The 72,089-nt window shown below is 37.6% G+C and overlaps 3 protein-coding genes across 3 annotated transcripts; 2 read left to right on the top strand and 1 right to left on the bottom strand.

Moving 5' to 3' along the window:
• The first annotated feature begins 39,144 nt into the window (after positions 1–39,144).
• Positions 39,145–44,890, top strand: LOC145061223 (flavin-containing monooxygenase FMO GS-OX5-like). The gene is made up of 8 exons (XM_079008649.1): positions 39,145–39,681; positions 40,764–40,783; positions 42,155–42,225; positions 42,416–42,565; positions 42,974–43,056; positions 44,062–44,197; positions 44,287–44,457; positions 44,549–44,890. Exons 1-8 carry the CDS (start codon positions 39,176–39,178, stop codon positions 44,693–44,695), a joined length of 1,284 nt encoding a protein of 427 aa, XP_078864775.1. The 5' UTR covers positions 39,145–39,175; the 3' UTR covers positions 44,696–44,890.
• Positions 44,891–44,964: 74 nt separating this feature from the next.
• LOC145061222 (vesicle-associated protein 1-3-like) lies at positions 44,965–47,589 on the bottom strand. The gene is made up of 8 exons (XM_079008648.1): positions 47,408–47,589; positions 46,761–46,831; positions 46,583–46,664; positions 46,358–46,473; positions 46,103–46,255; positions 45,983–46,024; positions 45,518–45,595; positions 44,965–45,255 (listed from the first exon to the last, which is right to left on the bottom strand). Exons 1-8 carry the CDS (start codon positions 47,457–47,459, stop codon positions 45,142–45,144), a joined length of 708 nt encoding a protein of 235 aa, XP_078864774.1. The 5' UTR covers positions 47,460–47,589; the 3' UTR covers positions 44,965–45,141.
• Positions 47,590–57,831: 10,242 nt separating this feature from the next.
• Positions 57,832–60,670, top strand: LOC145062042 (DUF641 family protein (DUF641)). Its single transcript, XM_079009655.1, has 2 exons — positions 57,832–59,528; positions 60,277–60,670. Exon 1 carries the CDS (start codon positions 58,039–58,041, stop codon positions 59,461–59,463), a length of 1,425 nt encoding a protein of 474 aa, XP_078865781.1. The 5' UTR covers positions 57,832–58,038; the 3' UTR covers positions 59,464–59,528; positions 60,277–60,670.
• Positions 60,671–72,089: the final 11,419 nt, after the last annotated feature.

Raw genomic sequence — 72,089 nt, 5'->3', positions numbered from 1 at the left:
ATTAGTCAAGGAAAGTTTATGAATGCATTCTTAAGTGATGTAAACATCTCATTCTAAAAAACTAGAAAATGATAACCCTTACCCATTACTAAATTGTTATTGTCCAATTCTTGAAGAATGTAGTAAATAACGAACCTGGTTGTGGGCTACGAAATTGTCGTCTTCTTCCAAACTTACTGGTGCATAGATGTATTTGTGAAATTCGTTTTAAAATTATCCCTCATTCTTGATTCTCATCAAAGTTCTTCTCGATTTTTAAGGAAATCGTTGTCATTTGATTTGGGTTAATAAGAATGTAGTGGAGGATAATTTTGTTAGTACTGGTTTCATGATTCTTTGATTACTAATCGTAACTTCATATTATTAGATGATCACCACTCTTTCTAAATAAATGGAATGAGAAAAAGGAAGTATACCCAGATTAGTCGGCACTTCCTAATTTAAATTCAGGCAGAATGTCACTATTGCCCTTATGGACGTTTTTATTAGTAAATTTTGTAAAGAATTTTTTACAAATTAATTAATTTCATATCCATTCTTAGCCATTAGATTTTTTAATCCAACAACCCATATTAAGTCCTACATTCACACTATATTTAGGGTTCACATTTAATCCTAACCTTTTATATATATATATATATATATATATATATATATATATATATATATATATATATATATATATATATATATATATATTCTTTCCCACTAAAAGTAGGAGTTTATGAGAAAAGAAGCCGAGAAAAATGGATCAGTCGGTTATTCAATATTATTTCTGGTGGTGGTGGGTATAAATTATAATAAGTTTTGTGGTTTGCTACTTTATCAAGTAGACATAGAAGCAATGTGAAAATTGTGGATTTATTTTTATTTATTTTATATGCAAATTCTCATGATTTTTCCACAAAGACTATTAATCCCTTGTTTATTTAGGCGTGTTGTAAAGTGTAAACCCGGTTTGAATACATTGTTTTTAAATTTAAGACCATGATTAGTTGCAGCTACAACTATTTTTATGAACATGAGTAGTGTTCTTTTATCCCGTTAAATACTTAATTTGGATATTTATATATGGTTGTTTCATATTTACTTAATCCTGACAAAATGACTTGATGGGTTAAGTCCAAAATTTTGGCGTAATGGTTAAGACACTTAACCTTTTTTTGCTTTCTAATCTTCTTGCACTTTAAAATCGATGAATATTGTGAGATTTGTTTTTTGATGAATATTGTGAGATTTTTTTTTTGAAATCTATGGGTAAAATGATCATTTAGTCATGGAAATACTTTCTTAGAATATCTATTTGTAGGATATTGTTATACTTGGTATTCTTTTTTAACATCACCAATAAATTTCACAACATAGTATACAAAGAAATATTTGTAAAGTCAACGGAGCTAACATTTTTATTACATCTCTTATCTAGACATTTGTTTGATAAGCATAAATTAAGATTCATTATTGGAAATTAAATAAACATATACCATATTTTAACTCGAATAAATTCATAAAATTATCAAGATTCCCAGATCTAAAACAGTGGATGAGGTATTTGAACATCTTTGTAAATTTCTTGTCCATGTTCATTTCCAACTGAGTAAACATCCAATCTATGTAATCATTCTGTTATATACATAATATAAGCATTGATGTTAAAGAAGTATATAAAAAAAATAATATCAATAGAAAGACCTCAATTTCAAAAAGATAAGTGTAAGCTTTAGGAAATCCATCATCTTCTATATCTCCAGGATGTTCTTTGATGTCTCTCAACATTTGATCCTTTGATGGAAATGATGTCTTCGTTGATAAAGTCTTTGCTATCCATGCTAATTGACTAAATTTGTAAATTGTTTATAAAGTATGTTAAAGGATGCAAAAATACATACTAGTTCCTGTTGGAGCTTCTGACTTTGTTTAAGAACAATTTCTTTCTCAGTGGTCAACCTTGATACCATAGAAACCGACTTCAACATATATTAAAATAATATCCATGTTACATGAACAATAAAGAAATTTCATGGAACTAAAGCAAAGTCCATAGTGTCTATAATGCCCTACAGATGCTTTCATCGTAATCATGCTTGTTAAGGTCCATAATATTGCTTTGTTTGTTGAAGTTCATTTTAGGGATTTGACAGAAGCTCGTGATATATAACAACAAAACAAGAAAATAAAGAACTTGTCACGATTCATGCAGATAGTATCTATCTATCTATGTATATCATATCATACATACTTATAAAGCTAGCATTTTTTTCTTGAATCTCATGCATTTGAAACCCCCATAAAAATTTTCCAATACCTCATGCATTTGAAATCCCCACACTCTTTCACATTCAAAGTAATTAATCACACATAATCTCATTCCAAGAAAATCACACACTCTATAAGTTCAACACATCATGCATTTGAAACCCCCACACCCTTTCACCTTCATTATATATGTAGTTATATTAGTACATTTTTCTTACAAAAAGTCGTCATTTGGTTGAAGATATTATGATTCAAAAGTTTTCATATAGTTGAAGCATTCACGATCCAAATATGATGATTTGAAGAATTGGGTTATGTCACATCAATGGTAATTGTAATATGATTTTTTCTTTCAACCAAAACAAATGAAGCTTTTCTATTCTTTCTTTATATTCAATTTCTTATTTGATCTTTATATGTGATTTGTATGTATTACTCAATCTTGAATGTAATGTTTTGCTTGGAATATCTCTCATTCTTCTTTTTCAAGAAAAATATTTTGATTGCAGGTTAGTGAAGAATTGTCATCAACTTTCTATGGTTGAATGGTATTAAATAAACAAAGAAGATTCAGAAAACGGATATAGGTTTTTTTTGTTTGAGCAAAGTAGACAAATGTTAGTTTTTCCTTTTGATTTAAACGTATATTGTAACGCCTAGGTTTCAGGGCTAAGCATATTTGTCAATGTAATAGTCTAGGTCAACTCTTTTAACTCTTTTTGAAGTAATAAAGATGAAATATTTGAGTATTATGTGAATTATGTGTGTTTATGTGTTTATTATTTAATTATAAATGTATAATTAACAAAGAATAAAAATAAGCGTCAAAATTAAAGTGTGAGATAAGCCCGATATCTCTATATAAAGTTGTAGAATATGTCTCAAGGTTTCTGTACATATAAGGAACGCCGAAATCCGAGTTATAACAAAGAAGTTATGACCCGTCGAAGTTTCCCGACAAAACCGGCACAATACCGGGAAGCGTAAATAGTGAATTTACGATAGAGCGAGATTTAGCCTTAGCGATCTAAACGAAAGCGGTAGAATATGTTAAACTAAGAACATCGATAAAAAGAACGCCCAAATCTGACTTCGTATGAAGAAGTTATGATTTTTCGAAGTTTTGGATTAGCAGTGTACAGCCCGAAATTCGTATATTAGATCGAGTGATTTTTAGCCGACACGACCTAAACGAGAATCGAAGATCTCGTTAAAATTAGCGTAACGAGAAAAAGATGGGCGAAAACGGATGTCGGATGAAGAAGTTATGAGGATTTAACGGACCAATCCTGTCCCGGCCCGTTAATAATATAAAATTTAAAATCGATTCAAAATTAGCCAACGGAGTCTAAACGAAAGTTGTAGAGTACGTTCCCACCTTCGCGTGGATATAAAGAACGTCAAAAACGGAGGTCGTACGCGAAAGTTACGAATTTTTGAAGTTGTAACTCGAAATTGCGAAGTCTGTTGCAAATCCGATGAGGTTGCGCAATCTGGACCCTCCATTGCTGACTCAGTACCTGCCTCGGATAAGTGACGCATCGCCCCTCGCTACGCCCAGCTTCCGAGCTCAGAACGCGCCGCGTACGAAGGGTCTTCATGTGGTCCGAGAATAGGCCACGTTGCACCATGCGAAGCTTGCCACCTGGAGGTCTGATCCGAAGCTACATCCCGCGTAGCTGCTGAACGCCCAGCGTACCACCGAGGCTTCGCGCCTATAAAAGGGGTCCAAAGGCAGCCTTCATTTTCACACCAAAACTCACTCTCTCTCTAAAAAATTTCTCTCTCTAAGTGCTCTAAACACCCCTAAGCCCTAGATAAATCCCCTAACACCCTAGGGAAGCCCCGAGGCTCCCGGAGTCCCGAGAAAAAGGAGTCTTTCGGTTTCGAAACGCTGCTCCAATTAAGTTCCGGTTTTCGATAAAATCCGCTGTAAGTGTGCTACGCTTACGCAATTTTTAATATAGCTTTCAAATAATTATAAGAATGTTATTAGGTCCTTAAAATAATTATTTGGGCTATTATTATGAGTTATATTGAGTGTTATTAACGCTTATGTAATAATAAAAATAGTCAGACAATTAATTTGTCGCGGTTATCGTTAGACTAAACCCTAGTGGTATCGATACTAGGTTTTATCGAAGGAAAATCGTTTTGAGAGTATCGAAGCACTGTCCGAGTGCTGAGTCACCACCTTTCAAGTGAGTGCATAGTTACTTTCAGCTTACACATAGATATGAAGTATTTTATATAAATTACATGCTATGTGTGCATATTATCTGAATACTTGCTATCTATGCTGGATGAACATGATGGGTTTTAGCCATAAGAACTTTCCGATGTGCGCATGCAAAACCCTAATGCTTGGATCTAGGCTTTCTAATTAAACATGCTTGGAATCCAAGACTTCTAATGACTATTTAGGTGTAATAACAATATTGAAACAGATCTAGAATCATACCTTTGAATTCCTTGTTGATCTTGTTGTCTTGGAGCTTCTAGAGTCACAATTGTCACTCCTCTAATGGCTTACAAACACCAAATAGCAAGGAGGATGATTTGGGAGAGAGAAGAGGGGAGGAATTCGGCCAGGGCTTCTCTACTTTAGGTGAAGTACCTATTTCCTTATGCCATAGGGTCTATTTATACTTGTAGACTCCTTAAGGGTTACAACCTAAACCCTAATTGGATAATCTTCTCTTAAAGCTATCCAAATCCATTCCTTAGATAACCCCTTGGACGATTTGAAGCAATCCTTAACTTCTAGAATCCGTCCAATGCATATCAATATGGATTTACAGTCTAAAGTTTAAGTATCAAACAATTGACAGTTTATACCCTTTTATTTAATTAATCTCTTTAAGTCACCAAATTAATTCCAATAAATTCAATGACTAATATTAATCAAATAACAATATATTATTCTTTATATTATTTTCATAATATATTAATAATATTTACTCTCTCTTAATAAATCATCCTATCAAGTTGCTATGGTGAAGGCAACCCAAAAGGACCATGCACAACCGGGTCAAATACTTGCCTAATATAGTTGTAGCCTTAGACACTATTCTAACAGTCTCCCACTTGGATAAGTCTAGTAACTATATGCACAAGTATAATTCGGTTTGCAATCATAGCTCTCAAAGACGCTGTCAAACTCTGATCTAATCAATCTTGTCCTTTAGATAAGGGATCGTACAGTCCTCTGTTAGATATCATGCTGACAATCCTATGGAATGGTTAGTCAAGCATTTAGGTTTCTCGATCTCTGATTTATTTGACATAGAACTTAATCGAACACATCAATTCAGTTCTGACCAGGCCCGGCACATAAGTCAAATCAAATCATCAAGCGGCCGAGATATCGCTTTCACCTTCTTAGATAAAAGTTACAGATAAACTTCGACTTATATGCATTTACTTATTCATTAACCAACTATACATAACAATGCGTTTTATAACACCGAGTTAATGATGCGTTTTCGCATTATCAATGTACAATCAATTAACAAATAACAAACCATATATCTAGGTTTTAAGACTATATGATATTATCGTCTTGCGATCACCCTTTTATATCATATTCCATAAGGTGATTCCAGCAAGCGCGGGTTTGTTCCAATGCTCAAAACTAGTTCATAAGCACTCATGAACGTTGCAGCAACCCTTTGCTATGTCTAACACCATTTAGACAATCTACACACCAATTCATGACAATCTTCATTCATATCTACTTCCAACATATGAACGATTGTGGACAATTTTGAACAATTCGATTATTCCTAATAAACTCAATTATTCTGAAAGTCAAAACATGCAAAGTGAAACAATAGTTAAATAATTAACATAAGATAGTAACATTACTCATAAATAAAAATCCTTTATTTAATCATCAAATGTTAATTACATTTATCTATTACACGTTTCTAATACTATCTAATCTATGCTAATATCATCCTTCAGCCCAATACTCCTAGCATGCTGCAAGTGCTTAACCCTACCCAGTCCCTTCGTAAGCGGATCTGCTAGGTTATCTTTTGATGATATCCTCTTCACTACGAGTTGTCCTTCTTCTACACGATGTCTAATGAAGTGATATTTTCTGTCGATATGTCTTGATCTACCATGATCCCTCGGTTCCTTAGTCAAGGCAACCGCTCCTTCGTTATCACAGAAAATCTCCATGGGCTCCTTTATGGCAGGTACAACTCCAAGATCACCGATGAAGTTCTTTAGCCATATTGCCCCCTTCGATGCTTTGCTCGCTGCAATGTACTCTGATTCGCACGTTGAATCAGCTACGGTTCCTGCTTGGAACTCTTCCATGTCACTGCTCCTCCATTTAGGGTAAAGACCTAGCCCGACTGCGAACGGTAGTTGTCCCTGTCGGTCTGAAAACTGGCGTCACTATACCCTCGCACCTTCAAGTCATCACTCCCTTCGAGGACTAAGAACCATTCCTTCGTCCTCTGAAGGTACTTAAGGATATTCTTCACCGCAATCCAATGTGCTCTGCCAGGATTCCCTTGATATCTGCTAACCATGCTCAAAGCAAAGGCTACATCAGGGCGAGTACAAGTCATAGCGTACATGATTGAGCCAACTGCGGAAGCGTATGGTACTCGACTCATTTCTGCTATCTCAGCTTCGGTACTCGGACTTTGAGTCTTACTCAACTTGACATTACTTTGTATCGGTAATTCTCCCTTCTTCGAGTTCTCCATACTAAAACATTTTAGTAGCTTCTATAAGTAAGTATTCTAACTAAGTCCAATTAGTCTCTTACTTCTTTCTCTTACTATCCTTATTCCCAAAATGTAAGAAGCCTCTCCGAGGTCCTTCATAGCGAAGCACTTCCCGAGCCAGGACTTAACCTCCTGCAGAGTCGGGATGTCGTTTCCTATGAGTAATATGTCATCGACATATAGAACGAGGAAGCTTACTATACTCCCACTGGCTTTGACATATACACATGATTCGTCTTCGCTTCGTACAAATCCAAACTCTTTGACTTTCTCATCGAAGCAAAGATTCCATCTGCGAGATGCTTGCTTAAGTCCATAAATGGACGTCTCAAGCTTACACACTCTATTCGGATGCTTCGGATCCACAAACCCCTCTGGTTCAGCCATGTAAACATCCTCAGCCAACTTTCCGTTAAGGAAAGCGGTCTTGACATCCATTTGCCAAATCTCATAATCATGAAATGCGGCAATAGCTAGCATCACTCTAATAGATTTTATCTTCGCAACTGGTGAGAAGGTCTCATCATAGTCAACTCCGGGAGTTTGAGTAAAGCCCTTCGCAACCAATCGCGCTTTATATGTGTGTATGTTTCCATCCACGTCGGTCTTCTTCTTGAAGATCCATTTGCACCCAACGGTCTTACGTCCGGGCACATAATCAACCAAATTCCAAACTTGGTTATCATACATGGATTGGATCTCGCTATCCATTGACTCTTTCCATTTTGCAGACTCCGGGCCTGCCATGGCTTCCTTATAGCTATTAGGTTCATCGAGATTTATTAGTGTACCATCACTAATATGCGTGTCCCCTTCGGTAGTAATATGAAAACCATAAAACTGGGGATGAACTCTAACTCTATCGGAACGTCTAAGAGGTAAGGACTCGTCAATCGGTTCAACCGGAGTTTCCTCCTCGGATTGAGTGCCAACGGTAGAGGTTCCTTCATCTATCGACTCTTGGATCTCTTCAAGCTCGATTTGCCTCCCACTGTCTCCTTGGCCTATGAGTTCTCGCTCTCGGAAAACTCCTCTCCTCGCAACAAAGACAACATTGTCCTTCAGTCTATAGAAGAGATATCCAAAGGATGTCTGCGGGTAGCCGATGAAAATACATCGCTCACTTCGAGGTTCGAGCTTGTCGTGAGTATCTCGTCTTACGAAAGCCTCGCAACCCCAAACCTTGATATGTGCCAACGAGGGAGCTTTCCCTGTCTACATCTCGTGAGGTGTTTTGGCAACCTTCTTAGTAGGGACTCGGTTAAGGATTTGGGCGGCAGTCTCTAAGGCATACCCCCCCAAAAAGAGATAGGTAGTGAAGCACGACTCATCATAGAGCGAACCATATCCAATAAGGTTCGATTACGCCTTTCTGCCACACCATTCAACTGTGGTGTCCTAGGAGGCATCAATTGCGAAACTATTCCACACTCCTTGAGATAATCGTGGAATTCAAGACTTAGGTACTCTCCTCCTCGATTGGATCGAAGCATCTTGATTTTCCTGCCCAATTGATTCCCCACTTCATTCTTGAACTCTTTGAACTTTTCAAAGGTTTCTGACTTTTGCTTGATTAAATAGATATACCCATATCTACTATAATCATCGGTAAAAGTCACGTAGAAGCGGTTCCCATCCTTCGTGGTTGATCTAAACGGTCCACATACATCGGTATGTATTAAGTCCAATAGACCCTCACCCCTTTCACACGTACTTGTGAAGGGTGACTTAGTCATCTTTCCAAGTAAACAAGACTCGCATGTGTCATCTTCCCTAAGGTCGAATGACTCCAACACTCCATCCTTTTGGAGTTGGGCTATGCATTTCTTGTTGACATGTCCAAGACGACAATGCCAAAAGGATGCTTTATCCATACTAGTGGAAGAATCTATGTTCAAAAAGTCATTTCCTAAGTTATCAACAATCATGACAGCTTCATAAATTCCATTACATGGTATAGCTTCAAAGTAAAAGACACCATTTAGATAAGCCAAAATAGAACCATTCTCATTATTAAAAGAAAATCTAAAACCTTGTCTATATAAACCATGAAATGAAATGATGTTTCTAGCCATTTCTGGCGAATAACAACAATTGTTCAAATCTAAACATAAATTATTCCTAAGCACTAAAGAATACACTCCAATCTTGGTCACAGGCGACGATCTTCTGTTCCCCATGATTAGATTGATCCTTCCTTGCTCCACATCCCTACTTCTTCTTAGTCCCTGCACATTAGAACAAATGTGATAACCACAACCGGTATCAAGAACCCAAGAAATAGCATGATTAGAATCGTCAGATTTAATTGTGTATATACCTGCGAAAGATGGCTTGATCTTTCCTTCCTTGATGGCTTGCAGGTACTCTGGGCAGCTTCTCTTCCAATGTCCTATCTTGTGGCAGTGGTGGCACTCTGCCTCCTTCGGGTTAGGGCAGGGCTTAGCGGGATCAGCTTTGGTCCCACTAGAAGAGGCACCATCTCGGGCTTTAACCTTGTGATAGTTCTTATACGAAGCCTTCCTCTTCTTTCCCTTTCCTTGACCAATAGCCAAGACAGGAGCAGCGGGTGGATTGGGAATTGGTGCAACAGACTTGTCTTTGAAGTTGCTCTCAGCGACCCTCAAGAGACCTTGGAGTTTGCTTAGGGTGACCTCCTATTTGTTCATGTGGTAGGTCATCCTAAATTGATTGTACATCGGAGGCAAAGAATGAAGCACCATGTCGATAGCCAAGTCTTCCCCAAAATCAATATTTAACTTGCGAAGGCGGTTGACATACCTTTGCATCTTTTGCAGGTGCACGGTAAGAGATTCTCTATGACCCATCTTAGCGGAAATCATGTTAGTGAAAATCTCATAACGCTCTTGTCTCGCGTTCTGGTGGTATCTCTCCAATAAGTCTTGATGCATCTTGTACGGGTACATGTCCTCGTAGGACTTTTGGAATTCGGAGTTCATGGTCGCTATCATGATGCAATGTACCTTCGTTGCATCTCGCTCATGAGTTTCAAAAGCGGTAATTTCAGCCGGAGTAGCGATTTCAGGGTTGATCTTCTCGAGCTTCTCATCGAGGACATACTCCTTATCCTCATAGCGAGAAATGGTGCGAATGTATCTTATCCATTCGCTAAAGTTCGTTCCATCGAAGGTGACCTTTTGGCAAAGGCTCATCAACGTGTAAGAACTAGCAGCAGCGTTGTTTGCGTTCGACATCTACAAAAGGAAAAAGGACAACGATAGATTAGAATAAGAATCCCTAATTATCACCCAATAAGAAAAATTAGGGCTAGGATCCAACAACAACATTTACATATTAGAAAAGGGATGCCGTAATCTAACATGCAAATAAATTGAAGGTAAGTGAATGACGATTCACTAATGCTCCACCATAAAAAACTAACTATAAGTCCTAAATGTATTGAGAATTCCTAGGTTCGGATGAGATTCATTGAAACTATTCAATGGCATGTTTAAATCTCGATATGCCCCTCTTGTTTGTGACTGGGATACCGAGGATCACAAAGTGGGTGTGAATTACCATGCAAATTTACATGGTGCCTTCATTGTAACGATCACATATTCGATGTGCCGGTTAACCACACACGCTCCATCGAACTATGATAAACAATGAATCACCCTTTGCCACCTTTGCTTAGAACCAATTAGTGTGCCGGTAAACCACACACGCTCCACTAACTTCTTAGCAAGGGTGCAAAGTGTAATTTCATGGGATTGCATCAATTCACATTTCCTAAAGTAACTAAGATTGGGAAATTTTAAAAAAAAATGTGTAGTTACTTTGTATTGCTTATTATACTTTTAATGAGAGGATGAGGTTGCCCTATCCTACCCGTTTGGCTAACGACTCTCCACCGATCAAGCAAGCGGTGGGTGTGAGTGTACACCCATTAAGCGCCATTTTATAGGCCGCAACCTTATACCCACCTTATAGATCGGCTTCGTGAATGAGGCCTACTAACAGTAAGACTAGAATTTTAGTTATACATACATATATATATATATATATATATATATATATATATATATTATTTTTGTAATATTATATTAGTATAGGGTTGTATTTTAAACCTTTTAAAATCTAGGGTTTGAACTTTAAGTTGTCTAAATTAAAACTTTTAATCACAAAATATAAATTTCAAAACTTGAGGACAAGTTTTAAACATTTAAAACATGGAGGATCAAATAACAAATAATTTCAATTAACAATTAATTTCCTAATTATCTATATTTGATTTATTCAAGATTTCTTTTAAGATAATTACCAAAATAATCAAAATAATTGATTAATTATCATATAAGGAAATTAAATATTTTATTAGTTGATAAATATCTTTAATTAGATCAAGATTATAGTCATATATATCAAAACATCAGATTAGGGTTGATCTAATATGATTAAGGTAAGTTTACATAAGATAATCATGACGAAATCCCGAATCTGGCCATTCCTGACGCTTGGACTCGCCGAGTGCACAAAGGGACTCGCCGAGTCAGGCCAACTCGTCGAGTCCACTTCGGAACTCACCGAGTCCATGACTCAGAAACACAAAAATCGAATTTTGTAGTTTAGTTTCAGACAATTAAGCAACAATTTAATGAAAACCAAACCAGTCTCTGATACCACTGATGGGTTTTAGCCATAAGAACTTTCCTATATGCGCATGCAAAACCCTAATGCTTGGATCTAGGCTTTCTAATTAAACATGCTTGGAATCCAAGACTTCTAATGACTATTTAGGTTTAATAACAATATTGAAACAGATCTAGAATCATACCTTTGAATTCCTTGTTGATCTTGTTGTCTTGGAGCTTCTAGAGTCACAATTGTCACTCCTCTAATGGCTTACAAACACCAAATAGCAAGGAGGATGATTTGGGAGAGAGAAGAGGGGAGGAATTCGGCCAGGGCTTCTCTACTTTAGGTGAAGTACCGATTTCCTTATGCCATAGGGTCTATTTATACTTGTAGACTCCTTAAGGGTTACAACCTAAACCATAATTGGATAATCTTCTCTTAAAGCTATCCAAATCCATTCCTTAGATAACCCCTTGGACGATTTGAAGCAATCCTTAACTTCTAGAATCCGTCCAATGCATATCAATATGGATTTACAGTCTAAAGTTTAACTATCAAACAATTGACAGTTTATACCCTTTTATTTAATTAATCTCTTTAAGTCACCAAATTAATTCCAATAAATTCTATGACTTATATTAATCAAATAACAATATATTATTCTTTATATTATTCTCATAATATATTAATAATATCTACTCTCTCTTAATAAATCATCCTATCAAGTTGCTATGGTGAAGGCAACCCAAAAGGACCATGCACAACCGGGTCAAATACTTGCCTAATATAGTTGTAGCCTTAGACAGTATTCCAACAGAACATTGTTATACATGTTTTCAATGATTTAAACTGTATATGTATTTTATATCTACGAAAATGTTGGGGTAAAACATGGGTAGATATAATAGGTGATGTGTGATAAAATGATGAGAGGCCTCGATGTTGATGTTGTTGATTCTATCATCTAGCGGAATATGGATGACGACCACGGACTATTCTAGACAGTCCAGTGGAACACTAGCAGGCTTGCAACCTGTAGGTGTTTGTGAACGATGTGTTCACCGGTGTACTCCATCCCCCACATGGTTGCCTTTAGGACATTTATTGCTGAGGAATCCCCTTAGCAGTAGTGTCCGTCCCGATGATAATCCTTAGGCTAGGTCCCTTATGATAGGTGTTTAGGGACGTAAAGTGAGGATAACGTGAACGGGTAATCGGGTTATTGTTGATTGATGAAATTAATAAACTTATTTATTGTGGGTTGAAAACCCTATGTGCTCACCAGGCTCCCCAGCCTGACCCACTCAGTTTTATGTATTACAGGTAGTGGCGCTTGAGCATAGATATGATGTTTGGACGAGGGATTACGGATATAGGCCTGTAGATATGAAATAATGTAGTAAAGCTTATATTGTACTGTTTATGCTTTTGATCTGTACGAACATGACATCCCAAGTCTTTTAATGAAATACATTTCTATGGAAATGCTTTTGATAAATCTTTATCATATTTTGTTTTGGGACAAATTCCGCAACACTTTTATTTAAAATGTTACTCTGATTTTTAAACAAAGCATAAACAACCCGGTCTTTTCTGGCCGTGATTTTGGGGATCTCACAGTTGGTATCAGAGCATTAGTTTAAGCGAACTAGGAATTTGTAGGATTTCTAGACTTAAACTTAGAATGCTAAGCGATGATTGTGGGGTGTGAGCAATAGCTTATTTTAGGAATTATGCCTAAAATGCTTTCATGTGCTAAATGTTTTGTGCCTGACATGCTGTTATTTGTTCAGATCTATGGTCTGTTGCCGACCGGATCTGGAAACCTTATGTGTTTAGGATTCTAAACGTACGACTACGATATTAGAACTAGCATGTAAACGTTTCGGAGTGATAAGGACGATTTAAACGTCTATCCTAAATAAAGATCTAAATTCACCTTATTCGGTGTATAGATCAAGATGGCAAGGACCCGTAGCGGAAACATAAACGTAAATGGAGATAGGAACCAACCCCCAGTGGTTTAACAAATACCTGTTGTAGAAGAAGTTGCACCTGAACCAATCAAGATGGCCGGAGTGCAAGCGATGATGCAGGCTATGTTGGATCGTCAAATGGAGGAAACCAGACGTTTGCTCCAGCAAAATCGAGAGGAAGAGAGAAGAGACTATTCAAATTGAACAGCTTGAGTTGAACGAAGGGCAGACTGAGGAGGGAAACTACAGTGGGACTGTTGGTCAAGCCAACCCACCGATAGTTAGGCGAAACTACCAGGAAGGAGGAAATGACGGGCATGGATGAAAATACAAGGATTTCATGGCATCCAAGCCACCGAGTCTATCTGGAAGCCCGACGCCGGTGGAAGTCATGAACTGGATCTCTGAGATGGAGACGATGTTTGAGAGTTATGAGTGTAGCAATAGGCAAAAGACCACTCTCGCGGTTCCTCTATTGAAATCTGGAGTACTAAGCTGGTGGAAGCTACTAGCTAACTCAATGCCCAAAGGTGAAGCAAGCAAGATGTCGTGGGAGGATTTCCTGGTACAGTTGAAGATGCAATAGTGCTCTGAGCAGGATCTTCTGGAAATCAACAACGAATTCCAGAATCTGAAGAAGGGAAGAATGAGCGTTACTGAATATGTTGCAAGCTTTACTGAGAAAATGAAGCTTGTTCCTCACCTCGTCCCAACTGAACTCTCCAAGGTTAACAAATTTGCCCTCGGATTACCAGCGGACTTCAGTCCAATGGTCAAGCAAACTACCACTCTGAAAGCTGCCATCTGGGCTGCTAAGAATGTGGAGACCCAGATACGAGAGAAGGTTCTGTTGAGAGCGGAAGTGGGAGAGACAAGGAAATTTGACGGATCCTCGAGGTTCAGTAAGAAGGGTAGATTCTCGAAGTCTGGTTCGAGAGGAGGAGGATCAGAAGCGAAGTGGTGTGACAAGTGCAAGAAGAAGCACTCTGGGAAGTGTGACGGAGGGGTCACTTGTTTCAAGTGTGGAAAGCCTGGGCACTACGCCAACGAATGCACATTCACTAAGAAGGTTTGTTATGAGTGCAACGAGGAGGGGCACATTTCAAAGGATTGCCCGAAGAAGAAGGAGGCAGGAAGACCCAACATACCACCGAAGCCGAAGGCAAGAGCCTTCCAGATGACGCTCGAGGCTGCGAAGGAGGCAGCAGACGTCGCTTCAGGTACCTTTCTTGTAAATGGTTTGCCTGCAAATATACTATTTGATTCCGGAGCCAACTACTCCTTTGTGTCGCATAAATTTGGTGGGAAATTAGCATTGCTTGTAGAAAAAAGTAGATAATGCCCTGATTGTAGAAGTTGCCAGTGGCAAATTCGTACCTGTTAGTAATCGTATTAGGAACATCATCATTGACGTAAACGAAAACGAATTCCACGAAGAGCTATTACCCATAGAGTTAAACGGTTTCGACATCGTTTTGGGTATGGATTGGCTTAGCGCCAATGTTGAGATTCAATGCCGAAAGAAAATAGTAAGGGTAAATCCACCTGGAAAGGAATCATTTATGGTGTACGGGGACAAATGCAGAGTGAATTCTGGAATCATCTCCCTGATGAAAGCCAGGAAATGTTTGTCCAAAGGATGTGCATCGTACTTGGCATTCGTAATCGATGCTAAGAAGGAGAAGAAAGAGGTGCAGAATATATTGGTTGTGTGTGATTATCCGGAAGTCTTTCCCAAAGATCTTTCCGGATTACCACCTGATAGGCAAGTGGAATTTCGTATAGACTTGTTACCAGGAACAACACCGATAGCGAAAGCACCATACCGATTAGCACCGACGGAGATGAAGGAGCTCATGACGCAACTTCAGGAGCTGTTGGACAACAGTTTCATTCGACCTAGTTCATCACCCTGGGGAGCTTCGGTGTTATTCGTGAAGAAGAAGGACGGAAGTATGATAATGTGTATAGACTACCGAGAGCTGAATAAGGCAACAGTGAAGAACAAGTATCCATTGCCGAGGATTGATGTCCTATGCGATCAACTGCAAGGTTCGAGCTACTTCTCAAAGATCGATCTTAGGTCAGGATATCATCAGCTGAAGGTGAGAGAGCAGGATATTGAGAAGACTGCATTCAGAACAAGATATGGACACTACGAGTTCTTGGTTATGTCGTTCGTACTAACCAATGCTCCAGCAGCATTCATGGATTTGATGAATAGGGTTTGTAAGTCATTCCTCGATAAATCCGTGATAGTGTTCATCGACGACATTCTCATCTGCTCGAAAAGCCAATAGGAGCATGGCAAGCATCTACGGGAAGTATTAAAAGTGTTGAAGAAGGAGAAGCTTTTTGCAAAGTTCTCCAAATGTGACTTTTGGATACGGGAAGTCCAATTCTTGGGTCATGTTGTTAACCAGGAGGGAATAATGGTTGACCCCGCGAAGATCGAGGCTGTGATGAAGTGGGAACGTCCAAAGAGTCCCACGGAGATTCGAAGCTTTCTAAGATTAGCCGGATATTATCGACGATTTATCCAAGGCTTTTCTTCGATAGTTGCTCCACTAACAGCTTTGACTCATAAATGAGCTACATATACGTGGAGGGAAAAACACAATGAGGCATTCGAGAAGCTAAAGAAGAAGTTATGTGAAGCACCGATACTTTCTCTACCCGATGGAGTTGAAGACTTTGCGGTTTATAGTGATGCATCTGGAGTCGGGTTGGGTTGTGTTCTGACCCAAAGAGAAAAGGTGATAGCATACGCATCTCGACAATTGAAAGAGCATGAAAAGAACTACCCCACTCACGATCTGGAGTTGGCAGCGGTAGTATTTGCCTTAAAGATATGGAGGCATTACCTCTATGGCACGAAGTGCAAGCTCTTCACTGATCATAAGAGTCTCCAGTATCTCTTTAATCAGAAGGAGTTGAACATGAGGCAACGACGCTGGCTAGAACTACTCAAGGACTACGACTGTGAGATACTTTACCACCCAGGTAAAGCAAATATTGTTGCTGATGCTCTCAGTCGGAAAGTCAATCTTGAAAGGAAAAGACCAAGAACGTTAAGAATTGAAGTCGTCTCGACGATTGTGGAAAGTATCAGGAAAGAAAAAACAACATTTTGACCGGTTTGGTTACTATTAACCAAGAATAGTTTCAGTCATATTTTGTCAATTTTTGTTATTTTGCACAAATAAATAAAAAAAAAATCTTATGGTCATTCCAACCGGTGAAAAAAACTTTTTGATCATTTCAGTCAATCTTAACGGTTTTAGTAAAAATTTAATTTTGATGAAAATTACACTTTGCTAATTTAATAATATTTTTTAATTAAATTAAACAAATTTTTGTTGGTTCCGGTAAAAGAAAATAAAACTACATTGTTGTTTTTTTTTAAAAATAATGTTACTGTTTTGAATTCAAAATAAAATTATATTGATGTTTTACATTTAATATGTTCTATATTTGATATTTGATGTTGAATTTGAAAAAAGTTGGTCAGTTGGTGGTGAAGATTGTTTGACAAGATTTATCAAAACGACTATTAAATAAAAGATTGTTTCACAATATTTATCAAAACGACTATTAAATAAAATAATTGAGTAGGATCGATCAAGCCAAAAACATATAATGTTCCAGAGAACACAAAATTTATCCGGCAACAAATATTTAATTTTTTATAAATAGTTTCTTTTTACCAATTACCTATATGATGGGTGGTAAATGATAAGCTCCGAGGCTCCACCTGCAATTTCAATGGTTATATGAGTCAATTATTTTAACTATTTCTTTTGAAAAAGTTTAGACTAATTTGTCTTTTCTATGTTTTTTTATTATATATCTAATTGTTTTTATTTTATTATTGAAAATTAAAATTAGGACATGTTGCTTTCTTATTTTCTTTATTTTAGATTGTTTTTATTTTTTTTTTCAAACATCTTTTTTACGTGTTTTGGCAAAAAAATTGAAATCAAGACATGTTACATTCCATTTTAAGCTTTTCAATAGTCGGTTTGACAGAGCACATTATATTAACCTGGTTCAAAATCATGAGGCACCCAAAATACAAAAGTCCATAATTATCACACATTACATCATAATACAACACTTTCAAAATTACAAAAATACCCCCACTCTAAACAACTCAAACACAATAACCAAAAGAAAACCCTTGAACAATTTTACACATTAGTAAAGTACCTCAAATACCTCAAAGCAAAAGTAGTCTCAATCAATCCTACCAGCAACTTGTGATGATGGCAAATGAGAAATAACTAATACTATTAACATGAGATTTTGTAAAATAATCTCCTTGTCCATGACTTTTAAGGCACTAAAAGAGACATCTCTCCAAATCTAGTAATCTTTAGACTCATTCTCATTATCTTTACTGTTCTCCCCTTTGCTATGCTGGAATTCCTTTCTTTAATGATCAATGATAGCAACTTATTTCTAACAAATTTACTCGCTATGTGACCGTTCTTTCCATGGCCATCAAACACCCCACCAAATGCTCCATCTTCCATTCCATAGTCCTTCATCAAGAATCATATCATCATTAAAAATAAAAAATGGATATATATATATATATATATATATATATATATATATATATATATATATATATATATATATATATACCCACTGAGATTTGGCACATACGATCTAAAGAAGGAAAATGGTGAATTTAAGCAATGAATCACAAGGAGTGAGATAGGAAACATGCTAAAGAATGGCAACATCGTGGTTGAATCCTTTGGATCCTTGATGTGTATGGATGGAGCCAATTCTTTTATCGGAAGCGGTATGTTGGTAATATATGATGTTGTCATGGCCATAGTAAATCTCATGAATTTTTGCGGATACCCGGGATATGTAGATACCCATAACAGATGTTAATAATCAAAGGCTTCTCAAAATGACCTCTTTATATAAATTTAATTACACAATTATGTTTTAGTAATTATGGGTGGAGGAGTCCCAAACGATGTACTATTCCTTAAGATGCACATCATGAATGAGAATACAAAAATGTTGAGAGGGTAGTACGTGAGACTTACCGGGAGGAGTTGCTTGGCTAATAGAAGTAGTGCGTGAGAAATTACCATGACCCTTGACTGTATTACAATTTGAGCACAGTTATTGATGGATTAGTGTCTAAATCCATAATTATTTTGGTATGTACTTGACCCAATGGTGCATGGTCCTTTTGGGTTGCCTTCACCATGAGCAACTTGATAGGATGAATTATGAAGAGAAATGATTAAATATGATTTATTAATATATTATGGGAATAATATATTAAAGGAGAAATCATATTGTTTAATTAATATTAGTCAAGAATTAATAAGAATTAAGTTTGTGACTAAAAGAGATTAATTAAACTTAAGGGACTGGAATTATAATTATAAGATAATTGCAATTGGGCTATGGATTGTCTTATATTATAAGGTTGGACGAATTCTATGGGGAAACCCATTGGAAATCATCCAAGGCCTTTAAGGAAAGGAGTCCATGGGTTGCTTAGGGCTTAAGCATCCAAATTAGGGTTTCCTTGTTAGATAACCCTAATAGTCTCACTATATATAGAACCCTTATGCTCCAAAAACGTGGTGAACTAACTGTCTAGGGTTTCCACACGTTTTTGAGAGCCTCCTTCTCTTCTCTTCTTCATCCTCTTGCTCTTGGTGTTAGTGAACCATTAGAGGAGTGACATTTGTGACTCTAAGCTTTCTAAAGTCATTACAAGGAGGATTTGAGATTGTTATTGCTACATAACAATCAAGGTATGATCTAAACCCTAATTATATGTTATATTGATTATCATATGCTAGATCTAGGGTTTATAGTCTTGGATAAATTGCATGTATAATAGAGAAACCTAGATCCAAGTATTAGGGTTTGTATGAGCACATAGGATGTTCTTATGTTCAAAACCCATCAGTGGTATCAGAGCCTAGATTGGTTTCTATTGTATTGATGCATTATGTAGCTGAAAATCGAAATCTGGCTTACTGTTCAACCTGACTCGGCGAGTCACTACTTGGACTCGGCGAGTCAGCCCTACTCTGCGAGTTCCAGAGTGTGACTCGGCGAGTCGGAGCGTCAGACAGAGGAAATTTCGGATTTTGTTGCTGTTTTGCTTAAGGATAATTACCATATTCGTTTTAAACCTATAAAATACGAATTTTATTGTTTCTTAAAGAATATCCTTGCCAAAACACAAGATAATTACCAATTGATTATATAATAACTTCCTTATATGATAAAGATTTGATTATTTGTATTAATTGGGTAACTTATTTAGCAAGAAATTGAAATTAGGTCAAATATAGATAATGATGAAATTAATTGTTTAATTTATATTATTTGTTATTTGATCCTTGTGTTATGAAAAGTTTCAATTTTTCCCCTTTAGGTTTTATAGTTTAAATTTAAACTCAAAAGTTTAGTTTTGAAATTTAAATAGTTGAAACCCTTATGTTTTGAAATGTTTCAAAAACTTGCCCTCAAGTTTTGGAATTTAAATTTTGATTAAAAGTTTAATTTTGATGTATATTTAAATTCTAAACCCTAAGTTTTTGAAATGTTTCAAAACTTGTCCTCAAGTTTTGGAATTTAAATTTTGATTAAAAGTTTAATCTAGGAATGTTAAATTCTAAAACCCTAGTAGTATTTTGAAAAGTTCATATCACACCCTTATGGTTTTATTAATTAATTAAGGTGTATAATTAAAAGGGGTTTAATAAATCCATAAAAGTTTTGGTTTACAATTTAATTGAATTAAAAGTATAATTGTTAAATTTGACCACCTAGTATTTTAAAAGTGTAAAATACACCCTATACTATATATAACATTAAAAGTCTAACACTATATATATATATATATATATATATATATATATATATATATATATATATATATATATATATATGAGTAAAAGTCAGTCTTACCGTTAGTAGGCCTCATTCACGCAGCTGGTCTGTAAGGGGTGTTTAAGGAAATTGCCTATAAAATGGCAATTGAATGGGTATCCACTCTTACCCACCGCACTCTTGACTAGTGGAGGGTCGTTAGCCGAAGGCGTAGGATAGGACAAAACCTTCCATTATAAGTATAATGAAGTACAAAAGTAACTAAATGTTTTACAAATTCCCAATCTTAGTTACTTAGGCAAAAGTGAATTGATGTAATTCCATGAAATTACACTTTGTGCCCTTGCGAAGATGTTAGTGGAGCGTGTGTGGTTTACCGGCACACTAAATGGTTCTAAGAAAAGGTAGCAAAGGGTGACTCAATGTTTGTCATAGTTCGGTGGAGCGTGTGTGGTTTACCGGCACATCGAATAGGTGACTGTAACATGTGAGGGCACCATGTAAGTTTGCATGGTTATTCACACCCGCTTTGTGATCCTCGGCATCCCAGTCACAAACTAGAGGGGCATATTGAGATTTAAACATGCCATTGAAATGTTCAGTGAATCTCAAAGGATCTAGGAGTTTTCATAAATTTAAAACTTAAATTTCTTTTTCGTTTTTCATGGTGGAAATTAGTGAATCGTCATTCACTTACCTTCAAATATTCTGCAACTAGATTACGGCATCCCTTTTCTAGGTTGTATCGTATTGTGTTGGGTCCTAGCCTTAGTATCTCATTTGGGTGATTTACTAAGGACTCAATCAATCAACTAACTTGAATTTGTTTTCTCTCGTTTTGTAGATGTCAAAGTACGACAACTATGGTCTTCCCAAATCCCGTGGAACAAGCTTTCCACATGAAGATGATATTCCACAATTCGATCGAGGAAAAAGAAATCATGCTTCACTTCCTCCACCTCCTCCAATTATTCTCCCTAACCCACAAGTTCGAAGGCTTGAAAAGTTCAAGCTCACTCAAGCCCTTTTGGCAAGTAAACATGAAGAGGGAAAGTCGGTGTGTGCACACGTCCTAGGGATGAAGTCACACATTGATAGGTTAAGAATGTTGGGATCCATTGTCTGTGAGGAGATGGCTGTTGATTGGGTTTTTCAGTCACTTCCTAACTCATATAGTGAGTTCGTAAGAGAGTACTATATGATGAACTGCGACGTGACCCTTACAGATCTCACCTATATGCTTATTGCTGCTGAATCAGCAATGGTTTGGCGCAATAGAAAAGCAAAGTTGATTGGTGAATCTGCCTTCAAGACTTCTATGGATATAGACAATGGCAACGAAAGACATGCTATGATCGAAAAGTTTGATCATAAGAGAATGGCAATGTCTGAAGTAGTTCCATGTCCTGTTCCAAAAGAGTCAATTTGCTTTTATTGCCAAGAGAATGGGCATTGGAGACGAAGCTGCCCTATTTACCTAAGAGATCTAAGAGATGGGAGAGTCAAAACGTATGGCTCTGCTTTAGGTAAAATCCATTGACTAACTCTTTTAAGCTCCTATTCTAGATTCTTAATACATAATGTGATAAGATTACAATTGATGTTTTGTAGGATCGAAGAAAGGAGAGGAAGCTTAAGGGAAGAAGTGAGCAGAATCTAACCGTGAAGAAATGGATTTCGATCGCATTACTTGAAGATTAGATTCTTGAGCTACTACTTAGAATTAGAATTAGATTGCTAAGAAATATGTATTAGCATAGTTTTTCAATGAATTGCATTGTAAGGACAAAATTTTTCCGCAATAAAATAAATTTTGATTTTATATTATTTATTTATCCTTGCAATGGCATGCATGAAAAATTGATGTTTGAAGGTTTCTAATATTAGCAATAATGGATTTGATTGTTAGTTATGTTGTCTGTGGAAATGTCGAGAATTTACCAAATAGGGAGAGTTTCTCATCGCCCAAGTTTCAATTGGACAGAAACTTGGAATCATGCAACTTGGTTGCACGATGAATGAGAAATTTCATATTTGGAAATTAGACTAATTCATTGACAAAGTGTCAAGTGAAGGACTAGGAGATCGAGCACACAAAGTTGCGTGTTGATCAAGTCCGCCATAAGAGTAACAAAGATATTCGTCATGATTTACTAAAGGTTTAGTAAATATGATTATACTTACAAGATTAAGTTTAATTCTGAATTGATTGAAAAGGTTTAAATCAATAGCAGAACGAATAAGAAGAATAAAGTAGGCAGAAAGATAAAAGTTTCTCCATTCTAAGAAGAAGAGAGAGTACCTTTTAAGCTTTATGATAAGTCTTAATGATTAAGAACTATATCTCAATTAATCCTCTAAGTGAGTCTTAGTACAATTGTATGTCTAAGAAGAGGAATCAAGAATTAAAGAAATGGTTAAATCAAGAAGTCAATCATACTTCGTTCCAAAACAAGTCTTAGAGTTAAGATTGTGACATTGAGTGATAAGTATTAAGAAGGTTTATAACATTCATCAAATGAGGAAAGTTGTGATGTCTTGGATAAGACAAAGACCAAGTAGGACCTATTTATGAAGTGTTTTGATAAAAACTGCACTAACTCTTGAATATTTGTTTGTCAAGAAATGTTTATTGACAAGAGAATCTTATATGTCGAGGAGTCAGTGGAAGTCTTAATGGTCTTGAAAAGTTTCAAGAACAAATCAAAATAGACCTTATTGATCATCACTAGCACACGAGTTGAGGTTTACAACCTATCGTGTTGACACTATATTGTTTCTGTGCCGTTCCAGTTGAGTTAATTATGCATGTGAGCCCTATGAGTTCTCATTTGAACGCATAAAAGGCAGGCACCTTGATCAATGGAAAGTACATTGATAGGAAAGGGTGAGCTGCTCAACTACTTGGAAGACATGGTGGGCAGCTGTGTTACCATAAGGCAAGAAGTAAAGATTAAGAAAGTTCAGCTCATATGAGTTTGAATTTGTCGTAAACTTTGGTTTTGACAAATTCACATGGATAGGAACACATACACCATTAAAATCTAAGTTTCATAAGATTCCCTCCTTCATAAAAGTGACTGTGAGGAAATGCTTTCACTAAGAAAGATTTTAAGAAGATAGTGATTGTGAAATTGAATTCTCGAATTCGATTATGGTTACGGTATCCCTTTCCATGATTCGAATTGTGAGATTTGGCAATTAGTCTGAATTGTTTAGACACACATATGAGCTATCTAAAGAAAAGGTGTATAAGCTTAGATAAAGGATTATCAAAGCATTAGGTATTAGAAACATGAACTTAAGGAATTCAACAAGTATTGTTTTTCTGGAAGTTAAGCTGGTTTCTGAATACATGTCAAAGCTAGTGGGAGCATAAGTGTTATGTTTATAATAATTATCATGATAGTGGGAGCATAAATGTTACGATTGCATGATCATTATGGAAAGTATTGCAAGTTAGCAATATTAATTATAGAAAACAAGAGTTATACTTTGCAAAGGCGCAATAGTTGAAAAGTTGTTTTGCTCTAATTAAGGGAGAGAATATTATGCTTCATTTTAAATTTAAAGGTTTAGGTTGTGGAATGTTAATAAATTTGGTCAAAGGTACATAGTGTGCTCTCAAATTTTGATTATGATTACGACATTCCTCTTCATAGTTCGAATTTTGAGAACATAGCACATAAAATATTATGGTAGAAGATTGATAAAGTATCAAATCTTTATGTAAGAAATTATGCATCATGTCCCATACGCTTCGGGTATAGGATCAATTGCAAATGCTATAATATTTGACCATTCTAAAATTTTCCAAATTTCTAGCGCATTTAGAGGGAAAAAGGACAAGAATCGGTTTTGACTAAGATAATTAAAAACTATCAAAGGACAATCCAAAGTTCGTCGAGGATTGGTCGCTTGTGGGTAGTTGGAAGTATAGTATTGGATGGACCATATCGACATTATTATGAATAGATAATATTCTATTGAGAATGAGTTGTCATATGGCGAATATGGAAAGGTTTCCATATTGGGAGTTAGATATTAAGAGTCTATGTCTAGATTAGAAATTTTATGCAAAAGGATGTTCAAAGGAATGTACTTTGAGTGAGAGACATCACATCTAAAGAATTGTCTTGTAACAATCTCCGATAAAGGACTTTGTAATATCATTGGCAATAGTCATTGTGACTTTTGTGCTATGACATTAAAAAAGGATCATTGCATAAAATGTTAGAATCTAGCATATTCCATAAGTGACAAGAATTTGATATTCTTTCACTTGTGAAAAGGATTGGGATTTGTGAAATGAGTATGATTGGAAATGTGTTCATTTGATCTATTTCACAAAGTAAGAACCATAGGTAAACATTGTGTGCATGCTAAGAGCATGGGACAAGTGTAATAATTCAAGTAAAAAGTTGATTACTCAAAACAACAAATAATGAGTAATCGATATGGTGATAAATAAAAGGTGTTTTATTTATGCTCAAAGGTTTGAGGCCATATGGGATTAATATTATTCTTGTGTTTCACTTTGCATGTTTTGACTTCCTGAATAATTTAATTGGTTTAGAACAGTCAAATTATTCGAACGGGCCACAGTCGTTCATATGTTGGAAGTAGGTATGAATAAAGACTGTCATGAATTGGTGTGTGGATTGTCTTAAGAGTATTAGACATAAGCAAATGTTTGCTGCAATGTTCATGAATGCTTATGAATATGATTTGAGCATTGGATTAAACCCACGCTCACTTGGATCACTCCATGAATTGTATCACAAGTGATTAGTGAGACGATAATATCTTATATTCTTGAAACCGAGATGTGTGAGTTGTATCTTGCAAATCGGTTGCACATTGATAATATGTAAACGCACCAGTAACTTGGTGTCATAAAACATATTGTTGTGTGTGATTCGGTGAGTGAGTGAAAGCGAGCATTGAATCAAACTTTATCCGTTCCTTTTATCCAAAGAAGGATAAAAACGATATCTTTGGGCCCCTCAATGATTTAGTGATGACAAACGTAAATGCTCGGCCGGGCTAGGGATAATTTGATTTGTTCAATTAGTCAGTCGTCATAAATTGGAAGTCGAGAAATGGTACAGAAAGAATGATTAGAAATCATGTCTTATACGATATCTAGAATGGAGGAATATATGATCCCTTATCTAAAGGACACGCGTATCTGATAGGATCAGAGTTGACAGCGGCTTTGGAAAGCTACGATTGCAGATCAGGATCTGAAGTCATACGCAAAATAGTTATTAGACTTATCCAAGTGGGAGACTGTTGGATTAGTGTCTAAGTCCATAACTATTTTGGTATGTACTTGACCCGATGGTGCATGGTCCTTTTGGGTTGCCTTTACCATGAGCAACTTGATAGGATGAATTATGGAGAGAAAGGATTAAATATGATTTATTAATATATTATGGGAATAATATATTAAAGGAGAAATCATATTGTTTAATTAAGATTAGTCAAGAATTAATAAGAATTAAGTTTGTGACTAAAAGAGATTAATTAAACTTAAGGGACTAGAATTGTAATTATAAGATAATTGCAATTGGGCTATGGATTGCCTTATATTATAAGGTTGGACAAATTCTATGGGGAAACCTATTGGAAATCGTCCAAGGCCTTTAAGGAAAGGAGTCCATGGGTTGCTTAGGGATTAAGCATCCAAATTAGGGTTTCCTTGTTAGATAACCCTAATAGCCTCACTATATATAGAACCCTTATGCTCCAAAAACGTGGTGAACTAATTGTCTAGGGTTTCCACACGTTTTTGAGAGCCTCCTTCTCTTCTCTTCTTCATCCTCTTGCTCTTGGTGTTTGTGAACCATTAGAGGAGTGACATTTGTGACTCTAAGCTTTCTGAAGTCATTACAATGAGGATTTGAGATTGTTATTGCTACATAACAATCAAGGTATGATCTAAACCCTAATTATATGTTATGTTGATTATCATATGCTAGATCTAGGGTTTATAGTCTTGGATAAATTGCATGTATAATAGAGAAACCTAGATCCAAGCATTAGGGTTTGTATGAGCACATAGGATGTTCTTATGTTCAAAACCCATCAGTTATCACCATCTCAACCCATATATGCCACCAAAGCTCTGTATTGACTTTTAACCATATATTGGCACCTTATAAAAACTAAAATAACTCTTCAAGCTTTAGGTAAAAGGATGAAAATAGAACAAAAGAAAAACAAAAAGAAATCACACTTAAGAATAATGTAAATTAAAGAAGCACCTGAGAGAGATAAAGAGAGGCAACGATCTTCTGTTCCCCATGATCAAGTTTATCTTCCCATGCTCCACATCCCTATTTTTTCTTAGTCCCCTGTAAATCAGAACAAATGTGAAAACCACATCCTGTATCAAGTATCCAAGAAATAGCATGCGATGAGTTGTTAGATTGAATAGTGTAAATACCTGCGAAGGACGGCTTGATCTTCCCATCCTTGATATCTTGTAGATACTTCGGGCAACTTCGTTTCCAATGCCCTTTTCTCATGGCAGTAGTAGCACTCTGCATCCTTTGGGTTAAAAGTGGGTGCAGTAGGACCAACCTTGGTTCCACTAGAAGAGGTGCCATCATGGGACTTTCCCTTATGGTGGCTCTTTGAAGGAGCCTTCCTCTTCTTACCCTTCCCCTGCCCAATAACCAAGACGGGGGCAGCTGTAGCAGGAGTTGATGCAACATATTTATCCTTGAGGTTGCTCTCAGCAGTCCTCAACAAGCCTTGAAGTTTGCTCAAGCTGACCTCTTCTTTGTTCATGTGGTAGGTCATGCGAAACTGGTTGAAGTAGGGTGGTAGCGAATGAAGAATGATATCAATCGCCAACTCTTCATCGAAGTTAACATTTAACTTCAGCAGGCGTTCGACATACCTCTGCATTTTTTTGCAGATGAGCAGTGACAGACTCTCCGTCCCTCATCTTGGTTGTGATCATCAAAGTGATGATCTCGTACCTCTCCTGCCTGGCACTTTGGTGGTACCAGTCCAGCAAATTCTGGTGTATCTCATATGGATAGTAGTCCTCGTAGGACTTCTGGATTCCTACAGTCATTGTCGCGAGCATGATGTAAAGAACTTTCATAGCATCTCGCTCGTGGGCCTCGAAGGCAGCAATCTCTTCAGAAGTAGGAGTGTTTACGTTCACCTCCTTCAGCTCCTTGTCGAGGACATACTCCTTGTCCTCGTAGCGGGTAACCATTCTGATGTTGCAGATCCAATCATTAAAATTGGTCCCATCGAAGATCACCCTCCCACACAAGTTCATGAGTGAGAATGAGTCGGATGAGGTTAAGCCTGAAGCGTTGTTGTTGTTCGAGTTCGACATCTGAAAAAGAAAAGAGACAAAGTTTGATTAAATAATAATCCCTAATTAAACACCCAAATGAGAAATTAGGGCTAGGATCCAACAACATTATTTAAAACATAAAAGAGCGATGCCGTAATTTAAATTGCAAATAATTTGAAGGTAGGTGAATGACGATTCACTAATTTCCACCATGAAAAAACAAAACGACTAAGTTTTAAATGTATTGAAATTCCTAGATCTTTTGAGATTTATTGAAATTTTCAATGACATGTTTAAATCTCGATATGCCCTTCAAGTTTGTGACTGGGATACCGAGGATCACAAACAACGTGTGAATAACCATGCGAATGTACTTGGTGCCCTCGATGTTACAGCCACCTAATCAATGTTTCGGTTAGCCACACACGCTCCATTGATCTATGACAAACAACAAATCACCATTTTCCACCTTTTCTTAGAGTCAAATTAGTGTGTCGGTTAACCACATATGCTCCACTAACGTATTAGCAAGGGTACAAAGTGTAATTCCATGGAATAGCATCAAATTCACATTTTTCCTAAAGTAACTAAGATTGAGAATTTTATAAAAAAACATTCAGTTACTTTATTATTCATTATACTTTTAATGAGGAATTGGTTGCCCTATCCTACCCGTTCGACTAACAACCCTCCACCAATCAAGGAAGCGGTGGGTGAGAGTGGACTAGAGGTGGCAATCGTGTTGTGTCGGGTCGGGTTCGTGTCATGTCGAAACACTAAATGGGTTGAAAGTGCATGACCCTAACCCGACCCATTTAATTAACGTGTCGTGTCGTGTCAACCCGTTTATTTTTGTGCCGAGTTCGTGTCAGGTTTCGGGTTAGGCTATACCTTTAAATATGTTGTGTCATGTGAGGTTAAAAGAAATAGCATGTTGAAAGAGTAGGAGTTGGGTAGGCGAAAAGGAAAAACTAATAGTTTGGAGGTAGAATAGATGAAGTCATAGCAAGTTCAGATGACAAAACTGAAAGAGTGGGAGTTGGGTGACAAGGTCATGTGGATGTGAGAGTGGTGAAAGAGACTGGGTAGTTTGGGAGAGAATGGAAAAACTGAAATGAAGTCTTGATCTAGACAACTAAGTCATTTCAACATTACAAAACAATTCAATTCAAAGGTTTTCTTTTGCTTATGGTTTTGTTATTGTATCTTTCTAGATTATTTAAATAATTCAAAAAACGTGCATATAAATAAACGGGTCATTTTCGAGTCATATTCGAGTTGAAATTCTCAACACTAACCTTACCCATTTAATTTTCGTGTCGTGTCGTGTCAACCCGTTTATTTAAACGGGTTGAAATATCTTACCCAAACCTGTTTATTTCATGTCGGGTTTCGTGTCGTGTCAATTTTTGCCACCTCTAGAGTGGACACTCATTAAATGGCCATTTTATAGGCCATAACCTTATACCCCCTTTATAGACCGGCTTCGTGAATGAGGCCTACTAACGGTAAGACTAACGTTTATCTTATAGATATATAATAATTATTCTTATAATATTATGATAGTATAGGGTGAATTTTAAACTTGCAAAATTCTAGGGATTGGAATTTAATTATTTCAAAATTAAACTTTTAATCAAAAAATTTTAATTCCAAAACTTGAGGGCGAGTTTTGAAACATTTCAAAACTATCTAGATCAAAATTCAAATAAATAATTAAACAATTAATTTTTGGTGATTATCTAATTTTGACCTAATCCGATTTCATGCAAGATAATTGATCAAAAAATTCAAATAATTAACATTTATCAATAAAGTAATAATTATCTAATTAGATGACAAAATGTTTTATTTTGACAAAGATAATCATAAGGAATCAATAAAATTCATGTTTTATTAATTGGAAACAATTATGGTAATTATCCTAAGCCAAAATAAGCAAAAAAATCCCGAAAATCCATCTGTCTGACAGCCTGACTCGCCGAGCCCCATACAGGACTCACCGAGTTCATCCTCCTCGTCGAGTACCTCTTTGGGCTCGACGAGTCTATCAGGCAGATAGCCAAAAATTTGATTTTAAGCAATGAATAAAGACATTATGCATCAAATACAATAGAAACCAAGCAAGGCTCTGATACCACTGATGGGTTTTGAGCAAAAGAACATCAAATGTGTACATGCAAAACCCTAAAGCTTTGGATCTAGGTTTCTCTATTGTACATGCAAATTTATCCAAAGCTTGTAAACCCAAATCTAGCATACAAAAAAACTAACTGAATATCAAATAAACAAGTAAGATGAATACCTTGATTGTTGATTGTAGATCTTGAAGCTTTGAGAACCTTAGCACCCCAAATGTTGCGCCTCTAATGAATCACAAACACCAAAATCAATTGGATGAAGCAAGAGAGAGAGAGAGAGGGAGAGAGGAGAGAGGGAAAAGATGGCTCCAAGGCTTCTAGGGTTTTAGTGTAGCTGAAATCTCATGCCTAGGGGTCTTTATATAGGTGTGGGAATTTGGGTTTCAGTGATTATCCTTATCTAGTTACTTAGCCACCAAGCAGCCCAAAGGATAATTCTAGAACCCCCTTAGACGAATTCCTAAGGCCTTATCCTTAGAATTCGTCCACCCTATGCTCTAGGGTTTCCTTACCCAACTTTGCAACTATCACATAATTACAAGTTCAGTCCCCTTAATTCAATTAACCTTTTTGGACCATAAAATTAATTCTTAATTAATTCTTGACCAATGTTAATTAAATAAATATGATTTCTGTTTTAATATATTATTCTTATAATACATTAATAAACCATAATAACCTCTTTCTCTATTATTCATCCAGTTAAGGTGCTTTGGTGAATGCAACCCAAAAGGACCATGCACAATCGGGTCAAGTACATACTAAATATAGTTATGGACTTAGACACTAATCCAACAATCATAACATAACATGTATGGGTATCTTGGGGAAAACTTACTTAAGCTCGGTAGATTATCGCATCACACACCTTGATTTTTTTAAAGTTTTTTTCTCTTTGCAAATTCTTTTTATAAAATGATTTTTTTTTCTTTTGAAAAATTTTCATACCAAGTCCTTAGTTTGAGTCCAGACACACCCGAGTGTGTGTCTGAATCCCTCAAACCAAGGCTATGATACCAACTTGTAAATCCCAAAATTCAAGACCAAAAATTTCATTTTAATTAAGTTATTATAAAGCAAAAGTACAAGAAAACATCCATAATAACGTTCCATGTCAAAACCAAAGTGTCAATAATCAAAACATGTTATCATAAAATAATATCATAGTGTACTCCCAAAGATCTCATGTGCGGAAAACATAATGTGATGTGTTGCGATCGAGCCGACTCCATTCCTTCGAAAACGAAGTACCTGAAACCAAAACTAAAAACCATAAGCACGAAGCTTAGTGAGTTCCCCCATCATACCACATACCATACAAATCACATACTACCAGGCATATCTGGGTGCTCGGCTTACCCTGTCAGGCATATCTGGGTGCCCGACCTACCTTGTCAAGCATATCTGGGTGCTCGACCTACCCTGCTGAGCATACTGGGGTGCTCAACCTACCCCACTGTCAGGCATACCGGGGTGCCCGACCTACCCCATTTCAGGCATATTTGGATGCCCAACCTACCCTCTGGTGTATCTCAACCGGTTACAGGGACTGTTTCACCCCTACCACTACTACATAATAACATAACATAACATAAACATACTGTCAAGCATACCGGGGAGCCCGAACCACCCCTTTGGTCCTTTCGACCTGATACAAGGACTATTCCCCATACTACAGCTATCACACAACATCATACCATACTAGCACATAAAACATAACAAGTAGTGGCATACAAGACAATTATCACAAAGAAAATCATCTAACAAACAACTCCTACTAGTGGGGTCGGCATTGTGGCCTTAGACCCACTTCTACTGGATAGTAACTCACCTCGCACTGTTGAAGTCCCACAGACAAAACCCTAGTTGTTGGATGACAAATTCCCAAACTGTCAATATCAAAATAACACCCGATTAAGAATTGGGTTCCAACACATAACCATAAGTCCATGCTTGGGTAAAAGGCTACGTTACCCCCATCTTAGCTTGATTCAAGCCCACGGCCCAATCTAAAGGCCCAAAAGTCAACTATGAGTCAAAGCCTAACATCTGACCCAATTTTCCAAATGCGGCCCAAACCTCTACATGGTCTTCCCCTAAGGCCCAACCATCTAGTCCAGTCCAAACATTTGGCATTCCAATGGTCCAACATCTCATAATCATCAAGGCCTAAATTATGGCCCATCTACGGCCCAATTTTCCAAATTTGGCCCAACCCCTCATATGGCCCTTACCCTCAAGCCCATCTAAATATTCTAGTCCATATGATTACTCTTGGATGGCCCATCAATAGCCTAATCATCAAAGCCCAATAGAAAGGTCCAACTCAAGGCCCAATTTAAAATTAGGGTTTCTTACATGAAATGATGATTAGGGTTAAGTGTCCCTACTTAACCCATTAAGGATTTAATTCATTAAGTCCATCACTCTACTAGGTAAATCATATGGTGTGGTAGGGCTTAATACATAATCCCAATCTGGTTGTCCAAAATGCGGGTCCCGACAATCCAAAGCCCATATATCCAAAATTAGGGTTTTCTAAACCCTAATTAGGGTTTCCAACCCAATCACATCCCAATAGGCCCAAAAACTAAGTCTTTAGATCAATTAGGGTTTTATTAGGCCCATTAGAGTTTCATTAGGCCCACTAGTGTTTCACAAGTTAGGCACCACCCACTACCACCTCGGGTAGTGGTGGTCAATGACGGCTCGCGGCGGCGGTGGCCACCTCACGGTGGTGGTTATGGTTCTAGTCCCATTATGTCCAAGCAAGCTAAACACAATCAAAAGCACACCACCACCCAACACAGTGGCTGGTGGCGGTAGAAAGGCGACAGCCACCACCTTACGGTGGTGGTTATGGGTTTTCTTGATTATACTAGTCACTAATTACAATTTATAATGCCAAAATCCCAAATAAGACGCACACACACACAACCACCCTTGTGGTGGCCGATGGTGGTACATGGTGGCAGCCACCATGGCTGGCGGCCATGGTGGGTATCTGTTCCGTTTTTCGGCCATCAAACACCACCTTCAACACACACGCGATTCTGATTTATACAAAGAACCCAGACACCCACCTGGTGGCTCACGGCGGCTGCAACGACTGTTTTGCGATGGCAGTCACCACCTCACGATGGTGGCGGTGGTTTCTCTCTAGTTCCCGGTAAAGCAGCCACACCAACAGAGGAATGACTACACAACCCACATCTTCATGCCCTAGCTCGGAGATCTGGACGCAACCACCACTTGGTGGTGCATGATGACGACAGCAGCAACCCTAGCGGCCACAACGGTGGCTAACGGCGACGGCTAATGGGAGGAGTGAAGCACTACAAGAAAATTTCAATTTAGCTACGAAAAAATTTCATAGCAAAAATCTAAAATTCCGTAGCTAAAGCTGAATAACTACGGAATTTTGTAAGCAATTTATCAATTAGACTCCGTAGCTATAATTCTTGTAGCAAAATGTTTAGCTACAGAATTATAATTCAGTAACAATTTTGTTATGACAGTTTCTACGACATCTATTTCGTTGCAATTTGAGTTCCATAGCAAATTTTGTAGCCATCTGTTCTGTAGTGAATTCCGTAGCCGTCTATTCCGTAACAAATTCCGTTGTCGTCTGTTTTGTAGCGAATTCCGTAGCCGTCTGTTCCGTAGCGAACTCCGTAGCCGTCTGTTCCGTAGCGAACTCCGTAGCCATCTGTTCCATAGCGAATTCCATAGTCATCTGTTCCGTAGCGAATTCCATAGTTGTTTGTTCAGCAACAATTTCGTAGTATTTTATCTTGTAGCAATAGGTCCCAAAGCAAATTCAGTATGATAAATTTTTCAACAAAATTCAATTTTCCAATTATAATATTCATAAAAACATATAAAAATATAGTAAATATAAATTTAATAGTTACATCAATTTTATAGATATATGATATTATCGAAAATTCTTCTACAAGGTTTTCTAATCATTAAAACTGAATATTAATCACAAATACAGTCATACAGTTTAGATTTGAATCGCCACATACACACAATAGACGCTTTCTCCGATGGCATCTCGTCATACAAAAGTCCAGCAGAGAAGAATCTTTACTGTAGCCAGCTTCCTGCATGACTTTGATTAAAACTTCCTGAAAAATTAAGATGAAATTATAAAAACTTGTTGGAGGTGGAGAATATTTTTTATAAAAACAATCGAATGGAATATGAAGCATGCCTCTCTTTGTTTATCTGACATAAATGAGCCACTCAAATCCCACAACACCTTCATTATATCATTGAAAGTTACCTTGCCATTATAATCTGATTCGTATACTTCGAAGATACTGTAAGATTATGTATTTACAAGTGTTACATCATATCAAAAGATTTCACTAAAACTTCAAGGAAGGGAAAATTATAAAACTTTTAAAGTTTCTTTGACTATTGAAAAGATGATACTACATATATAAATCTTTAGATCAGATGGAAATTAAGTCTAAAAACAAAGAACTTAGGGTGCGTTTAGTTGCGGAAAAATGAGTCGTTTTCCGGAAAAAATTTCCAAGAAAAATGAGAATTTTGAAAACGCGTTTAGTTCGTCTATTTTTCTAAATTTTTCATGGAAAATGAAAATTTTTCGTTTTCTAAAATTACAAAGAAGTTGTAAATTTTTGGAACACTGATAATCATTATTTTCCACATTTTTCAAATTCCAAAATTTTTCTAAAATATAAACACACACCCACTCCCACCCCATCCACCTCTACCTACCCCCACCTGAACACCCCCCACCTACACACACACACATACATACCCACCCCCCCCCCCACACACACACACACCCGCACACACACACACACACCAACCCACAAACACACACACACACACATATACCCACCCACACACACACACCAACCCACAAACATACACACATACATACATACCCACCCCCCCCCCCCCCCACACACACACACATATATACCCACCCACACACATACCCACCCCTCCCCCCCTCACACACACACACATACATACCCACCCACACACACATACATACATACCCACCAACGCACCCACACACACACACACAAACACACTCACACACATACCCACCCACACCCCCACAAACACACACCCACACATACACAAAACAACACCTACCCCCACCCCCACCCTCATAGACACACACCCACACACACACACAAACCCATACCTACCCCCACCCTCACCCTCACAGACATACACCCACACACACACACAAACCCACACCTACCCCCACAAACACACACATACACACACTCGCACCCCCACATACCCAACACCACCCCCATAATCACCGACTTACCATCACCATCACCACCACCACCACCACTGCCGCCGCCACCACCACCACCGCTGCCGCCGCCGCCACCACCATTGACACAATTGACGTCGCCACCACCATCGCCTGTTATCACCACCACCGTCGCCGACCCGCTACTGTCACCGCCCCCACCCACACCCTACCACCGCTACCGTTTTCTAAAAATGAAAACCGATAGAAAAATACACATCTAAACATGTTTTCTAATTTTCTAAAACTGAAAATGAAAAATGAATAAGTTTAACTAAACGCTTTTTCTAAATTTTTCAATGAAAAATGAAAACGGAAAACGAAGATCGAAAAGGGAAAACAAAAAACGGAAAATAAAAATTATTTTTCCGTAACTAAACGCAACCTTAGCCATATTGTTTCTTAGTTTCAATCAATGTAAGAATTACAAGATTATCACAAAGTCCTTAAAGTTCAAACCATCCACCATCTTAAGCAATCTCTGTAAAGAACCATAAAGCAAAAGGAAGGCAAATCGTCAAACACCTTTTAGGCATCCCAATATATCATAAAATTGAAACCGAGTTCTAAACCCTAAGAATTTCCGGTAAAACAAATCATCATGAAAACTTTATAAGCATGTCAAAGTAAAGACACTGATTGAAGATTTGACTTATACTAGGAGAGAACAATTTTGACCATATTTGTCTAGTCAAAATCCACAATTTGCATCAAATGCAATCAAATTAACCAATAAAAACTTGAATCTAGCTGCATGTTTGGATTGGTAGAGTTAACAAGATCCTTCAGGTCATTGGATAATAGAAAGAGAAAATGGAGGAAACAGAACAGAGAAGAATGTTACATGGTAGGGACGAAGACGATTGAGAAGAATCTACAGATTGAAGGAGCAAGCGGCGAACGATAGAGCAAACAAGAGTGAGAGGAGCTCACTATAGAGCGAATTCCGATCGATAAAGGCAAAAATGGAGACCGGGGGGAAACCGCAGAATGACGAATAAGGAATTAGATTACAATAATGAGCAACAGTCCTGCCTAAAAAATAATTCATTGGTTAACTAGTCAAAATTTAACACGAATATCTATTTTTTAATCCATTTGGTGATTTCATTATACACGTTAGATGATAATTAAAGATTTTTTTTTTCATTTTATGTTTCAACACATATTTTCTTACATAACCTACAAGTCCTTCATTTATAGAACGAGTAGATAAAAAATATGTATATATTCCAAAAATCTATTTTATTCAAATTTAAAATTTATTAGAATTTATTTTAACAGTAGATTTTTTTTTTTTTTTTGATAAATATATCAAAGTAGCACCAAACAAAATATGCTTATTTTTGAACGAGGTCATGTGAATTCACAGTAAATCCTTACTTACATCTCTTGGAATTCCATTCGGTTAACACAACACGTAATGGAATTCAAGATTCCAATTCTTAGTTATCTCCCAAGATGTTCGATTCCGATATTCAGTAATCAATCATCAAATATTACATAGAGTGAATTCCATTTTTAGCCCCTAACTATATCCTGTTTTTGCAATTTTGGTCGTGTTCTAATGTTCTGTAACCTTCTTGGTCCTTGTTACAAGTAGAATAACTATATCTTCTCAAAAATATATATTTTTGTTAATCTTATATATATATATATATATATATATATATATATATATATATATATATATATATATATATATATATATATATATATATATATATATATATATATCATGTGCTAATACTAATTGTGGAGGGTTGGAAAAGATGACATTTATTGAGGTAATTGTAGTAACATTTTTATGTAAATATTGTAATAAATTTGTTCCACAAGATCATTTATTAAAATTAAAAATATTAAGTAAAACATTAAGGGTAAAATAGCTATGAAGTTTTATCCCGTAGCAAAGTAGTTAGATAACTTAGTTCCGTGGAAAATTTTGTAATACAAGAGCTATGAATTTTTCCACCGTAGCAAAATAGCTATGTAAATCAGTTCTGTAGCAAAATTTCATAGCATAATAGCTATGGAATTTCATTTCATAGCAAAATAACTACGAAAATCATTTTCTTAACTAAATTTCGTAGCAAAAAAACTATGGAATATTATTATGTAGCAAAATAGCTACATAATTTAGATTCGTAGTAATTTACGTAGCAAAATTGTTACATATTTTAATTTCGTAGCAAATTCGGTAACAAACTAAGTACAGATTACGATTCTGTAACAAATTTCCGTAATTAGTTATAAGTTTGCTACGGAATTTTATTTCATAGAAAATTTTGTAACAAAAAATCTACAGAAAGCCATTCCGTAGCATACTCCGTAGCAAAATGGCTATGGAATTTGATTCCGTAACATTTTTCCGTAGCTATTCATGATTTTTCTTGTAGTGAAGAAGGATGGTGGCAGTTAGCCGTCATCGGAAATAGCAGCTTAAAGTGTTAATTGTGAATCTCTTAATCGCAGTTTTTATCTAATAAAATGTAGTTTCATAGTGTTTAATACCTAATCTTAGGTGGAGTTATATCACGACAAACATATTTTTGCATTTGCAAAAATTGTGATTATTTGGGTTTTTTTTTACAGACTATTTAATGGTAAAAAATAAAAATCGTTAATATGGTAATTTTCTTAAAATAAAATTTGATTTTCCATAATTTGTTTATTAAAAAAAGACAAAATTGCAAAAATGGTCCCTGTGTTATGCATTTTTTTGGGGTTTTAGTCCAAATCTCGACCTTTTTGGATTGGTGGTCCTTTTGGGTTGGTTTACATGCAATTTTGGTCCCTGTTCAAATTAAAAAGACTATTATACCCTTAATGAATTTAGTTTTCATTTTTCTTTCTCTTTTTAAAATTATTATTATTATTATTATTAAATATAAAAATGGGTCTCTCTCTCTCTCGTTCTTGGATACCACCAGCAAGGGAAGAGGAACTGGTGGTTGCCCTCACCTCTGCAACTCCTTTCCTCCTTCATTTTCTTTCCCGTCGATCAAATAGCCCAAACACCCTGCATTCACTTCGTGTGCTACCCATCTCCACAGCCGACAACAAAAGGGGAAAGCAGCCGAGAGGAGCAACGGAGCAACCATATTGCCATCACCTTTGATGCTTCAACCATCTTGTCACCGCCTTCAGCTCCTGCGCTTCTTCTGTCTCAGAAGGAAGGTGCGAATTGCATTTAGGGTGAGGATATCGTTCTCCAAGCTAATTGTTCCGTAATCTGTTCATGAAATTAGTAATCTTTCTAAACAGCATCGCACACATTTGCTTCGAATTTCAGTCAAAATTCATCTTATAGAAGCAAGATAAACACGAAAAAATGGTTCCAGAACAACAATGGGAGTAGCAATTACAGCTTTTTGGAATTAACATTGAAATTAAAGGAGTGAAAACAACTAGGGTTTATTACTCTGTTTCTGTGCTTTTCTTCTACTTCTTCTTTCTCTTGAGCTCAAAGACGTTTTAAATCCTCCGTTTTCAGATCCATCGTCATCCCAATCTCTGTTCAATGATTTCTGAAATTCAAGATTGCGAAAATGAACTGATCTGGATTTTGTAAATGGAGAGAGAGAGAGAGAGAGAGAGATGTGGCCCCCAAATTAGGTAATTATTTTATTTTTCATTTAAATTAAATAGAAAAAACATAAAAAATATATCAGAAGGGCATAATAGTCTTTTCAGTTTACTGAGGGACTAAAAACGCAAAGAAACCAGCCCAAAAGGACCACCAATCCAAAAAAATCGAGGTTTAGACTAAAACCCCAAAAAAATGCATACCACAGGACCATTTTTGCAATTTTGTCTTAAAAAAAATAGAAAAGGTTATTGATTGTTGACCATGAAAACTTCACATAAACCACCCACCTGCTCCATCATATATGTTTCTACCAGAAAAGCGAGGAAAGCTATCAGCCATGGCAACTTCTTTAAAGGTGGCCGTCATTGGTGCTGGTGTTTCCGGACTAATAGCCGCCCGTGAGCTTCAAAGAGAGTCCCACCAAGTTGTGGTGTTTGAAAAGTCACACCGACTTGGAGGAACTTGGGTCTACGATCCACGATTCGAGTCAGATCTCTTAGGACTTGACCCAAACAGAGAGATCATTCATGGATCTCTTTACAAATCACTGCGGACGAATCTTCCACGTCAGCTCATGAGCTTCATTGATTTCAAACTCAACGATAAAACATATGGCGATGAGAGGTTGTTTCCTGGACACGAAGAAGTTCTAAAGTTCTTGGAAGATTTTGCTGGTTACTTTGAACTCACTGAGTTGATTCGTTTCAATACTGTGGTGACCCGAGTGGAATTGGTTGACTCGGAGATCATCGAGTTTGAGGTGGAGTCAAAGACAAATGGGGTGAATACAGTGGAGGTGTTTGATGCGGTAGTTACCTGTAACGGTCACAATAGTGAACCTCGGCCTGCATTTTAGGGATGAAAGTGGGTCCAAACCCGGACCCGATGGACCCGGACCCGGAAAACCCAGAACCGGTTAACAAGATTTTATAGAACCGGAAACCGGACCGGTATATAGGAACCGGCTCCGGTTCGGTTCCGGGTAAAGTGGGTCTAGAACCGAAAAACCCGGAAACATCAAAGTGGGTAGGTTGGAACCGGATAAAGTGGGTTTAGACCCGGAAAACCCGAAAAAACCGGAATTTTTTGGTAATTACTTACAACTTAGTGGGTTGAACTTTGAAAATTTTCATATTGATATCCCCACTTTGGGGGGCTGTAACTTATTGAATACGAAACCACAATTAACAAAATTAGAGTCTAAAATCATGTACAAACTCTAAAATACACTCTGGAAAAACCCGCATGTCAATCCGAATTTAAAAGAATGAGATATACTTGTGTTAATATTTTCACATAATACAAAGTACAAAAACAAATAGCTGAAAAGTTGAAAATTTTCAGTTTTGATATCCCGACTTCGGAGGACTGTAAATCATTGAATGTTAAACCAAAAATGACAAAATTATAGTCTAAACTCATGTACAAACTGTAAACTAGAAGTTGAAAAAAACCACATGTCAATCCGACTTCAAACGAATTAGATATGCATGCTTTAAAACTTTCACCGAATACAAAAAAACTAAAAAACTAAAAACTTTCAGCTTTGGTATCTCAACTTTTGAGGACTGTAAGTCAATGAATATAAAACTAAAAATGAAAATTTTATAGTCTAGAATCACGTACAAACTCTAAACTACATGTTGGAAAAAACCGTATGTCAATTGGAGTTGAAACGAATAAGATATGCATCTTGTAAACGTTTCACAAAAAGTGGTTCCGGCCCTAAAAGTGGTTCCGGTTCCAAAAACCGGTTCCGGATTTTAGACCCGGTTTACCCGGACCTAATGGACCCAAACCCGGATTACCCGGAACCCGGATAAAGCCAATTTTTAAACCCGGAACCGGACCCGGTTCTATATATTCCGGTTCTAACGGGTCCGGTTCCGGTTCCGGTCCGGTTTTCCGGTTCTAAATCTCATCCCTACTGCATTTGATATTCCAGGTCTATCTTATCTAAAATGTATTTTTTATTATAATATATTTCTATTTTGGAAATTTTCATACAATAAAATCTATATGTTTTTAAAAGACAAATCGCAATTAAAACTAAAAGGGACTATAAATACCAATGTTTAAAAGCCAGTTTTTTAGTTGAATCGGTCTGATGATGACCGGTTCAACCGATTGTCACTTTACATTTGATAGTGGTATACGTCGGTTTTCGAGTTGTGTCACTCCAGATAACTTAATCGATCGAGCTATTCAATTTTCTAGGGAAATTGATTGTTTTTTTTTAATAGACAGAGTGAAATCCAATTATCTAAGTCCAGTAAACCGGTTCACATGATTTTTTTTTACCAATTTTATTACACCGATTCAACCCGGTTTTTGAAAAAACCGTCCAATTCAATCCAGTCTAAAACTTAACATAAAACCAATCGTTGTTGAAACGCACTTGTCCTCAGCTCCGGTCCGGCCAATTCGAACATAATTTTAAAACACTGATAAATACATGATTTGCAAATGTTATCTCATGAAGTCATGAGACACAATTTAATATGTTTTACATGTAACAACCAATATATCAATTCTTTTTGAAATATTAAAATTTAACTAAGGTAAATATATACTCATCTTCTTGGATACAATGACAAGTGCTAACTTCATGCTAAGGCTGGTCGGAATACCTTAAGAGCACACCACGGTGGGATGAGATGTCACCGTGGTGGTGTTGTGAACACCATACCGCCTGATGTATGGTGGTTTTGTGAATAGAAACGTATGATGAAGTTACACGACATTTTATTCTTTTTCTTTCCAATAGCTATTTTTCATTTTTTTTTTAAATTGACCACTATAAATACAATATTATCAAATATTTTATTTCACAAAATGCTCATTTCACACACAACACTATATTTTCTACTACTAAAATGAATCCAAACAACTCTCCCATCAAAATCACTCCAAGACAAGTCACACGCAAGTGCTTCAACAAATCTGATTCAAAATATTGTCATTTTTAACTATTTAATGGTTTTAATAAACTTAATGAAATCTTCCTCTTTTATTATTTTAAATATTTATATAATTATTAAATTACATTTTAATATAATTAAAAATAATAAAAAGATATAATCATTTTCTATCGGTAAAGGAAGGTGGGGGAAAATGAGGTTGCCATCTTATAGCAAAAAATAATAAAAAGAATCCATCCACCACGTAAGGTGTAGCACAATTGAGTTCAGGCAGTAACTTTACATACAAATATTTGAATCTCGGCAGCCTTTAGTTGATTCCTTTAGAAAAGAAGCTTCCATTATATATTATTAAATCCATTAAAGTTTTTATATATTTTTCAAAAATGATACAGGAATCGAAAAATGGTCTAAGAAGCAAATGCATAGTCACAACTATCGTGTTCCCGAGCCATTTCGAGATCAGGTTAGTAATAAGAAAATACTACGAAATACAAACATGTTATTATTAAACATTTCATCTATGTATTTAAGAGTGTCTTCAAATTATATAATTTAAAAAGATTTAGCAGCTTATATCAACTAAATAAACTGGTTTTTTAGGTTCAAAAGAGAATATTTAACTTAACAAACATGTAATTTAAAAACATGAAAAGATTGTAGTTGTAATTGGGAATGGGCCAAGTGCATTGGACTTATCAAGAGAAATAGCAACGGTTGCCAAAGAAGTTCACATGTCATCAAGATCTCCTCATGTTAAAGTCTCGAAATCGGAGAAGTTCAGCAATATCTGGCAGCATGCTAAGGTAAATTAAAGTATATGATTACTCTTTATTAGAATGACTAAATGCGCAATTTAAAGTCTATTATGTCTTTTGTCTACTTAAAATCAAAATGGGTGATTTTAGTAGAGGTCTTGAACCAAATATATTTGAGAAAACTGAAATTTTTAGTAGAAGCAGCAGCATCGATTGAGGCTTCGGAAGCAGCCTTTTTGGTTGGTGAAGCAACTTGAGTGAGGAAGCAAACTTGGCTTCAAAAAGGGGGCAAATAAGGTTGCGGAAGTGGCGTGTTTTGCATTGCTCTTGTATATATACATTTAAATGAATTTTCATATTAGTAGATATGTAATTTATAATGATTCTAAACTTTGTCTCTTATATCATATAAAGATATACAAACATGACAAATACAATTGTTTTTTTATTTGACAGATAGATTGTATCAACGATGATGGTACAATTACATTTGAAGATGGATTATCAATTGATGCACATATCATATTCCATTGCACTGGGTATGACTCTCTCTCTCTCTCTCTTATATATATATATATATATATATATATATATATATATATATATATATATATATATATATATATATATATATGATAGAAAAAGTCGAGATCTCTTGAATTAATCACTTCACACTGGAGTTTATCCCGGTTCAAAACTCACAAACTTCAACTTAGGATGACATGTCCTTAACAAAGTTTAGAAAATATTATTAGCAGTTAAAGATAAGGTCGTCTCCACCTCCAAATTTGTAAAAATATTGTTTCATCACTCTCGCCTCGATTGATGAAAAAGAAATAGACCCGAAAAGATCCAAAGAAGACTTTCACTCAGCAGAAGATCTTCTGACTTTATATTAGTGTCCTCCCTTTGAATCTTCGGTACGGGCCTTTAGTCTTTTTATTAGAAATTTAGAATAGGGGTCACGTTGGTTTTATTAATTCACCAAGTACTTTAGTTGCTAGGCAATATGTAGTTCCTAATTATCCGGTGTCTCTAGGAAGCTGACATTTTTGCTCCAAGATTATGCAAATATTGTTTCATCTTGCATATCATTTTTATACAAAAAGTATACTCTTAATATATTATTTGTTTGAGACTTATATATTTTTTTCTAAAACATCCTTTATGTTTATCATCTTTCTACACATTTATCTTGCATCTTTTTTTGTCGCAATGACTTTATAAATCATATTATCATATAATTATAACCAAATAAATTATTAGTTTGAATTAATTTAACATATACCCTATATATTATAAGAAGTAGTTGTTACCTTTAAACTATAACTATACAACTGAATAAGCTAGAAATGTAGAAACCTAAAATTTGAAGGATCAAAATTGACATATTAAATTTTCTACCATATTGGTGTCAAAAGACAATTCAATGCCAAATTAGGTTTTATATTATTCCTTTACACCAAAATGCTATAAAAATAGTACAAAAATGAAATTGGGTGTTAGGTTGGGTATGTTCTAAACATATAGACTTCACATTTTAGGTACAAATGCCATGTTCCATTTCTTAAGACTAATGGCATTGTGAGTGTACAAGACAAACGCATTGGACCTCTCTACAAACATGTTTTCCCCCCACAACTAGCTCCAAGACTATCTTTTGTTGGACTACCTGAAAGAGTAAGTATATTGTTACTATTTTCCTTTTATTTTACATCATTGATCATGTAAAACACATATAACTAACATGGTTTCCTAATATTAACTAGAGTCTTACATTTCTAATAGTCGAGTGTCAATCAAAATGGATAGCAAAGACGTTGTCAATGAAGATATCATTGCCATCAAAAGATCAAATGTTGAGAGACATCAAAGAACATCATGGAGATATAGAAGATGATGGATTTCCTAAAGCTTACACACATTTTTTTGAAATTGAGGTCTTTCTAAAGCTATTATTTTTATATACTTCCTTGACTTAAATGCTAATAGTATGTACATAACATCTTGACACCTAAATCCTAATGACAGAATGATTACATAGATTGGGTTTCTGCTCAGTTGGGAATGAACGTGGAAAAGAAATTTGCAGAGATGTTCAAATACATCATCTATTGTGCCATATCTGGGAATTACGATGATATTATGAATTTATTCAAGGTGAAATTTGGTATATAATTACGGGCTTTCAGACAATGATTTATCTTTATGTATGCTTATCAAACAAATGTCTAGAAAGATGTAATAAAAATGAGTAGCTCGATTGACAAAAAAAAATATTTATGTGTACTATCCTTACTCATGTGCTAAGAAATTTATCGTAATGGTAAAAAATAATACCAAGTTTAACAATATTTTACAAATTTAGGCAGTGTTTTTTTTTACTTAACCCAATAAGTCGCTTTGTCCTGATCAAGAAACAAATCTCATAATATTCATAAAATTAGTTGTAGCTTCAACTGATCATGGTCTTAAATTAAAAAATAAAATGTACTCAAACCAGTTTTACACTTACAACACGACTAAAAATAAACAAGGGTTTGATAATCTTTGCAGAAAAACCACGAGAATTTGCATCTAAAATAAATAAAAACAAATCCACAATTTTCCCATTGCTTCTTCTTCTATGTCTGCTTGATAAGGTACCCAACCACAAAACTTATTATACCCACCACCACCAGAAATAATATCGAATATCCGCCTGATTGATTTTTCACAGTTTGTTTTCTCATCAGCTCCTATTTTTAATTCAAAACGACATAACAAAATTCATATATCTGTTATTTTAGAATAATATAAATAAGAGTAAATTACAAATTCAGTCCCTTCACTTTACTCAAAACCACAAGTTTGGTCTAATTTCTGGGAACTAAATCCGGAACTAGATGAAGCCTTTGGAAGATTTCAAAGAATGGACTAAACTTACAAATCGTAGTAAAGTACAGGGACCAATTTTGTAAATTGTCTATAAAGTAGGTCATCAGATGCAAAAAGACATACCAGTTCCTGTTGGAGCTTCTGACTTTGTTTAAGAGCAGCTGTTTTTTCATCAGTCAACCTTGATACCATAGAAACCGACTGCAGCATATATTACAATAATACCCTCGTTACATTAATCATAAAGAAATTCTTTGTTAAGGGTCGTTTTAGGGATTTGACGAAAACTCATAATATTCAACACTGAATCAAGAAAATAAAGAAATTGTTTCATGAGTCATGCAGATAGAATGTAGTATAACTGTATGAATGAATACCAATATTTAAGTCTTTAATTTCCATACTACAAGAGAAAAGAACTTCTGTTATCATCTCATTTTTTCTCTTTTGTAGTCATAAAAATACAAGCTTGTATTGATTTTTAGTCTTCGTTTCCAATTTTGCATATTAGGAATTTTCTTTTTCTTACTAAGCATTTTATAGAATACAAAAATAAAAATAGACTTCTGAGAAGAAATATACAATCACCTCTGCAGAGAGCTTCTCCTTGGGATCCACGGATCTTGTTGTCTACATTCATACAATCAAATTAAGCTTTTGGAAATGATTGAATGAAAAGTTATATTAGCAAAAACAAAAATTGCTTACAACATCAGGCCATGAAGAATTTTGACTTCCATCTTCGCCCCTCGGGGAGGAACCTTCTTCAGATTCCTCTGGGACAGGTGATGGAGGATTAGCAGGAATGTATACAACCCTCAATTTAAACTCCTCAACAACCTTGTTCTCCTCTTTATTGAACTACAAAAAAAACACAGATAGTTTTAGTTTCTGGATTGATAATCAGATAATCTACCACATAATTTTGCACTAAAAACTAAAGTTCATGAAAAGATGAGTCACCATGTTGGCAGTTATGTCCTTATTAGTTGCCCCAATAGGTGCAATAACAGCTTGCAAGAGAAACTTGTCTTTGCACTGCATGTCAGAAGGTGTCTCTTTCTGTGCTTGCATTGTAACTACAAAAAGTCAAAGAAATTTGTAAGTAGTCATAATCCACATTAATTGTCCCACATAGGTAGAGAACGAGATTCAATGTTAGCAGGATTATATGGTAAGATTTGTTACCTGTGACATTACAAACTGATCTTGGTAATACAATTCCAGTGTTTGGACGAACACAATATTTTTTGGGGTTTGTTGTTTTAACCTTCAACCACATGATAAAATTACAGAAGCTTGTCAAACTTTATGGAAGAGCAATAAGTTACAAGTCACTGAAAAAAATGAAGTACCAATCAGATACCTTGAAGGCAATATATTGATCAGTCTTGTTGGTCAACTGTAAGGAACATGAGCTCTGCTTCTTCAACTCAACTACACAAATAAAAATGAATCCCATTTTGTTTTTTTTTTTTGTTTTCACATAGAAGGGCATAGGAACATAGCAAAGAACAGAGATAAAAGTATGTGCAATAGAAGAATGCAAGCAATCTAAAATTTACGTTAGTGAGTTGATCTACAAGTCACCAAAAAAATCTGCAGAATTGAGCAGAATTCACAAGAAAACCGATGATTTGATTGTAGACTTGTTCATGGAAGAAAGCTATTATTTTTATCGGTCTTCCTATCTACTCTTGTTCATGGATTCAACTGCTCGATTATGAAGTCTTTTAGACTTGTAGTTGACTTGTGATTCAACACTTATTCTTTGATAACAACTAAAAAAACGCTAACAGACGCTAAGCCAAAAACCCTAAAATGAATCAATAAACAAATCTTAAATCACACTTCTATTCAGTTAGCAAGAAAACACGAGTAACCTGATCGAACTAAAACGCGTAGTACACTCCACGAAAGAACTCAATAGTACATCAAACAAATCGCAAGTACAAAATCTAAAATTACAGAAAAAGAACATTAATAACAGCAAGATCAAAACTAACAACTTACATGGAAATTTGAGTTCTGAAGGGTGAAGATTGAGAAAATCCCCGGTGCTCATGACTGTAAATGCAACAAATTCCGATCCGGGAACCCCTAATTTGATGAATTTTGTGTCGAGGAATGGCAAGAATGGGTGAGGAGTTCGGTTAGGGTTCTTAATTTTAACGTATTAATTTAAAGAAGCGATAGACTGGTCCAGTTGATTGACGAAACTAACCCTGATGGTGGTGGGCTTTTTAAAAGAAGGTGGCGAGTAGCTTTGAGTGTGATTAAGGGTAAATATGGAAAAAACATCTCTGGTTATTATCGCCAATACCCTGGTCAAGGGTGGATGGCTCTTTTAGGAGAAAAAAAAAAAGAAAAAAAAAATGTTTGGTGGTATGAATTATGGACCCCGTACAACGTGGCATGGTGTCAAACGAGTCAGTCAATTTCGTTTTTGACATCTTATCGACGTGTTGGATATCTTAAAAACGATAATTTTTGTAGTTTAGATTATAGAAAAACATAATTTTTTTCATTTACATTTTTATAAACTCCAAAATATAATATATATATATATATATATATATATATATATATATATATATATATATATATATATCATCGTAAATCTATAAAATCCACATTTATATACAATCTCATATTTTAATTAGAATTAAACTAACTTAATATTAAAAAAAAAAAAAAGAGAGAGAATTCAAAATTCTATTTGGTGTTACTAAAATACCTTGCCTAAATTAAAGATTATAATTAAACCATTTTAATTTGGATAAATCCAATTAAATCAGGCCATGATATGCATCTTTTTTACCTAATTGAAAAATCATTTTCTAAAAGTTGAATAACCATGTTCATCACACGGTTATTCATCTTTTAGGAATAACGACAAACTATTTTGAACTTCATCACACGGTTCTTCAACATTCATGTATAACAATAAGCTATTTTGAACATAGTCAAATAAAATACCAAACTATTGTAAACAAAATGTTGGGGGCAAGAAAGTTATGATTTATCGAATAAACTATGTTTAGTTATAAATCATAATCTTTTTATTAAATGATCAAAGATACTATCGATCGATTTCAAGTCGTCAAGTGGATATATTATATAGCATTTAATGCTTTTAAATTAAAAGGTGAACTGAAAGCCTGTTCATTTTTATGTGCTTCTACTTACAAAATTTGTGGTATGAAAACTTGGAATGAATCTTCTCTCAGAATGTGCATATATGCAACATAAGATTAGACCACAATACCTTTGTAAAGAAATATACCCTTGACTTCTAGACCAGATGCCATCACTTTCAAATCTCAAATTTATACTTGCTTACATATATTCAACAAAAATAATCTTCATAAACTTCGAAACTTTATCACTTCTAGCGTCCAAAATTGATTTACATTTAATTTGAAACCAAACACAACCATTCAACCAATTATTTGTTCATGTTATTATTTGCTTGTAATATCATGGTGTTTTATTTGACCATTGATCAAAATAACTTGTTGTTATTCCTAAAAGACAAAGAATTGTGCAATGAAGAAGATGACCCTGATTAAGCGACTTTTAGAAACTGATTTTTCGATTAGGAAAAAAAAAGATGCATATCACGACCTCATTTAATTGGATTTATCCAAATTAAAATGGTTTAATTTTAACCTTTAATTTAGAAAATGTGTTTTAGTAACATCATATTGAATTTGAATTCTAGATAATTTTTTAATATTAAATTAGTTTAATTCTAATATATATATATATATATATATATATATATATATATATATATATATATATATATAGGGTTAGGTTCATTTGAGACCACTTATATTTTGTGAGACCGTGAGACGCATTTGTTTATTTTTTTTTATTTTTTTTTATTTTTTTTAGTTAATTCATGTTCCGAAAATAATATTTAAAAAAAGAATTTTTTGATTTTTCCATTTATTTTGCATTTTAAAATTATTTTTAGAATATGTACAGTGTAATATTCTATTTAGAATATTTCACGTATTTTTCAAAAAAAATAGATTTTTTTTTAATTTTTTTTAATTTTTTTTTATTTTTTTAGTTAATTCAAGTTCCGAAAATAATATTTAAAAAAAGAATTTTTAGATTTTTCCATTTATTTCGCATTTTAAAATTATTTTTTAGAATATGTCAGTGAAATATTCTATTTAGAATATTTCACGTATTTTTCAAAAAAAAAAGCGGATTTTTTTTTATTTTTTTTTATTTTTTTTATATTTTTTTAATATTTTTTTTAGTTAATTCAAGTTCCGAAAATAACATTTAAAAAAAGAATTCTTGGATTTTTCCATTTATTTTGCATTTTAAAATTATTTTTAGATTTGGTCTCACGGTCTCACAAAATTAGAATGGTCTCAAATGAACCTGAACCTATATATATATATATATATATATATATATATATATATATATATATATATAATTCTAAAATTTGTAAGGATATAGAAGTAATATTTTAAGGTTATAAGAATATTAAGGAAATTTTCTTTTGGTTAAATTTAAAAAAAAAAAAAATAATAAGATATTTATCTCAATAACCAAAAAAAATAAGTAAAAGTAGGGTGGGTTAGTTGCACGATCGCACGAACCGTCAATCATAATAGGCTTCTAATCAAAAAATGTCCTTTATATTTATATTATTAAAAGATTAAAAATACATTAATTAAAATATAGCTGCATGCTACTAATCCCATTATGTTATTTATGTCAATTAGAATTTACATATACCAATATAAAGACAAATTGCAAAAAATATTAAAAATAGGTTATAACTATTTACATATACTAATATAAAGACAAATTGCAAAAAATATTAAAAATAAGTTATAAATGGCAATGAACTACCATTGTTGCACAAAAAATGCACCAACTAAGATAATATAACCAACCCAATAATATTTATTTTTTTAAAAAATGAAAAAGTTCTTTGTATACAAATTAAGTTTTCAAAACTAAAATTTTTATAAAAATATTTGCAATCTACTATATATTTCAAGAGAAATTAATGTTTTGACTTTGATTTCAATTAGGAAAGGGTTTCTTTAAAATATTGATCATAATAGATGAAATTGTTACTAAAGTACTAATAGAACCATTATAAAATATAAATCTATTGGTTGTTAATTTCTTTTGATATAGATGATATCGTTTGTTTTTATTTATTTATTAATCGTTATTTTTTTATTTCTTATTAACAAGTTCACTCATAACATATTTAAAAATATGTGGTTTTAATGATATAAAATATAGTCTGTAATTTAATTGAATCTTGTTAATGGATATTTTTGTGACCTATATTTATTATAAAGGGAAAATGACATATATGCCCTATAAACTTTTTAGGGTTAACTTTTTTAGTCAGTTAACTTTTTAAGTGACTTTATGAGGGAACAAACTTGTGGGCTACCTGTCTTTTTAGTTCTCTTGACTTGCTATAGCCGGTTTGAGTGCCACATACCCAAAACTTGGCCCTTTCCTTCTTCCTCCTGTTGAGCAACACCACCACAAACACCCGTGTGTGAGTTGCTTCTACCCTTAAACACCATATCAGCCATGACGATGGCCTAATCGAAGTTGAAGGCCACCGGAAATTGACCTCCCCACCTCCAGACAGTTGAAGCCTCACGAGGCTAAATATCCGACGCACGATTTGGAATTGGGGGAAGTGGTGTTCGCCCTCAAGATTTGGAGACACTACATCTATGGGGTCCGTTGTACCATCTACACGGACCAATCAAATCTTAACATGAGGCAGCGTCGGTGGTTAGATGTGGTGAAAGATTACGATTGTGAGATCCTTTATCACCCGGGGAAGGCCAACGTAGTGGCCGATGCCCTAAGTCGCAAGGCGACAGCGGCCCCGATCAGGGATATACGCCTGAGGATGACATTGATTACTACATTGTTGGAGCAGATTAAGGAGGCATAGGTTGAGTGGCTTCCTTTGATTATGACAGTCGGGGATTGTTGACCCTTCATGGGAGGGTTTGGGTACCGTACTGGGGCGAAGTACAGCAGGTGTTGATGGACGAGGCCCATAAGTCTCGATTTTCCAATCACCTAGGGGCGACGAAGATGTACAGAGATCTTCGACCAGACTATTGGTGGCCCTGCATGAAGCGGGATGTCGCCTGGTATGTGGAGAGATGTCTGACCTGTAGGAAGGTCAAGGCAGAGCACCAGAGACCCCATGGCAAGATGCAGCTGTTAGACATTCCCATATGGAAATGAGAGGACATTACCATGGATTTTATCACTAAGCTTCCCAGGACCACACGGGGAGTGGATTCGGTTTGGGTCATAGTGGATCAGCTGACCAAGAGCGCGCATTTTATACCGATCCAGGAGAACATATCGCCCGAGAAGCTAGCCGACATCTATGTGCGCGAGGTAGTATCATGGCATGGAGTGCCTGTTTCGGTAGTGTCAGACCGGGACGTCCGTTTTACTTCCAGATTTTGGAAGCGGTTTCATGACGAGATGGGGACTCGTCTTCATTTTAGCACCGCTTTCCACCCTTAGACGGACGGGCAGAGTGAGAGGACGATTCAGACTCTCGAGTACATGCTCCGGGCATGTGTTCTAGACTTCGGTGGTAGTTGGGATATGTATCTTCCACTAGCGGAATTTTTGTATAACAACAGTTACCACTCTAGCATTGACCGTCCTCCTTTCGAGATGTTCTACGGAAGGAAGTGCAGGACCCCAATTTGTTGGGGCGAGGTCGGCCAACGAGTCATCGGGAGCACCGAGGTGGTGCTCAAGACCACAGAGTTGATCCAACATTTCCGTAGCAGACTACAGACTGCGCAGAGTAGGCAGAAGAGTTACGCCGACAGGAGGCGTTCATACTTGGAGTTTCAGGTGGGCGATATGGTCCTCCTGAAGGTATCACCCTGGAAGGGTGTTATCAGGTTTCGGAAGAGGGGCAAGCTGGGCCCCAGGTTCATTGGTCCTTTTAGGGTTTTGGCCCGGTTGGGTCGAGTTGCTTATCGGTTGGATCTTCCGGCAGAGCTTAGCCAGATCCACAACACTTTCCATGTTTCTCAGTTGAGAAAGTGTTTGGTGGACAAGTCAACAGTTGTACCCTTGGAGGATATTCAGGTTGATAGCAGCCTGAATTATATCGAGAGACAAGTTGCGATCTTAGATAGAAAGACGAAGACCTTAAGGAACAAGGTGGTTCAGTTAGTAAAGGTGCAGTGGCAGCACCGAAAGGGTTCAGAGTGGACGTGGGAGTCCGAGGGGGAAATGAGGGAGCATTATCCAGAGTTATTTTCAAATACAACAACAACAGCAGACTTCGAGGATGAAGTCTAAGATAAGTGGGGGAGAGTTGTAACGCCTCATTTATGGTCTATGATTTAAATAAAGTAATTTTCATTTCTTAAGGGGTACTCGACGAGTCTGTAGCCCGACTCGTCGAGTAGAGACGGGATGATCAAGCAAATTTAGTTGGCTACTCGACGAGTCCATACGTTGGGACTCGGCGAGTCCGCTTGTCTGGATGAAGCCCTAATTTTAAGGGTTTGCACCCTATTTAAACGCATTAATGCGCCCCAACCTCGCCCCCATCACCCTCAGAGCATTTCTTACCAAACCCTAGCCCCCTTAAAGAGTGTGTAAGTGGTTGTTACCTTGTGAAGGAACTTTTAGAGCAAGTAGAAGAAGGAGAAGGTTGAAGAGTTCAAGGAAGAGGAAGTAGATCTAGAACACACTAATTTGTGGTCATCTTTTCTGGTAATAAAGTCTCCACCTTGCTTATTGATCTAGTAGATCTTGTTTGTCCCCAAATTGTTGCTTCTAAGCCCAAAAACGCGAAACCCTTGGTGATAAAGCCTTATGACCGGGTTATACTTCAGATCTGGACCCTCATTGCATTCTAGAAGTGTAAAGTTTCAGTTGTAGTCATGATTGAGGTCCTTCTTGAGCTTGGAACCCCATTAAGAGCTTAGATTTGGCATTTGAAGCCTTTAAAGCCATGCATGCACGTAAAGTTTGTAACTTTATGTGATAAGCATGCTCTAGAAGCTTGGATCTGTGATTTGGAGCCGCTGCATGGCTCAAATCAAGTATGTATGGGAAAAGGACTGAATGGACTCGGTGAGTCGCAAGGTTGACTCGGCGAGTCATATGAAGATAGGCGTGGACTCGACGAGTTGGATGAGCAACTCGACGAGTCCGATGAAGATTGCCTTAGACTCGACGAGTTGTTCATACAACTCGGCGAGTCAGATGAGTTTTCCCGATTAAAGTATAGTTTGAGTGAAATAGCTTCATTCTTTCTTAGTTACACGTAAAGTTAGCAACTTTATGTGTTCAGATGGTCCTAGGAGCTTAGATCTACGAGTTAGATGCTCTGGAATGGATTAGAATCGATTGTATGGAATTTGCACGCTAGGACTCGCAGAGTTGTTCTTCGGACTCGACGAGTCGAGTCGCGAGTCCCCCGTCTTTCTTCGATTTGCGAGTTCAGGGTGAATCAGTGAGTGGGAAAGGGACTCGGTGAGTTAAAGTCAGAGTTAGTAATGGAGGGACTCAGCGAGTCTGCGCCCTGACTCGGCGAGTCCGGTCAACTGGAAGTTGACTTTGACTAGGTAGTTGAATTTGACCGGGGGTAGAATAGTCATTTTACCCTGAGGGCATTTATAAGTACCTGATCTAGTGTTTTTGGGATTTGCAGCCGGACAGTTCCGGAGCAGCAGTCAGCCACTTTTAGAGTTAGCATCTCAACAGCCAACATTACGAGGTGAGTTTCCTTCCAGTAGGAACAGGTCTACGGCCATAATGTCGACCCGTTTAGTTAGCAGTGGCTCCGGACCCAAGTCTGATGCATTAGTTAGAGCGCTTGATGTCTCTGTGATTCAAGCATGTTTTATGTTATGTGTTCCGGACTCCGGTCTGATGCAGCATGCAATATATGTGTTTATGCTAGTTGATATGTTTATGTTTATGTTATGTTCAGTTAGTTCCGGACTTCGGTCCGATGCAGGGGACAAGGTCCCAGTCAATTCCAGACTTCGGTCCTATGCAGTTAGTTCCGGACTTCGGTCGGATGAAGAGGGCAAGGCCATGGTTAGTTTCCGGACTTCGGTTCAATGCAGTTTCCGGACTTCGGTCCGATGCAGTGGGCAAGGCCCAATATGTGCTCTATATGTTATTGTATGGTATGTGGTAGTTTGGGGGGGGGGGGGGGGAGCTTACTAAGCTTCGTGGTTACAGTTTTCAGTCTTAAATAGTCCCTTTATTTAAAATAAGTAATAAAGGCGGTGTCTTTTCATAATATTTTCGTGGCTTCGAAATTTTATTTTAATAGTCGTAATACAATGTATCTTTGAAAATCTTTGAAAAAATTATTTTTTCTCAAAGTCGTTTTGTATAAATAGAAGTATGTTATTATTTGTTCTTGTACTAAAAATCTAGTTGATATGTTTATGTTATGTTATGTTCAGTTAGTTCCGGACTTCGGTCCGATGCAGGGGACAAGGTCCCAGTCAATTCCAGACTTCGGTCCTATGCAGTTAGTTCCGGACTTCGGTCGGATGAAGAGGGCAAGGCCATGGTTAGTTTCCGGACTTCGGTTCGATGCAGTGGGCAAGGCCCAATATGTGCTCTATATGTTATTGTATGGTATGTGGTAGTTTGGGGGGGGGGGGGGGGGAGCTTACTAAGCTTCGTGGTTACAATTTTCAGTTTTGGTTTCAAGTACTTCCGCTAGCAAAGGGAAGAGCTCGGGATGATGGCATAGCACACACCACAACTTCAACTTTTTATCCTGGGAGTTTATTTCAGATACTATGATATGTTGATACAGTTCTTTGTCATGACACATCTATTATAACTTTTTGAGATTTGTGACATACGGTTTCATTATATATTATGGATGATGGTTAGCTTTTAGTACTATTTAAACAAAAAATTTGGGTCGTTACAGCTAACTCCGTCACTTAATTTATCAGATGCTGAGCTGTTTTTTGAAGTTCCTTGACCCGATAAACTCTTTTCTGGATCGAATGTATCTTCAGTGTCTATTTTATCACCTAACGATTTTTGGGTTGACTTTTTAGACTCTATTTCCATCTTTTTTGTTGATTTTTGTTGGATTTGCAGGCTCTAAGTTACTACTCCCACTTGGGATTGCCCTACGACTATTGCTATCGTTTTCAGTCTCTACAACGTCGATTTAAAAGCTTGATCTCCGGAAATCGGTTTCTGTCCCACCCTCCACCTTACCGGTCGACTTCAAAGACAAGCACCCCCTGAAGTCGTTGATCCGCCTTGACCCTTTTCCTTACACATTTTCTGCTAGACAAATGAGAGCATGGTCTAATTTCCTTGAGATTTGATTTTGTGATTAATAGGGTTTGATGGAGTGAGGGCTAATCAAAAGTATCGCCATCAAAGAAGCCTCCTTGAACTCTCCAAATTAAAGAACTCAAACAGAGCATAGTTGGTGATGTGACAAGTTTGGTCAACAAATTGAAAAAATTCAAAGTCAATTTAGGGGAATTGGTCAACAAATGCCAATGTGGCAAAGGGGCAACCGGGTGACCTCTTTCACTTTGACCAAAAGGACTTAATCGACCCGACAAAAAGGACTTGGTTCCCTCATAAAGTCATCAAAATAGTTTAGGGACTAAAAGGGTAAACCCTAAAAACTTGATAGTAAGTATATGTCATTTTCCCCTTATTATAAACTTTAATTTTGAATTTAGCCGTAATAAATTACATCATAACATTTTACCAGAAATGTTTTTATTGAGCTGCAATTTGATTTTCGTATAAGGCCTCTAAAGTATAATGGTCGGGACTCCGATCTCATAACCATTTTATTGAAACTATTATAATATGTTTATATGACTATGATCTTCCAAAATTTGGATTTCTGAAAATGTACTATTATTTTAGAAAGTATAAAAACCATAATATTTTTGAAAATCATTTTCTTAAATAGTCCCTTTATTTAAAATAAGTAATAAAGGCGGTGTCTTTTCATAATATTTTCGTGGCTTCGAAATTTTATTTTAATAGTCGTAATACAATGTATCTTTGAAAATCTTTGAAAAAATTATTTTTTCTCAAAGTCGTTTTGTATAAATAGAAGTATGTTATTATTTGTTCTTGTACTAAAAATCTTGTAAACTGTATCTTCAAAAATATTAACATGCTTTGAAAATCATGAACATCTTCGAAAATATTATGCTCGAAAATATTGATATTATTCAAAAATCATGATCCTTTAAAGTAATCTTAGGTTCTTTTGTGATCGAGAGGTATCAAAAAAAGATAAATGAAGGTACTAAATGAGCTATAGCTTTCTGAATTTAGGAGGAAGAGTCTCTAAGGTTTGGTCTTTTGACGGAATCTACCCTCGTTCCTTGAAAAAAAAAAATAGATTTACAAAAATAACACAATAACCCATTTGCATCTATAAAATGCCTTTTATTTATTTCATTCATTTGTCAAGCCTTAAAAAATTAGTTTTTGATTATATAACTATCGTATTATTATTTTAACCCTATCTTGAAATAATAAAGCAAAAACGGAGTGTTACAAAAACACTTCTAGAAAAAATGAGTCCCCATTAAAATCAAATTTTTTTTTTGGCTGGAGAACAATTCTTAATTGTTTACTTTCTAAGGTGTAGCTTGAAAAAAGAGGAGTGAGGCTATCTTCTCCTAGAAGTGAGGCTTCACGTTTGGTAGATGAGTCTTCAAGACTCTTTACACCTTCTTTACACCTTTGATGTAATATACCTAGGTGATAGAGGTTTGGGTTCTTTTCTAATCCTAGTGTGATATGGACTTAACAAAGGTTACCAATCTGGAGCAGCTTATTTCCATGTCTCATGATTATTGTCCAATTCTAATTGAGAGGAAATTAGTTCATGTTGTGTTTTTGTCTTCTCTTTAGTTCATTAGGCTAGAAATGATATGATCTTCAGCAAGGTTTCTTCCTCTCCTTCTCGGGTGACTGAAGACATTAAGACGATTTATTTTTAATTAATTAAAAATAAAAGAAAATGGTTTTATTTGAATCGGTGAACTTGGTGTATTTTTATATTTGTTGTTGTTTAAACTTTTGTATGATTTCCTTTCCTTCTACTCTCCAACTGCTTGCTAGGGGATCTAATAAAATTTCGCCCTTCAAGAAAAAAAAAAAAAAAACTAATAAAATATCGCCGTTCAAAAAAAAAATACAGTCATGCTAAATCTTTCAATTCTAATTATAAAAATCAATTTGCAAAGACTAAGTTCTAGATGCTTCTTGAAAAACATAAATGTTGACTTTGGTAGTTAAATAAAAATTATTAATAATCAAATTCGTAATGTTTAAACGGCTTTACATTTTCCCTAATAAAGAATTTAATAAAAAGTTTAATGAAAAGAATACTCTGTCTATCTCTCTCTATACTCATACCTTCCTTCTAAGACATCCAAGGCACCACTGTTAACCCTCTCTCTCTCTCTCTCTCTCTCTCTCTCTCTCTCTCTACCACACCACCACCTCAAAGTTAAAAGATTCATACATACACACCTCTAGATCATTCACATGAGTTTTATAGAAATCATGATATGATTATGTGAAGAAGAACAAAGATCGAAATGGAATTGGGAGCGGCAGCTACTTCAAAACCCCCTCAAATCTCAGAAATGTTTCAAAAGTTTGCAATTGCATTCAAAGCGAAAACCTTCGAATTCTTCACCGAAGAAGAAGAATCCGCCGCCAACTCCGCCGCTGTATCAGCTGCCGTCTCCGATACTGAAGATGGGTTCACTCTTCTTGACTCCACCGAAGACTTCATCACCGATCAGAAAGTCATCATCATCAAACCTGATTTGAATTTGAAAAGTCAAAATCAAAGTGTTTCTGGTTCTATCATACAACCCTTCAATACCCACTTTGGTAACTATCTAATTTCATCTGTTTTCGCTGTGATTTCATCTTTCGAAGCTTCGTATCTTCAATTACAAACAGCCCATGTGCCGTTTGATGAAGAAGGGATTATGATTAATGATAAAGCTTTAGTGAATCAACTTCAGAAATTATACGATTTGAGGGGATTGTATATAGATTCTCGAAAGAATCCGGATTTTAATCTTGATTTCACAACTGGGTCTTGTTTGGAAGCTCAGGTTAATGAGAATCAGAACAAATTAAGAGCTTTAGAAACCATGTTTAATAGATTGCAGTCAGATATCGACGGGAAAGGCGACAAGGTTTCGATGTTAAAGAAGCAATTGGCGGACATCGAGGAGTGTAATTCCAAACTATCAATCAAATTGTCGAAAAACTTAAAACCCCCAAATGGGTTTTTGCCAACAATTAGGGTTTTCGATTCAATGTTACGTGACGCCTGTCGATCTTCACATCAGTTCACAAAACTTTTGATCCAGTTGATGAAAAAAGCAGGGTGGGATTTAGATTTAGCAGCTAATTACGTTCATCCTGACGTTACGTACGCAAGAAAGGGGCATAACCGTTACGCCTTTCTATCATATGTCTCTTTGGGTATGTTTCAAGGTTTTGATTCCGAAAATTTTGGTGTGATCGGAAGTGAATCTTCTGATAACTCAATGGAACTATTTGATCACGTATCAGTTAACCCATTAGAGACATTAAACAAGAACCCTAGTTTCCCTTTCTCAAAATACTGTGAAAGAAAGTACGAAGAACTTGTGCATCCAACAATGGAGTCTTCAATATTCAAGAATTTTGACATAAAGAAGGAGGTTTTGGATTCATGGAAGTCTTTAAGCGTATTCTATGAAGCATTTGTTAATATGTCTAGCTCAATGTGGTTACTTCATAAACTGGCACGATCATTTACTCCACCTGTTGAGATCTTTCAAGTGGAAAAAGGGGTTGACTTTTCAATGGTTTACATGGAAGATGTAACAAAAAAAGATAAATATCATCATGACAAGGGTTTATCAAAGGTGGGGTTTACAGTTGTACCTGGATTCAAAATTGGAAGAACAGTTGTTCAATCTCAAGTTTATTTAAGTGGATCAAAGCATACAAAATAACAACTTTTGTGAATCTTGTTGGATGTTAGAGTTTTGATCTTGCGGTTTACAAGAGGAGTTTCCTGGTAATGTATTTAAGTTTACATTTTATTGTTACTTTTTAGGTTTGTTTTTTGAGTGCTTAGTTTCGTGTAGAGATTTCTGTACAGAAGTTCTTTGCTCGTTGTGATACTAAAGAAGATAACAAATTGTATGTTACTCCAAAGTTGTGAAAATATCATAGCAGTTTTTTAAATCATCTAATTCAAATTCTATCAAAACGTGTCTTTTGCAATGATGATCTAAGTATCTAATGGAAAAAAAGCAAGACATAGCTATTGTACCTTTTTTTTTAAAAAACCATAGCATCTTACTTTCGTTTAGTTTCAGTTATAGCATCGTTATTCTGACTTTTTTCTAATTAAGACATTGTACTTTGTAAAATCTATCTGATTATAGCATTGTACTTTCAAAATTTGTTATTATCAGGGTATTGTGCTTTTAAAAATCTACTTAATTGTATCAGTGACACTTGCTTTGTATTTGGATGATATTGCTATAACAAACAAATAAATGGAAGCATGTTTCTATTTTTTGCAATTAACCCAAAAAATATTGTCAAAATGTGAATCTATCTTCATTTTGTTTTATCTTGAAGGGAAGAATATGCTTGAATGATGCAACCTCATATCCATGCTCGAGTTATTATATATGAATTCTTTAAGTAATCAATGAGTAAACTATTTTTTTTTTTAACCATTTGATTGCTGTGAGGCTGCATAGATAGAGAATCTGTTGAGAAAACAAGAACAGTCAATTCGGTTTATGTTTCAGGATTCTATTCTATGTTGAAGTGAAGAAGTTGTGTCAATGATGCTGTCTCATAGCAGTTTATGTTTCTGGAATCTGTTCTATAATGACAAAATGGTCATTTTACATTGGGTTAAATCCGATTTCTAAACGCCATGTGAGTCAGGGAAGAAAAGGGCTAAGAAACAATGAAATGCGGATCAAAAAAGCAAAAATAAAAATAAAAAGGTAAAGTTTTGTACAATGTCCAAAAAGAAGTGATATAACACAGGGACTAAGATTGTAATTTACTCTTGTATAGTTGTATATATATTATGATTGTTCTGATGTTGTACATCATGTCAATGACAACTAGTTTTTAGCTTTTCTTTATGATGATTCCTCCTTCCTATTGTCGGAAAAAAGCTTTTAAGTTCAATTACTTGCTCATAATCATCATTACAAAGAAATATTCGACAAATAGTCAAAGAGTTGGTCAAACCATTTTCAGTAGTCCTGTTTGTGGATATTATCATTGGTTTTAGGTCTATGAAGGCTTATTTATATTGGAGTTATGTGTTATTCTAGTCAGAAGGTTGTTAAAGTTGTTAGTGCATTGGGCCCTAGTGTTTGTTGGCATTAAACTATATAGTGTACAACATGCATCTCTTTCACAATAAATAGTGCTTATGGATGATGACTACACCACATGGTATTTTCACTCGAATAAATTTAACGTTATTTATGCAACTTGTCTATTTTATGTGGTATAGACAAATTTTGTTCATTTTGAATGTGGCTTCTAAGTCACATCAGAACACTAATCACATTCTCCATGCATTTAACTATATTTGGAATAAAGTTAAATAAATAGATGGCTATATTTATTAATAGAAGTGATATAGAGTTCATACAAATTAAAATTAAGTTGGACCTATTCACAAAGTCTTTTCATAAGCTAAGATGTTTGGGCTCTAAGACTTAGTTATTCTAGTAATAAGATTTGATTTGAATCTAATATTTGAATATTGGAACATTGTAACAATAATTATTATATTGTTTTGATATATTGGGATATTATCTTTTTAGTAATACTTGTTGTAATGTGTTTTAATATTTTTAATCTATAAATAATGTAGTTATTCTAAAAGTCCATAGTTGGTCAGAATTATGAGAACAACTATTAAGTAAGACTAATATGAATCGTATTGGTTGATTTTCATAAGATAAAAGTAGGTAAAACGTTGTAACCAAGTTCGTAGGTACTTGCCAGAGATAAATATAATATCTTGTATCCTTAAACCTGAGACACATATTTGGAACTTGACTGTAGGAATATATACTTTGATATAGTAAAATGTTATTCTTTGACCACACAGTTATAAAGACCATTATAAGGCATAATATGAACTATACAAGAGGCGTATCTAGTCAAGATAGAATTTGTTCGTCTTATATGGTGAGAGCTACATATCTAAGGTGTCTTACTAAAAGTTGAATACCAAATGAGATTAATTGTGATCCATATCTCATGTTCAACATGATATCTGCAACGAAGAGATAACTAATAACTTACCTTATACATCAATTGAAGCTTTGAATTTTTGGGGAATTGGATGTTGTTGGTTGATACTTCATCCTGTGTTGTTAGGGGCAGTTAAATGTTACTAGACGTTCACCATCGCATATTTCAATCTACAATGAAACTTGTGGTGGTGGAAGATTTTTTTGATCTATATGCTTAAGAATCATCTTAGAATGATATTTGCTAATAACATATGATCTTAAAATGTCACACAAACAACAAGTTGATATAAATATATTATTTATAAGAATTTGATTCTTGATAAATAATTATAATTCTTGCAATTAATTGGAAATTATTTATTTTGAGAAAAAAATATTATTCCAATATAAGTATCATGGTTTATATCATAATGTATGATATCTAAAGTCATGTACATCGATTTGGACTTAAATACTTTTGTGTTTTAACTAAAAGTTCATGGCTTTATAAGTATAAAAGAATGTGAATTTTTTTATAAACATCTCTTCCCTTTTATACATAAATGTTAGGGAAAACAGGCGATACTTGTCAAAACTTAGAACAAATCTGATGTCACTTGCCAAATTCTGATGACCATTGTTAGGAAGTAATGCGGATAATAAGCAAAACTATAAGCATACGAAGACACAATATTTACATGGTTAAGTCAAGGTGACCTACGTCCACGGGCATGAGGGGAGTATTTTTCATTTCATAGTTCTCAAAAAGAGGTTACAAGTACAATTCACCAAAGATTCGTCCTACCTACTAAGGATACAAGATACAAGACACAAGACACTTCAAATGACTCTGTATGCATCCCTATTTATACTTGAAGGATCAGACCTAAAACCCTAATGGCCAAGCCTATTGGCCCATAGGCCTATTAATAGTGACAACCAATCACAATCCGCCATACAACATCTTTTGGAACATTCATCCATTTCATACAACCCATGAACATCAGTAACACACATGATGGAACACCATGTGCCATAATGGAGCATCATGATATACAAGTGGCACATCATGAACACTAATGGCCCAACATCCATCATGGTGACACAACATGGTGTAATCCTTGAGAAATACCAACTTCTGAGCAGCCTTGAACGATCTTAAGCATCATAGAGGACTTCATAGCATACTTGGCTCATCAAGTACCAAGATGGTCCAACTTGTACCATGATGGCGCGACAAGTGTATGGATGGCGTAACAGGATTCAAATGTGGCACAAGAACATCAAGATTGGAGAAACAACACCATCTTGGTGCAACAGGAACATACATGTCACAACAAGGTCATGAATGACGCAATAGCATACTCCATGGCTCAACAGGAGTACCCCATGGCGCAAGAAGGATCCTCATGGCGCAAGAGGAACCCCTCATGGAGCAAGATGGAGCATAATGGCGCAAGAAGGAATGCCCTTGGCGCAACAACATCCTTTTTGGTACATCCCTTCAACATATGACACAACAAAGTTCCCTTGTTGCTCCATATCACTCCCACGTGATCCAAACCTCTTCCAAGTTTCTAAAACCCCTTCTATACGATTCGTTCCTTTGGCACTTGATTTGTTCCTTTTTCAGACGATCCATTCCTTTCTTAGATGATCCATTCCTTAGTTACATGCTCCATGAACCCCAAGTGCTCCATTGAGTTCCAAGTGCTCTAAATGCTCCATGAACATGATCCAGATGCTCCATGAACATGATCCACATGCTCCATTAACATGATCCATGTAACGACCCAATTTTCACGACCAAAAGTTTTGTTTTAAAAACATTACCTTAGCAAATATTAATAACTAAACACATCGTCTGATCAAATCATAACACAAAGTGAACCATGTCTAAAGCCAATTCATACATTCAATCAAAATATCAGAGTACAAATCCCAGTGAAGCTCGTAAATGCGGAAACCGGAGAGTGTGTGTGTGACATGCTGCTACCGCGCCGGCTCCTTTCCCCTAGCTGAGGAGGTACCTGAAACCAAAACTGAAAACTGTAAGCACAAAGCTTAGCGAGTTCCCCCATCGTACCACATACCATACAAACACGTAACATACATACTGCCAGGCTATTATGGGGTGCCTGACTACCCGGTACGGCCGTTCTGGGGTGCCGTCCTACCCGTGTCAAGCCATTCTGGGGTGCTGACTACCCATGTCAAGCCATTCTGGGGTGCTGACTACCCATGTCAAGCCATTCTGGGGTGCTGACTACCCATCGGTCCTAACAACCGACCACAGGGATTGGTCCCCTCGTACTACCTCTATCGCATATAACATAACAAGCCAGCATGCAAACATATCATCATATTCTGTCAGACGTATCTGGGGTGTCTGACTACCCTTCGGTCCTAGCGACCGAACTCGACTACTATCACATACAACATATCACGCTAGCATATAACATATCAGGTAGTAGCTATCCTAGATGATATCACAAAGACAATCATCTATCATACGTCTCCTACTGGTGGGTCGGCGTTGTGGCCTTAGGCCCACCGCTACTGGAAGGTAACTCACCTCGAAGTAGCTGCCGATCTGATCGGGAACTGACTGCCTACTGCTGCTGCTGCTGCTGCTGCTGCTCCGGAAATCCTCCGGCTGCAATTCCCACAATATACCCAATCAAACACTGCGCACTGACCTTTGGGTAAAAAGACCATTTTACCCCTGACCATGCCCTAAGTCAAAGTCAGAGTCAACTTTCAGTTGACCCGACTCGCTGAGTTGGCTTTCCAACTCGCCGAGTCCCTATCCAAACGACTGCCCTGAATCCCGATCCTACCCGTCGAGTTAGGCGACGACTCGACGGGTTTACCTTCTTAACCAATATTCAAGTCCTTCATCCTACTCGCCGAGTTTTATGAACAACTCGTCGAGTTCATCTTCATCCGATGAACACTGATGCTAAGACTCGCCGAGTTGTATGAACAACTCGTCGAGTCCATCTTCATCCGAAGAACACTTATGCTGAGACTCGCCGAGTTATATGAACAACTCGCCGAGTCTGTTCTTGATCTAAGGAGATTGCCTTGAACTCGCCGAGTCAGGGCATTGACTCGCCGAGTACCTCCATAGATGAGTTTAGCTTCCGACTCACTGAGCCACACCCCGTAACTCACTGCTCACTCGACCCTACGAAAAGGGGACAAACTCGGAGACTCGCGAACAGACTCGCCGAGTCACATGAACGACTCGCCGAGTCGTTGCCATGCACCCACTAAATACATAGATTTGCTCGATTCCAGTCCATGCCATTCACAGATCTGGACTTCTAGGACACGAATCACACGTAAAGTTTCCAACTTTACGTGTGGATATTCACCAATATGGATTTTAGGGCTCAAAATGCCTCAAAAGGGTAGATCTAGGGTGAACAAGCAACATGGGGCCATAAAGCTAATAGATCTGAGCTCCTGGAGCTCAATCTTGCCTAGATCTAAGGGCTGATCAGCCTATTACGAAGTAATTTGCACATACAAACTTGGGGTTTGGCTCAAGAATGACTTACATGAAGTTATAAGCATAGAAACAGGGGAAAAACGGGTTATATCTCAAAGGAACTGCTGAAAGAGTGCAAAGATGCCTGGATTCCTTTCCTTCCTCTTGATCTACTTCCCTTCTTCCTCAAAACCTTCAAGAACACACACAATAGCCTCAAACTCTCAAGGAACAAGCTTAGAACGAGGGTTTGGAGCTTCTGGGGAGAGAATGGGGGCTGGGCTGGGCGGATAAGTCCTTTAAATAGGGTGCAAACCCCTGAAACTTAGGGTTTCATCCAACAGTTGTGACTCGCCGAGTCCAGGATATGGACTCGCCGAGTCGCCAACTTAAACGTGTCCCGGGTCCCGCATCCACTCGGCGAGTCGGACCTATGACTCGCCGAGTCCAAGGCTAAAAGAAAGGAAATACTCAAATAACATTTACGTACCAGGAACCGGGTGCTACAAATCTCCCCCACTTATTTTAGACTTCGTCCTCGAAGTCTGCTGCTCGATCCTGAAACAGCTCGGGATAATGCTCCATCATCTTGTCCACCGGCTCCCAAGTCCATTCCGAACCCTTGCGGTGCTGCCACTGCACCTTCACTAGCTCCACCTTCTTGTTCCTCAAATCATTCGACTTCCTGTCGAGGATTGCGACTGGGCGCTTAATGTAATTCAGACTGTCATCCACCTGAATATCCTCCAAAGGTACTACTGCAGAATCGTCCACTAGGCACTTTCGCAACTGAGAAACATGGAAAGTGCTGTGGATCTGGCTGAGCTCGGCTGGCAGATCCAACCTATACGCTACCTTGCCCACCCGGGCTACGACCTTGAACGGTCCGATGAATCGCGGGCCCAACTTGCCCCGCTTCCTGAATCGAATGACGCCTTTCCAGGGCGACACCTTCAGGAGAACCATATCCCCGACTTGGAACTCCAAATCGGATCGACGCTTGTTGGCATAACTTTTCTGCCAACTCTGAGCAGTCTGAAGCCTGCTCCGGACCTGCTGGATCCTCTCGGTCGTCTTGAGCACCACTTCGGTGCTCCCCATGACCCTCTGGCCAACTTCCCCCCAACATATCGGGGTCCTACACCTCCGTCCGTACAACATCTCGAAGGGAGGGGGGTCGATACTCGCGTGATAGCTGTTGTTGTAGGAGAACTCGGCCAGGGGAAGATAGGTATCCTAGCTACCACCGAAGTCTAGCACGCACGCCCGCAGCATATCCTCCAGAGTCTGGATGGTCCGCTCGCTCTGCCCATCCGTCTGCGGGTGAAAGGCAGTAAAACGCACATCCTTGTCCGAGATCACCGATACTGGCACCCCATGCCATGCCACAATCTCCCTGATATAGATGTCGGCCAATTTCTCGGCCGATATGCTCTCCTGAATCGGAATAAAGTGAGCACTCTTGGTCAATCTATCCACGATGACCCAAATCGAATCCACTCCACATGCGGTCCTGGGAAGCTTCGTGATAAAATCCATCGTAATATCTTCCCATTTCCACAGTGGAATATCCAACGGCTGCATCTTGCCATGCGGTCTCTGATGTTCGGCCTTGACCTTCCTGCAGGTCAAACATCGCTCGACATACCATGCCACATCCCGCTTCATGCAGGGCCACCAATAGTCTAGACGAAGATCCCTATACATCTTCGTCGCCCCGGGATGAATAGAGAATCGGGACTTGTGCGCCTCCTCCATCAAAATCTGGCGCACGCCTCCGTGATACGGCACCCACACCCTACGGTGTAGTGTCAAAAGTCCTCGGCTATCATAATCAAAGGAGGAAACCTGACCCACCACATGCTCGCTCTTCCGATGCTCCTCCTTGATAGCCTCCTGTTGAGTCTCCCGAATCTGCTCCAACAGGGGAGTCACCACGGTCATCCTCATGCAAACGTCCTTGATCGGCGCCGCCTTGCGGCTAAGCGCATCGGCCACCACATTGGCCTTCCCCGGGTGGTAAAGGATCTCACAGTCATAATCCTTCACCACGTCCAACCATCGACGCTGCCTCATGTTCAGATTCGGCTGATCCATGAGGTACCTCAAACTCTTGTGGTCCGTGTAGATGGTACATCGAACCCCGTAGAGGTAATGCCGCTAAATATTGAGGGCAAAGACCACCACCCCCAACTCCAAATCGTGCGTCGGGTAGTTCGCCTCGTGAGGCGTGAGCTGCCTCGAAGCGTAGGCAATGACATGCCCCCTCTGCATCAGTACCGCGCCCAACCCAGAAATGGACGCATCACAATAAACCACAAAATCCTCTACGCCCTCTGGCAGGGCTAAGATCGGCGCCTCACACAATCTTTGTCTCAGCGTCTCAAATGCAGCCTGCTGCTCGGGTCCCCACCGAAAGACCACGACTTTCTTCGTCAGCCGCGTCAGGGGTACGGCTATCTTGGAGAAATCCTGGATAAATCTCCGATAGTAGCCTGCCAATCCCAGGAAACTCCGAATCTCAGATGGAGACTTCGGAACCTCCCATCTCATCACGGCCTCGAGCTTGGCCGGATCGACCAGAATCCCGTTCTGATTGACTAGGTGTCCAAGAAATTGCACCTCGCGCAACCAAAACTCACACTTGGAGAACTTGGCATACAAGCTCTCCCTCCTCAGGGTCTCTAACACCTCTCTCAGATGCTCCTCATGTTCCTCCCGAGTCTTGGAATAAACCAAGACATCATCGATAAAGACTATCACAGACCGGTCCATCATCGGTCTGCATACGCGGTTCATGAGGTCCATGAACGCGACAGGAGCATTGGTGAGCCCAAACGGCATCACCACAAACTCATAATGGCCATAGCGCGTCCGAAACGCGGTCTTCTGCATATCCTCCTCCCTGACCCTCATCTGATGATAACCCGAACGCAAATCAATCTTGGAGAACCAAGATGCTCCCTGAAGCTGGTCAAAGAGGTCATCAATCCTCGGAAGCGGGTAACGGTTCTTCACCGTTACCTTGCTCAGCTCCCGATAATCTATACACATCCGATGCGACCCGTCCTTCTTCTTCACAAACAGAATCGGGGCTCCCCAGGGCGAACTGCTCGGACGAATAAATCCCTTGTCTAGCAGCTCCTGCAGCTGCGTAGACAACTCCTGCATCTCGGGAGGAGGCAACCGATACGGTGCCTTGGCTATCGGAGCCGCACCAGGAACAAGGTCAATCCTGAACTCCACCTGTGGCTCCGGAGGTATCCCAGGAAGCTCCTCTGGGAAAACATCTGCAAAGTCCCGGACCACCGGAACCTCGCTCACTGTCGCCTTACCCGCCTCCCGGGTATCCATCACATACGCGACATATCCTGCGCATCCCTGCTGAAAGTAGCGCCTAGCCCTCGCTGCTGAACATACAGCGGGTCCATACTGGGGCCTCTCACCATGAATCACTAACTCCCCCCCCCCCCCCCCCCCCCGCTTGGGGTCCTGACCCGCACTAGCTGCTGCGCACAATCTATCACAGCCCCATTAGGGCTCAGCCAATCCATGCCTATAATCACCTTGTTCCCACGCAACGGTATGGGAACCAAATCTACCAAGTAGCGCTCCTCAAACAAACGCAACACGCAATCTCGAAATACCATCGATGCTCGCACCGATCGATCATCAACAATCTCCACCTCCAAAGGGCAATCTAACTCGCCTGATGGCTCATGAAACTTCTTGCTAAGCGCAAGGGAAACGAATGATCGGGACGCACCCGAATCAAATAACACCTGAACTGGGAGGCCGTTCACATGGAATGATCCTAATGCATACATATACATACAGAGCACATATCAACAACATAACATTATAAAAATAAGATAGAGGGAAAGAATCATACCCGTCACCACATCGGGTGCGGCGCGTGCCTCCTCGGTAGTCAGCTGAAATGCTCGGCTCCTCACCACTGGAGCCTCTGACTTGCCCTGCCGGCCATCCGTGATCCGCAGGGTCGCTGGAGTTGGCGCCTTCACTGGCGCTGAAACTGTCAACTGGGGGCAATTGGCCTTCTTGTGGCCCCTCTAGTTGCAGTGAAAACACAGCAACTCTGATGTCTGAATAACTGCTGCCGGAGCAGTGCAATCCCTGCTGATGTGCCCGGACTTGCCGCACTTGTAGCAGCCTGATGATCCCATCCTGCACGCCCCCTCGTGCGGCCTGCCGCATTTCCTGCAGCGGCTCAGTCCTGACTGGCCTTTCGGCCTACCATCTGATCCCTTGGGCTTCTTCCCCGAAGCCCCTCCTGCCTGTCCCTCCTCCAATTTCCGTTTCCGGATGTGCTCCAAATCTATCTCCCTCTCCCTGGCAATCATAGAGTCCAAGGTAGGGCAAGCTGAAAAACTAACATGCTCCCGGATGTCAGCTCGTAGCATATCATGGTAACGAGTCCTCCTCATGTCCTCGTCACCGGCATACTGGGGCACCAACAAAGCCCTCTCCCGGAACTTGGCGGTGATCTCCGCCACAGTCTCCGTCGTCTATCTCATGTCAAGAAACTCCCTGGCCAGCTGCTGAAGATCGACTGCCGGCGTAAACTCTGCCCTGAACCTGGTCACAAAGTTCGACCAGGTCATAGCCTTGATAGCTGAGGCTCCCAACGAGTCACCCACTGACTCCCACCAATCCCGGGCTCGGTCCCGTAAACATCCTGCTGCATACCTCACCTTCGACCCCTTGGGGCAGAAGCTAGTCAACTGGGCAGACTCGATGTCTGCAATCCATCGCCTGGCAGCAATGGGGTATTTCACCCCATGGAAATCCGACGCACCACTACCCCTGAAGTCCTTAAAGGACAGTGTGCGAGATCCCGACTGGCCAGATGCCATGTCGCTCCTGAACGCCCTGAGGCGATCCTCCATCAACTCGATGATCCCTTCCTTGATCGACCCAAAGATAATGGGAGTCAACTCAAGGATACCCCTGGTGATCTCTGACGTGATGAACTCGCGTAGTCCCTCATCCACCGGCTCGGATCCTGATTCCGAACCTGACCCCTCTCCTGAACCGCCATCTACCGGCCTCGATCGAAGTACCACCATTCTGCAATACATCACAACAATCATTAGTGATACTGATACTCCCTGAGGGATCACATCTACTTACCAGTTCCCAGGTCTTATCTTGGCCATCCTTGGTTCGGGTACGGATCCTCTGCTTTCAGTAGTACGGATCCATACTACCTTCCACATCTATCCGTACCTTCTTCAAGGAATGCCTCGACTCCACCAGATCCCTTTCACTACTGCTGATTACTGCTATACTCATCCTAGGCTTGCCCTAGGGAAATCTCTAGTTCCACTCTAACCAGTCCTCAGCTGCTGCATGCCTCCTTGTAATGCCAATTAGCCATTACCCGAATACCATCACATGTGACGAGGCTCAGATAATCCTTCGAGTACCCGACTCGTCCCTACAACGGTTGGACTCAAACAAGAGCTGCGCAGTAGGATCAAATCCGGCACTCTAAGATTATTCAACCGTGATCACATGTGACGTGACGCATTCGCCTAATGGCTAACTCCCATTATTCAGAGTCCCACGTAGCACGAAGCAAGCAGCATTCAGATAAGGGTAACAATCTCAATTAACTCTATCTACTCTCAGGAATTGAGCTAGCATAAAGTGCTAAGCTCATACTACCAGGCATAACCTAAGCAGGCTATCCTACTTATTGTTTACTCAACTACTAGCATGCAAGTTCCCATACAACTGGAACACATAAAGCAGGCACATAAGGCATCACTCCTAGATCCTTAGTCCTATTCTAGCATGCTGTTCTACAAAAGCTGATAAACATAACATAAACTTGTATGGGTACTTTGGGGATACTTACTTGAGCTCGGCCGGTCGCGCACATCACACACTTCGTTCTTTCTCAAAACTCTTTTCTTAATTTTAGAAAACATTTTCTTTTAGAAAATCTTTTAATCCCTCGATTTGAGTTCAGACACTCCTGAAGGTGCGTCCGAATCCCTCAAACCAGGGCTCTGATACCAACTTGTAACGACCCAATTTTCACGACCAAAAGTTTTGTTTTAAAAACATTACCTTAGCAAATATTAATAACTAAACACATCGTCTGATCAAATCATAACACAAAGTGAACCATGTCTAAAGCCAATTCATACATTCAATCAAAATATCAGAGTACAAATCCCAGTGAAGCTCGTAAATGGGAAACCGGAGAGTGTGTGTGTGACATGCTGCTACCGCGCCGGCTCCTTTCCCCTAGCTGAGGAGGTACCTGAAACCAAAACTGAAAACTGTAAGCACAAAGCTTAGCGAGTTCCCCCATCGTACCACATACCATACAAACACGTAACATACATACTGCCAGGCTATTATGGGGTGCCTGACTACCCGGTACGGCCGTTCTGGGGTGCCGTCCTACCCGTGTCAAGCCATTCTGGGGTGCTGACTACCCATGTCAAGCCATTCTGGGGTGCTGACTACCCATGTCAAGCCATTCTGGGGTGCTGACTACCCATCGGTCCTAACAACCGACCATAGGGACTGGTCCCCTCGTACTACCTCTATCGCATATAACATAACAAGCCAGCATGCAAACATATCATCATATTCTGTCAGACGTATCTGGGGTGTCTGACTACCCTTCGGTCCTAGCGACCGAACTCGACTACTATCACATACAACATATCACGCTAGCATATAACATATCAGGTAGTAGCTATCCTAGATGATATCACAAAGACAATCATCTATCATACGTCTCCTACTGGTGGGTCGGCGTTGTGGCCTTAGGCCCACCGCTACTGGAAGGTAACTCACCTCGAAGTAGCTGCCG

Source organism: Lactuca serriola, chromosome 7 (assembly GCF_051521515.1).
Source record: "Lactuca serriola cultivar US96UC23 chromosome 7, Lser_US96UC23_V15, whole genome shotgun sequence".
In the NCBI taxonomy this organism is placed as follows: Eukaryota; Viridiplantae; Streptophyta; class Magnoliopsida; order Asterales; family Asteraceae; genus Lactuca; species Lactuca serriola.
This window is presented reverse-complemented; position numbering and strand designations above follow the sequence as displayed.

What these genes read in the sequence shown, in the direction of transcription:
- LOC145061222 (XM_079008648.1), bottom strand. Translation starts at nt 47,459, where the DNA reads ATGAGCACCGGGGATTTTCTCAATCTTCACCCTTCAGAACTCAAATTT. An exon ending in ATCAATATATTGCCTTCAAG is followed by an intron (nt 46,665 to 46,760) that starts GTATCTGATTGG and finishes ATGTGGTTGAAG; the next exon opens with GTTAAAACAACAAACCCCAA. An exon ending in AGGACATAACTGCCAACATG is followed by an intron (nt 46,256 to 46,357) that starts GTGACTCATCTT and finishes TTTTTTTTGTAG; the next exon opens with TTCAATAAAGAGGAGAACAA.
- LOC145062042 (XM_079009655.1), top strand. Translation starts at nt 58,039, where the DNA reads ATGGAATTGGGAGCGGCAGCTACTTCAAAACCCCCTCAAATCTCAGAA.
- LOC145061223 (XM_079008649.1), top strand. Translation starts at nt 39,176, where the DNA reads ATGGCAACTTCTTTAAAGGTGGCCGTCATTGGTGCTGGTGTTTCCGGA. An exon ending in GGTCACAATAGTGAACCTCG is followed by an intron (nt 39,682 to 40,763) that starts GCCTGCATTTTA and finishes AAATCTCATCCC; the next exon opens with TACTGCATTTGATATTCCAG. An exon ending in CACATTTTTTTGAAATTGAG is followed by an intron (nt 44,458 to 44,548) that starts GTCTTTCTAAAG and finishes TCCTAATGACAG; the next exon opens with AATGATTACATAGATTGGGT.